Consider the following 72,089-nt stretch of genomic DNA (forward strand, 5'->3'; position numbering starts at 1 on the left):
TGGATGAGTGACAATCTGTGAGTCTGTGTTTACACTGAGTGTATCTAAGGTTATATTAGAGTCTGAAGAGGTTCATCGTATTATCACATGAATGATTTTATCAGTGATGTCATCAGTAATGTCATTTGAGATGTCATCAGTGATGTCATCAGTGATGTCATTTGAGATGTCATCAGTGATGTCATCAGTGATGTCATTTGAGATGTCATCAGTGATGTCATCAGTGATGTCACTGACCATGTCATGAATGATGTAATATGTGACATCATCAGCAGTGGATTGCGGGTGCGTGATATATAGTTAGTACAACTAACTATATATGGAATTTCATTGGTTTTGTGTGAGTAAAATAAGGTTTTTTAAATGCTAATTCCTAACTATATATGGTGTATAACCTATGGTTTTTGTCAGTGAATTTTTAAGGTTTTGTAAATGCTAATTCCTAACTATATATGGTCTATAACCTATGGTTTTTTCAGTGAATTTCATTGGTTTTTTAATAGCTAATATCAAAACCTTTACAATGTATTATTCTTTAAAAAGAAAAATATTTTTTACATGTTTTTTATACAATTTTTTTTTTATTTTTTTTTGTTTCGCTCCCAGTACGCGTACCGGTTAGCTTCCCGTTAGCTCAATCCGGAGGCGCGACCCGGTACGCGAACCGGTAAACGTTCCTTTTGCGCACCTCTCGCGTTACAAAACAACATCGTGACGCTTCGCGTCAGCATGACGTTTCGCGTTCTCGCGTAATACGTCATATTACGTGCTACGTTCGCGTACCCGGAAGCGCAGCGGTACGCGAACCGGAAGCGATCCGCGGCGCGGCGCCGACCGCGTAACGTAAACATAGCAGGTCATGTGACTCGGTAATAACACTTTTCATTGGTTCATTTCACTTTTGGTTTCCTAATGATGTAATACAAGGTCATGTGATCTAAAATGAACACTTTTCATTGGTTTAGAACTTTTGTTTTTCCCAAATGATGAAAACCCCTCCTTCTTTCATCACTCTGACTTTCATCTTGGTGAGAGAAAGACCCTTTATTGAGACTTTGAGATGGCTTCATTAGTAGCTTCAGCTGGTGCTAGCCCACCACCTCCACCAAATCCAAGAAAGAGAGGACCACCTGCAGAAGTAATTTTGCAAGAAGAGGAAGAACAGGAAGAGGAGGAAGAGGAGGAAGAGCATGAGTTTTTGCCAGAGGAGCCCAGGAGGTACAATCGAAAGAATTACATCTGGCAATTCTACAGAATTCCTGAGGGGCAAAAGAAAGTGAATGCACGCTACGTGTTTTGCCGTATATGCGGTGATAGATTGTCAAGGGGCACTGATAAAAAATATAGTTATGGCAATCATACTATGCATCGGCATATGAGTAGGTGGCACCCAAATAATTATAGTGCTGCCCAGCTACGTGACGAACAACAAAATCCCCTCCCAATGGCAAGAAGATCGGTGGTTCCAGAGGTGTCGGGACCAGAGGCGAGGGAGATGATCGCAAACATCCAAATGTTGTTTGGGCACGTAAAGCAAGTGTGCGTGGAATGTGGCACTTTCATCTGCTACAGAGAAAGTAGCATCACTTTGATTTTGCGAGCAATTCAAAATCATATTAATGTTTGTACGAAACGCACCAAAAAATAAATTCATTTTTTTTTTTTTGCTCCTGTTGAGCCCTTTATAATGGATCGTTTTTGTTTCCCCCCCCAAAAAAAACCAAAAAAAATTTAAAAACGTTCAGAAAATACAAAAAAAGTAAAAAAATGTTCAAAAAATACTAAAAAAAATATAAAACAACAAAAACATTAAAAAAAAAGTTCTTTTCAGAACTAACTCCCCATTATAAAAAAATTGGTAGAATATTTGGAACTCTGCCAACCTCTATTTCTCTTAGTTCGCTCCCGGAGCGCTACCCGGTACGCGTACCGGAAGCTAACCAAAAAAAATATTTTTAAAAAAAAAGAACAGTAAGTATAAGGTAAGCAAACAGACAGTTATGTTAAAAGAAAGACAGCTCTAGGGAGTAAACTAAGGATACTGTTACCTACAATCCACTGCTGATGATGTCACATATTACATCATTCATGACATGGTCAGTAACATCAACAGCAGAGGATTGTAGGTAACAGTATCCTTAGTTTACTCCCTATAGCTGTCTTTCTTTTAACATAACTGTCTATTTCCTTCCCTTATAGTTACTGTTCTTTTTTAAAAAACATTTTTTTGATCAGTCATAAACAGTGACATTAATAGAAACAGAGAGAGTGAACAAGAGTGAAGAACTATGGTCCTCCTCAGCCACCCTCAGAAAACCAAGGGGGTCAAGATACATCTACCGTGCCCCCTTCTACCCATTCTGAACATTATTTGCCCTCCATCTTGTATCTTGATTCGACCGAAACACAAAATGGTGGACTGCCATAACGCTGCTGGTTTGCGAACCGGGCAACTTCCCGGGAAGCGGTCCAAAAAAAAAAAAGTTGGGAAAGTAATTCACAGACACTAAGAGTAATAGAGATGGAGTGAGTGAACAAGACTGAGGAACTATGAGAACAGAGGGACTGAGAAAAAGAGTGGAAGGAGTTGAGTAAATAGGTAATAGAGAAAGGAATGAGGAAAGTAGCAAAGGCAGGAAACTGAGGATTAAAGAAGTGAAGCAGTGGATCTAATAGTAGGTGAATGTGATAGAAATGTAACGAAAAGAGTACAACTATTTACCTTGTAATTGCCGTTAAATTAATCACATTTTATTTCTATACTTTCAATCTGTGAAAGAGAGAACCAACATTTGAAAAAATTTAAAATATGTATTTAAAAATTACAAAAGTCAAGGGAAAATATTGAAGGACAAATAGTTTTTCAACAACTTTGACACTGACAGAAGCTTCTGCTTCTACAGGTCCTCTACACAATCCTAAAGATATACATTTTAAACTAACAGTATCTTGATGCAGATGAAGTGAGGCCTATCTTAAAACATGGTGCATCTTTTGCATTGCTCTTGTTTCAGAAAAGTGTCGCTTCAGTATGCCAATAACATGTCTCCTATCCAGAGATTTGTTTGAGGTGAGGCCTACTCAGAGTTCAAGATGAGATTTACACTTGTTGAAGTGTACAGAGGAGATAATATCTGTGAAAGTCTACTAATGAAGTGAGTCATGTCCACTGCACTCTTCAACAAAGTAGAAACCTCCTATGTTTCCCTGGACAGACCTAAACTTGATCTGCACAATGTGATTCGTAATGATAGGAAACACAGGTGATGTAATTGAAATATGTGCAATTTATTTTGCTCATTTCACAATCACATCACTTGTGTTTCCTTTGCTTAGGTATCTCATTGTGCAGATGTAGTCCAGCATATGAAAGAATACGTAGAAGTGCAGCACTGCATACAATAAATTTAACACTTACAGAAAACTCACCTTCTCCATGCCTCCTACACAGTTCTACATATACATCATAAATGCAAACAGTACAGAATTAATTATACATGTTAAATGGTTTATTTTTGCTGTTCTCAGAATGTATCAAAATTCACTAAAAACAGTGACTTGAAGGTATTCATCATGTAACAGCGGGGAAAAAAAAACACAATCAAAATGATTGTGTTTAAAAAACCCATACAACATCAGAAATTAAAATTCAGAACTCCTTAAAGTTAACTTACTTTCCATGACGTCCAAGGATGTCCTATGAACAGCTTACACTCTTTTGTGCTGTTATTACTTTCAGCCCGCCACTTTCTGAAAGAAAACCTACATCGTTTTTAAAAACACGTTACATGCAATAAATGACTTCTTGCTCTCTACCACTATTTTCCACAAGGCCAAATCTAGTCAGAGATATTTATAACTCTTGGATTTCTTGTAAGCCAATCCCATCATTTGGCATTTCCGCAACTTTCAGAATTAAAATGTTGAAGATCATTTTCACAATCCTGGAATAGTAATATCTTCCCCTTCTTGCTCAGTCATGTTCTACATTTCCTATGACACTGATACTGCTTAATATGAAGCAGACTTACACTACCTCTATGAGTACTACAATTATTTAATTCTCTACATCACTTTTAATCACAAAGCAATGTAAAACAGTAGACAGCATTGCAGACTTACATGCCCTCTACTCCATGTTTTGATTGGCTGCTTCAATTAGCTTATGAAAAGAAACAGTTTTTCTGAACTCATTCATAGTGCACATACATCTCCATGATGTCCAATCCTATGATTAGAAGTTATGTCTCTGAACTACACTTATCCTCAAGGCCAAATTGTGTAGGAGCCATTAGAACTTCTTGAAATTCCACAGATCATATCCCGAGATAATTTTCCTAAAATTTTGGTTTTAAAAACACCAGGTAAGAGTTTTTAAGGTCATACGGCAATTTTTTTTTGAAAATTAAAACAGAATCATTGCAGAATGACCAGCCATTTCTAGACTTTAAATAAGCTGTGTAATGTCCTGATGATATTGAAGGGCCGTCATGATATATAATTGCTGTAGTTACAAAAGTCCTTCCTGATATTGACAACTGCGAAGCTACAAAAAATTTTATTAAAGTTGTCAATTTTGTTCCATCAGGCCTACATCGTTGGAACATTAAAATGACGTACTGGCCATATGTTCGTATAAATAATGTGGACATCATTTCAGATTTACATTGGCTACACTCCATGTTGTGATTAGCAGCTTTTACTAGCTTATTAAAGGAGACTGATTTACTGTCTGGCAAAGTTAAATATATAAATCTTTCTGAGTCTACACTAGTAGTACTTGATACCATACAGTTCCCGCAGTCATGCTGCCATTGATAAGAAAGCCCAAACAGCTGATCTACATCTACACCTTCAGCATGTAATACATCAAGCATATACATTAAAAACTCCTGACAATCTTGCTGAATATTTTGAGAGAATTGTGTTTGGCCTGAACATCTATCTAACAGATTTCTAATTTCAGACACACTTTCTATGTTTCTTCTATCAGTGGTACATTTCTCTAACACAGAATTTAACAAACTGCAAAATCTTTGATCAGAATTGACCACAATCTCTTCTTTTACATTTTTTAGAGAAAACAAAACATTAATTACTACATTAGCATAGCAGTTGACACCAGAACTGTTTTCAAACTGAAAACCAACAACATCTTCAACAGAATCCTCTTTGTTTCTGCTTGTAATTTTAGGTTCATTCACTTTTTGTCTTTTTGCTACAACCTCCCCAGTATTGTTCTCATTTCTTCGTTTCCGGCCTACCAGACGTTTCTCAAACAAAGGAAACTGAGGCAAATGTGGCGCATACTCTCTTCTTAACCTATTGTATTCCTTAACACAATCTAGATCTGCACAAATGTTTCTGACATCACACTCAATCAAGTACAATCCCGATAAAGTTCTAACTCGTGACAATGCCACATATGCCATACCCTCCTTGAACACAGAACTGCCAATATTCACCAATGCAGTGTCTACACTTAAACCTTGCGATTTATGAATTGTCACCGCATATGCCAAGCAAACAGGGAACTGCTTACGGCGAACATATAAGTCTTTTACAAGCAAAAATCTAGCAGAACAACGAGCAATTAGCTGTACTTCCTCAATGCCATCAAATTTAATTTTTAAAAATTCAATTCCATCTCTATTTCTGTATTTCACAAAATCAACAACATTACCCATTGATCCATTTACCAGACCTCTTTCAACATGTAAATTCCTTCTTAAAATTATACGGCAGTTCAAGCACACATTCAGAGTCTTTTCAAAACCTGCAGTTTTAGATATACTCTTCTCTAATGAATCCAATTTTGTTTTCAGATTCTCAGACAAAATAATTGTTGATCCCATATGCTCTACTCTATCAATAGCTTCCACTTTCACAATCTCTTGCTTTTCTAAATGCAACATTTTGTTGTTAAATTTGGCACATTCTGCAAGAGTTGGCATCAAACATATTCCAGATTTCTTATCAGTAATTTTCTGAAAAATATTCTCAGGCACAACATCTTGTTCTGGATATAAATTTGACAGTAATCGTGCATGTAAAGCTTCTTTCCCATGCTCGGTCACTTTTCCAATTCTAACATCTTGTAGAATAGTCTTGTAAACTTCATCCTTTGCCTGACGCATATTTTCATGCAGTTCAGCATAATTGAAGTTTAACCATATATTGACGTTGCCAATGCTGCCTAGGCACTTCCTGGTATCTTCATGCGTGAGCATTTTGAACACAGGTTGCCCTTTCACTGGTGTCAGCTGCAGAAGATCTCCGAAAACAATGATGTGTTTGCCACCAAATAACACATCATACTCTGTTTTGAGAACTTCTTGCATCCTCAAATGCACAAAGGCAAGCATGACATTGGAAACCATGCTTACTTCGTCAATGATAAGAAGTTTCATTTTCCTCAAGATTCTTGAAACTTCAAAACAAGCATCTCCAGATAGCTTGTGATATTCTAATTTGTTGTCATGCTCCACTGGCAGCATCAGTAAACGATGTAAAGTAATCCCTTTAATATTATGTGCTGCCAGTCCAGTTGGAGCAGTGACAACACAAGACAGCGATGACTCTGTCCTTTCCTGCAAATAGCATGAAATTGCTTTAATGAGGAAACTTTTTCCAGTTCCCGCTTCTCCACTCACGTACAGTCGGACAGGCTTCAACGACGTACATGAGCACTCTTTCTTATCATGACTTAATCCATGATCAATTTGCATGGTAACTTCGTCATATATTTTCCTCTGCTCAACGTTGAGTTGCCTTTCCAACTCTTCTAAGTTAACCGCATCCTCTTGAGCATGTGCCATGGCTCTTTCCACCTCATTCATAGCAGTGGCAGCTTCATTTTCAATAAGAGGTCCTCCTAGTGGATCCTGACTCAATGAAGCAGAACTCTGACTGTCCTGAGAACTGTCTCTGGCAATCTCGGCTGCAATCGTTGCTTCCTGCTCAATTTCCGCATTCAACATTTCTACATATTTGGGAAAAGCAGGACATTCTATGGTCTCCTTGGCGGCATTGAAAGAGTCTTCGTAACAGAGGAAATCTCCAAGCAGTTCCTCTTCTGCACGCCAAGGCTTGAAAAGTTGCAAAAGTGCTAAATAGAAAAACTCCTTTTTTTCAGGAGATTCGCCACTCAATTTTCGATGGTTTATCAAGTGGCATTTTCTTTGCTTGACCAGACATCCCTCACTTCCTATTACAGCATACACTCCTTTCTCAGTATCTTCTTTGATGTTCCTCTTGAACATGTAATTTTGCAGAACCTCATACAGACAAACATTCTCTAGGTGACTGCTTCGATTTGGATAATATGTATCCAACATGTTTGTTTTCAAAATGTCGGTACTGTTTGGCTCCTTTTCCGCCAAATACTCAATTTCCCGCACAGGTTTGAGAACTCGATTACGCGTTGCAGCAAGACCAAGACTCGCCCAAACGATACTCCTGGACTTGGCATAGAGACTTGCTGAAGACAACCGGTCAGAACATTCGTACGCTCCGATTTCTCGATGCGACAACATCTTCAGACTGAAACTGTACAACTTCTTGCTGAGGCTCTTTTCATGGGAAATGTCCTCCCACATATCCTTCAATTCTGTCTTCTCTTTTTTGGTGATGTAAGACGTCACATACCGAGCCACAGCCATACAGTTATCAGCCACAAACTGTATATCCATGTTAGCATTCCACATGGACAAAATCACCGGGTTGTAGTCGTTGATGTACTTGGACTCTTCGTTCCTCTTCAAATTGTAAGTGTTTTTAGGTGATTTCTTCATCACATTATGTCGCAGCGAAGACATCAAACTGTTTACTCTTCCTTTAGAAATCACCGGTCGTGGAAAGCCGAAACGACATTTAGTGTAGAACTTGTCTTTGTTTCGGAATTTACGACGGCAGTACTTTCCACATCGATGGCTTTGGAAACGCAGAACTTTTTCTCTTAGGCTTTTCTTCTCCTTTGCGTTTGGAACAGCACACGTAGAATACTGTTGGATGAAACTCATCACTGAGTCTTCTGGATCCGTTCCAAATTTAGGTGCATCCTTGATCCACAGCAACATATGTATATGAGGAGCACCTCTTGCTTGGTACTCCTTTCTCCAGAAGAAATCCAACACCTCTCCAAGAGGTGGATTCTTCTTATTCATGATGAAAGACATCATAGCTTCAAATCTATGATTGAAGTACCTACATACATTGACTGGATCCAAAGAGCACAGTTCTCCGGGTGTCTTGAATTCGATGTTTTCTACGTTAGCATTTGCCTCTCGTAGAAATTGAAGTAAGTCTTCCCAGCCATACTCGGCACAACTCAGAGTGAGGAACCATGTGGGAGTACCTAAGTTCCTCAGCATACATTTTAAATCACCATGACGACGGTACCAGTACTCATTAGTACCACGCTGACACGCCATGAGATTAATCAGGTGAGAATCCAAAATACTATCTTGGACATTCACTTTATCCATAAAATCACTTGCCGAGATGTTTTGCATGTGTATACCACTTTTCAAGATGTGGTTCACTGCATATGACAGTCCAGACAGATCGCTTTCAAACAGGAGATGAAACAAATAAGGAATGCATTGTCGAAACCTAGCATCTCCTGCATACAATCGCAAAGTCCGGTATTCAGAAGCAGGAATTTGATGAGGTCGCTCATCATATCTTCCTCCCTGACCTGTTGGAAAAAGCTGTGGGAAACACCGAGCTTCCAAACTTTCCTCCCAAACACTAATGGGACTCCCTTTGGCTTGTTTCATTTGAAACAACTCAATAGCATTCCCCATGACTTCCTTTGAATGCAAAGGATGAACACTATAATGTTCATATATTTCCTCACTAGTAGAGGGTTCTACTTTCTCAATTTGACCAGCACACAAATCGCTATCCTCTTCCTCACTTACTTCCTCTTCTGCAACATATACATTCTTATAGTATTTATTATTTTTTTTCAAATACAATGTTGCCTTTTTAACTTTCCTAACATCTACTAAATCTTGCCATATTTTCTTATTCTTTGTCGGAACCCCATTAACTAAGATAACCAGAGGTTCCTCTTCCACTTTTTCTACTCCAATTGTGTTAATGTTTTTCTTGAAATCTAGAGGCAAATAAACAACTCTTCCCTTTAATCCTCTCTGTAAATCTGATGGAGGCAATTTCCCTGTCTTTGGCTCCATTCTTACAATAGCCTGAAAGGGATGGATACTTTGAATCAAAATAGATTCATAAGTATTTAAGTCCTTCAATTCAGAAGGAATCTCAACCAATTCCAGATTATTATGAACTGCTCTAGCAGGCATCTGGTTTTGTTTTAATTTGTTACAACAATAAGTACACACACGTTGATCCAATCCCAAATCAAAACAATTTTCTACCATCAAGTATGTTGCAAAATCCTTCCATTCACTATTATTTTCCCTTTCACTTTTTGCATATAAATCCACTAACTTAGTCTGATTCTTATAATAAGTGCGTCTACAACACACACAAGTGAAATTAGGCCTCTCACTTGATTTCATGTCAAACGTCGCAATTTCCCTCTGGAAATTATCTGTACTGGAAACATGTACACTATCTTCCAAATGACCCTCTACTTCTTGCTCAATTTCAACATTCTCCTCTTTACTTCCAAAGTAACAAAACTCAATTTCTTCACATATATTCTTCACATCTATTTCAGAACCATGCAAAAGAGCAGCGCATAATTGTTTCAGCATAATTGCTGGACTCTTAGCATAATACAACAGTCTAACTAACTTCCTCACTTTGTTATGATGCACTGCTAGCATCCTGAAATGATGAAAAACACTCTGGCATACTCTCCTGGAAAGACAAGCCAGTGAATGACCATGCAAACCTGTCACTTCTCTCACTCTGCAAGGATCTAATTCTTGCAACAACCTTATTTTCTGTTTCAAACTTTTCTTGTTAAATGTCCGTACAAAATCACAAAGCAAATTGATGGAATCCTGTCGCACACTGCAAATACTACTACACTTCCAGGTGTACACAGGACCCTTAGCACGTCTTCCTAAAACCTCATTACCTAACAACTCTTCTGCCTCTGTTGTCACAAGTTTTTCTTTTTCAACTGGACAACCATCTTTCACTTCATAAGCACGACCACTGATGTCAACTGCATGCACCAAATCATTATCCTGGAAATAACTCTCTTCATTAAAAAATGCCTCACAGCTTGAACTATGTATCCATTCTCCAGAAAAAACTTCACAAAAATTACTACGATTAACTATTCTCTTCCATCTACTATTTCTTTTGAAATCAAAAATTGCCTTGTTTAGCTTCCTAATTCTATTGATTATCAAAATAAATAACTTACGTTTAATTTCAAAAGCCTGATCAATAACTTTCTCAACTTTTTTTTTTCTCTTATAAAAAACTAATTTCTGTTGACCTTTCTTAATATTTTTTAACAAATTGCCAATTATCCTGTTACGGAACATTCGTTTACGAATCTCCCTAAACTGTTGTTTCCTTCTACTATCATGCACAGATTTATCTCTTGCTCTAGCAGTAACATTTTCATTTGTCCTTTTCTTTCCATTTGATTTACTTCTCGTGTTATGGATTGAAACATTTTCTGTACTAATATTTTTTTTATTAGAAATATTTCTTATGAAATATTTAGAGCTCTTACCCGGTGCTTTCTTCATGGCTTGAGAAATCTTTTTGTTAGAGGACTGCTGCGTTTTTTTTTTCTCCTGCTGTCTTTGACGTTTTGCAGCCTTTATCTCTCTTATTTTTGTAGGCATATTGAAATCTTGAAATGATCTGCAGTTGAATCTGAGGAAAAATATAATAAAAAATGTTAATAAACATTATTATCAAACAGTAAATCAGTAATAGTGATCAAAAACATAACACACTACTTGACATTTTAATTTGAAGATTTTTTAGTCATTGCCATTTTTACAATACAGAAATACCAGAAAAGAAATGACATTTATATTTATGTTACCTATGCTATTTTATATGTGAATCTGATCTAATTTTATGAGCATATTTTAATATTTTATTGAAGACACTACACATAACCTGTTTTTGAAGGTGTCTTTATTTTTAAATTAAACGGTTTACCTTTTTACTTTTTATTGATTATAAATTTTAAAAATAAATGTTTATAATTCCAAAGGCTCAAGCAGGTCAGCTTCCCATCCTATATCATATAATTCGGACAAATCTGCATCCTCATCACGCTCTTCTTCATCCTCAGGATTTAAATCATCCAATGGATCAACATCCACTGATGTTTCAATTACAAGTTCAATGATGAGGTCAAAATCAACTGATTGCAGATTGTCGCTCATGTTGAGGTTGTCTTTATCTTTAAAGAAAGATAACAACAATGAGATGTTGCAGAGTAAGAGACAAATCTCACAGATTATAATAGTAAAATTATTTAACAAGAGTAACATTTTGCAGCTATTATTTAGCCATGTCCAGCGATGCTGAGCAGGTGAAGCCTATGTCTAATTTTTCACTGAACAGGACTCATCTGTTCTTAACCTTGGATAAGCCTCAACGACTCTGTGTCCCCTGCACATACTCAAATGTTAAAGTGCAGATTTATATTAAATGGCACATCCCCAGGCATGCACCAGTTAATGTGCACCACTGCTTTACCACCCATGGTGTGCCGCATTTACAATCAGATAGGAGAAAGCTGCTTCAAAACCCTGCGCCTGCTTGAAGCTGGCATAGGTCTTGACGCAGCATTGTAGAGATGGGGCACCCCTGAGCCTTGCTGGAGCTGCATCGCACTTACGATACAACTCCAGCAATGCGCCACCTTTACGGCACAGATGCGTCACGCATCTGTGCCGTTTTTGCCCCATGCTGCGCCGCATTGTAAATGCAGCACAACATGGGTGGCGGAACAGTGGCGCAGGATGACTGTCACATCCCTGGTGATGCGCCACTCATCATAAATCTATCCCTAAGCTTCTTATCTTGTTACAGATGAACTGCCATATGTATCATCAAAATATTTTACATATTATAAATAGCGAATTTTAAGGAATAAATAGCGATTCTTTACTATTCCTAATTTGCAATGAGCAAATTGCTAATTGCAAATTACCCATTCATTTCCATAGGCTAGGAGGCTCATAGGAATTAATGTTGCAATTTGTGATTAGCAATTAGCTCATCACAAAATAGGATTTTTTTCAAGCGTGCAGGGGTATCTCAAGAACACCCTGCTGCACCCCTGAAAAAGAAATTTGGGAGCACATGGCACACCTACATGCCCTAATGGCATGTATGGGCGTCATATGGGACCTTTTTTTTTTTAAAAAAAAAAATGCTTTTTGAAAAGAATTCGCAAATTACCACAAACTAGAAGTAGGTGGTAGTTTCCAAATCCTTAATATCATTTTTTACATATTTTTTTTTGATAGATTGCATTTAAGGAATCACAAATTTTGAATTATTGACATTTTAAGTAATTTCCACATGTGCAGTGTTTTCAAAATATAATTTGAAAATCGTTTTTGGGGAAAAATAATGGTTTGCAAATTTATGACAAGGACATAATGGTGTATGCTTCTCTATAAGGCATTTCAGTATCTCTAATGTCATTTTTCCCATATTACATTATAAGACCTTTCCCCATGAAGCACATTCCTTGTAAATATGCTCCCACCTGTGCATTGCAAATTTAGATTTTGACTGTTTCAGACACATAGCCATGTTGAAAGTGACCCAAAAAAATTGCAAACGTTTTAAAAAAACACATTCATGTGTCTTAATGACATTTTAAGTCATTTCCCCATGGACAATGTTTTCTAAGTGGCACAAAAGAGGTATACACCTATCATAAATCTGTCCCTAGCATTATAAATGATTAAATCAGGATGACAATAAGATGTGGCCTATCCAGAGGTTTGTTTAAGGTGAGGCCTACTCAGGATTGCAGATTAAAGTTACGCTTGATGAAGAATACAGAGGAGATAATTTATTGTAAAGGCCTACCAATGAAGTAAGTGATTTCTACTTCATTGCACCAGTCATCATAAATGTATCCATAAGCTTCTTATCTTGTTAGACATCAACCGCCATATGTATCATATAACTATTTTGCATTTCCAAAAAAGCGAAATTTAAGGAATAAATAGCGATTCTTTACCATTCCAAATTTGTTTGAGAAAATTGCTAATTGCAAATTACCCATTCATTTCCATGGGCTAGGAGGCTCATATAAATGAAGGTGCAATTTGCGATTAACAATTTGCTCATCACAAATTAGGAATTTATTCCAAAGGTGCAGGGGTGTCTCAAGAACACCCTGCTGCAACCCTGAAAAAGAAATTTGGGGGCATATGGCGCACATACATTTTAACAACATTCCTTTACCTCAAAAACGATTTTCAAATCATAACTTCAAAACACTACACATGGGAAAATTACTTAAATTGTCCTTAAGACACATAAAAGCGTTTTTTGATTGGCTTTCCTGCATGGTAGGGTCACTTTTAACATGGCTATGTAACATAAACATTCAAAATCAAAATTTTCCATGTACAGGTGGGAGCATATTTACAAGCAATTTGCGCCACAAAGAAAGGTCTGACATTAAAATGGGAAAAATAACATCAGGGACAGTCAATTGCCTTATAAAGAACCATACACCATTATGTCCTTCTCATGAATTTAAAAACAATTCCTTTTTCCCAAAAACGATTTTCAAATCATAATTTCAAAACACTGCACATGAGAAAATGACTTAAAATGTCATTGAAACACATGAAAGCGTTTTTTGATTGGCTTTCCTGCATGGTTGGTTCACTTTTATCATGGCTATGTAACACAAACATTGATAATTAAAATTTTCATGCACATGTAAGAGCATATTTACAAGCAATTTGCGCCACAGAGAAAGGTCTTACACTAAAATGAGAAAAATAACATCAGGAACAGTCAATTGCCTTATAAAGAACCATACACCATTATGTCCTTGTCATGATTTTATAAACAATTCCTTTTCCCCAAAAACGATTTTAAAATCATAATTTCTAAACACTGCACATGGGAAAATGACTTAAAATGTCATTAAAACACATGAAAGCGTTTTTTGATTGCCTTCCCAGCATGGTTTGGTCACTTTTAACATGGCTATTTAACACAAACATTCAAAATCTAAATTTTCCATGCACATGTGAGAGCATATTTACAAGCAATTTGCGCCACAGAGAAAGGTCTTACACTAAAATGAGAAAAATAACATCAAGGACAGTCAATTGCCTTATAAAGAACCATACACCATTATATCCTTGTCATGAATTTAAAAACAATTCCTTTTCCACAAAAACGATTTTCAAATCATAATTTCTAAACACTGCACATCAGAAAATGACTTAAAATGTCATTAAAACACATGAAATCATTTTTTGATTGGCTTTTCAGCATGGTTGCGTCACTTTTAACATGGCTATGTAACACAAACATTCAAAATCAAAATTTTCCATGCACATGTGAGAGCATATTTACAAGCAATTTGCGCCACATAAATCATAATTTTCTCCTTAAAGCACACTATTCTCTATCTAAAGTAAAGAAATATTTTCTCACCTTAGCAAATACTTTGAGTTTGAAAACAGTCTAAGAAACACACCAATTTGTCTTCAGCAGAGCAAAAGGTATGCACTCCAGAGTCTGCAGCTATCAAAAGCACAGAAATGGTGTAATTCTTCACACATATTTCTCATGTCACCCAATCAAAACTCTTCCCTCACTTTTTTTCAAATGAAAACCCTTCCCCCTCTGCCCTTTCTGCCTATTTTCCATAGCAACCACCTCTTGGAGAAACTCTGGTGTTTGCAAATTCACACAACAATGTTGCAATTGAACTCTGAACTCTCAGTGCACCTGCATATCCAGTGCTTTCTTTCATTTAATGATTTTTATTGACCACTCAAAATACATCTTTCAAACAACACATCTGTACACCCTAACTTTCTGTTTTCATCAATCAAAATCCACCAATCACTGTTACTACTTCATGAACACAGAAACTCCACAGTTTTTTTCATTTCAAACTCTCATTTTTTCAACTGCCATTTCATTGCCACACTTCATCTGACTGCAGGAGAACCTTCTCTCACCATGTTTTCTGTCTGGATTGTTGGTCATAGTTATATTCACTGGGCTCAAAGGTACGTTGAAAGCAGGAATTTACCTAACCTCAATTTACAAGATGTGGAAATTAAGTGGTTTGGCCACAGAGGATTAAAATGTCACCAATTGATACCATTGGTGAAAACCTTTATGCATTTGCCAAAACCTGACCTGTTAATTGTGCACTGTGGAGGTAATGACTTGGGCACTTTGACTGGTGTAGGTCTGGAAATGCTTTTAAAGGACACCTTTGAGCAATTAATGACACTTTTTCCTCAGACTGCCTTGGTATATTCAAATATATGCCAAAGACAGAAATGGAGGTGGTCAAACCAATTTTGTCCACAAATTGAGAAGTCGAGGAAGCATGTAAACAAATCTGTTTCAGCTTACATGAGAGACCATGGAATGGGCTCCCTGTACAACAATAACTTGCGTTACTACATGCAAGATATCTACAGAGGAGATGGAGTTCACTTCTCAGATGAGGGCAACAGAGTTTTCACTCTGAATTTAAAAATGTGCATTGGTACCTACTTATAAGTACCAAAATGTACCATAAACCCAAAAGCTCTTCTCAGAGCTACCCTACATCTAATCACTCACAATTATTATTTTACTCTAACTTTTTTCACTAATTTTCAACAAAGTACACTCCCTGGGGCGCTACCCGGTACGCGTACCGGGAGCTAACCTCGCGAAATTTTTTAAAAAAATGTTTTTTTTTCGCACATATAAACCTCCTCAGCCACCCTCAGAAAACCTAGGGGGTCAAGATAAGTCTACCGTGCCCCCTTCTACCCATTCTGAACATTATTTGCCCTCCATCTTGTATCTTAATTCGACCGAAACACAAAATGGTGGACTCCCGGAACGCTTAAGGTACGCGAACCGGGGCGCTCAACGGTTCGCGTACCGGGTCGCTCCCTGGGAAGCGCACCATCAAAAAAGGTGGGAAAGTAGTTCACAGAAAAGCCACTGGAGACAATTTCACCAAATATAGATTAGCTCATACTACATACCAATCCCTACCATTTTCACAAATTTGATTGGAATTCCATTTAGCCATTTAGCCTGTAGACCTCTCTAAATACCGTGAGGTAAATTACTTCACAAAACACATCTGAAATGTTGGAATTGACAACCAATTAAAATGTTACTTTCATTTTCTACTTTTTTTACCTCACATTTGATTGGTTATGTACCCGAATATATATAAAGGAAGAGAAGGAAACACAGCCATTTTGACTACTACTTCCTGGTGTACATTTCAATAGGATTTTCATTAATAACTTCAACTTCTTTTTAAAGGTAAGTTGTTATTTTTAAAACTGAAGTATATTGTGCACTTTAAGTTAATATGGCAAACTTTTTCTGTTAGTTATATACTATCCCTCTGTAGTACTTATAAATTTAGATACACTTTTTTATATTCCTACTTCCACTCTGATACTATACACTGCCCAAAGATAAATTCTCTGTTAAAAACTGCCTATCTAAAATTAATCCCAACAGTGCCCTACCTCTACTAATATATATTTTTTTTATGCAAATTTCAGGGAAAATGGAAAGTGAACAAAACATTTCATTTGAAATTGTCCTTCCAGAGTCCAACACAGAAATCATTGATCCAAATGAGATTGAATTTATGGATGAAACTTGGGACCAAGAACTACTGCAATGTGTACAAGCAGTAGATAACCTCCTTGCAAATGAGGACATTTTACAACCTCAGAGACTACAATCTATATTCCATGATTATTATGAAATTTCTGACAATGAAATGTTAGAAAGTTTAATAAATTATGAAACACAATAAAAAAAGCTTAAAAAAAAAAAAAAAAATAATAATCAACAAAACCAACAATCAATTAACATACAGCATTTGAAAAGTCTATCATTCATTTTTCATTGTGGTACGCTCCCCAGAACGCTTCCCGGTTCGCGTACCGGGCGCTAACCACGAAAAAAAACAAAAAAAAATTTTTTTTTTTTGCTTCGCGGGGCCCCTTTAAAGCCTCCACATCAAACCTAGGGGGTCAGGGAGGATCTACTATGCCCCCTTATGGTCATTTCCCCCTTTGTTTTGGCCTCCTCTTGTCACTCGATCCTACCGAGAGACAAGATGGCGGCCGCTCCGGACTGTTTAGAATGTTGACAGACACCGGAGAGCCAATCAACTTCGCTACGCGAAGTTCCGTTACGCGTCAAGTACGCGTACCGGGGCGCTGCCCGGTCCGCGCTTACAGATATATATCTTTTTTTGAACGTTATTTTCTCAAAATCCACTGCAGCACATATATTGAGACCTACAAAAGGCACATCGGGCTACCAGTCCCTACAATTTTGCCAAGTTTCGTGCAAATCCATTCAGCCGTTCGGGCTAAAAGTGAGGCTAACCGCCCTATGGAAAACTCAATGTTAAAAACACGTTTTGGGACCCCCCTTTTTTCTCGGCCCCCCCTGGACCAACTCCCCCCAAATTTCCAGTGGCTGCTCAGAAACAAAATGTTCCATTTTGCTGAAAATTTCAGCCAATTCCGTCCACAAACGCCAAAGTTATTAGACATAGAATTTTCAAAAAACCCATAGAGAAAAAATCCTAACTATATATACCTACTGGCGACCGCCAGTAGGTAATATATATATATATATATATATATATATATATATATATATATATATATTCACTGAAAAAACCATAGGTTATAGACCATATATAGTTAGGAATTAGCATTTAAAAAACCTTATTTTCCTCACACAAAACCATTGAAATTCCATATATAGTTAGTTGCACTAACTATATATCGCGCACCCGCAATCCACTGCTGATCATGTCACATATTACATCATTCATGACATGGTCAGTGACATCACTGATGACATCACTGATGACATCTCAAATGACATCACCGATGACATCACTGATGACAACATCCAGTGACTATGTTTCTGTAAAGTTAAAATATGTCTTACATATTGAAGAATGAGTGGATGTATAAGTGTCTGGATGAAGGATTTAGTAGGTGCATGCCTGACTGTATGAGTGAGTGATTAAATGTGTCTCACTGAGTGCATGGGTTAGTGACTAAACTGTCTTAATTTGTGCATCATTATGTCTGTTGTTCTGTAAACTGCTGCATGTGTTGATCAGTAGCTATATGAGTAACTATATGGGTTATTGATTGGTTGCCCAAGTATTTGTATGGGAGACTGAGTGTGTGTGTGGGTGGCTGGGAGGTGTATGACTCTGTGCATAGATGTGTGAGCAGTTGATTCACTAGATGTATGGGTTCAAAAGTGCATGTGGAAACAGCTGTATGGGCGGTTGACTGTGTGCATGAGTGTATTGGTGAGTGAATGGATATCTCAGTGCTGCATGTCAAAGTAAGTACATATGTAAAACACAGTACATGTGAGAGTTGACATATATAAATAACTGTGCATAAGAGCCAGTGAATGTGTGAGTGGCTGTATGGATCACTGTGAACTTGTATCAGGGATTGTATAATAGAGTAAATATGTGTTAGTATATGTTTGAATAAGTAAGGTGTGTATAACTGTATAGTTGAGGAAATGGAGGTGTGATTGATTCTTTGCATGACTGACTAGGTGTGTGAGTAACTCCATGGATGAGTGACAGTCTGTGAGTGTCTGTTTACACTGAGTGTATCTAAGGTTATATTAGAGTCTGAAGAGGTTCATCGTATTATCACATGAATGATGTCATCAGTGATGTGATCAGTAATGTCAAATGAGATGTCATCAGTGATGTCATCAGTGATGTCATTTGAGATGTCATCAGTGATGTCATCAGTGATGTCATTTGAGATGTCATCAGTGATGTCATCAGTGATGTCATTTGAGATGTCATCAGTGATGTCATCAGTGATGTCACTGACCATGTCATGAATGATGTAATATGTGACATGATCAGCAGTGGATTGCGGGTGCGCGATATATAGTTAGTGCAACTAACTATATATGGAATTTCAATGGTTTTGTGTGAGTAAAATAAGGTTTTTTAAATGCTAATTCCTAACTATATATGGTCTATAACCTATGGTTTTTTCAGTGAATTTCAATGGTTTTTTAATAGCAAATATCATAAGCTGTCGAATGTCAAGTACGTGGTAAGTGAAAACATTTTCGTGTTTATGCACACTGATCTGCTTTGAATGGTGCCCCCTCATTTCTATTAGGAGTACTCTCTCTTTGCAGATAGTGAAAGGTAGTTAACGCAGGCCTTTGCCCCCGTTGTAATCCGTCGTGCCTGCTTCTCTCTCCATTTGATTGATTGTTATCCAAGTATTTACTGTTTTAGAATTAGTTCTCTTTGGTTCATTCTCTATTTACAAACAAACACAGAGTCGCAATACTCTGTTTAGTCTTTGCAGATAACGAAAAATCGTGTAAAAAAAAGAAAAGGAATCGAGTAAAATCAGTAGGCCACTAATGGGATCTCTTTTTGACCTCGCTAAAATAGAAACATTAGGAACAACCCCTCATGACAAATACAAAACTAGTGAGATGAACTGAACTCCACACAATGATGGCTGCAAAACAGCTCGGCTCCGCCACCCACCCCGCCCAAAATAACGATAAAGAGCGGCTGCCATGATTGGTTGCGGAATGGCCACAACGGAGCTACGAAATGGTGCTGCTCTCATGCTAACCCCAGCTTCAGTCTGAAACATCCAGAAACACTGTAGACTACCAATTCGATCAGTTCCGGTAGCGCCCCAATGTAACCCGGTAGAGAAGAACTAGCCCTCCCCTCTTTGACTGATGGTTCTTGTTGCCTGTCCCTTCTGTTGTCATTTAACAGAACTATTTAGCCTGCTGAAAGGGGTTGTGTTCCGACCGCTGGTTGGTGGAGACATTTTGACTATATTCTGGACCTGCGTTGTCGCGTAATGCGTCATATGACGCGCCGCGTTAGCGCATCCGGAAGTCATCCGGGGCGCGCAGCGCGTAACGTAAGCATAACAAGTCATGTGACTTGTTAATAAAACTTTTCATTGGTTCATTTTACTTTTCTTATTGTAATGATGAAAGGCTTGGTCATATCACCTAAAAATTACGCTTTTCATTACTTCCGAACATTATTTTTTCTTAAATATATGTTATAATGTTCCAGGCTAATGTACTTTCCCGGAAATCTTACAACTGTCCTGCAAGTAAAATATATTCTTTTTTCGAGAAAAAGAGCGTTTCTTCGTCCCATGACGGAGCCGTTGAGCAAAAGAGGGTCGACCTGCTGTCTTAGTCGCCGATACGCCTGAATATGAGATTCTTATCGATCACTTTATGTTGCAGGAATAGAAAACACAACAGCCCTTGACCATTTATCTTTACTGCGTTCCTTCGTATTATACCTTTTACCCTTCATGTAATTGGTCTGCTTTATTTCACTTGCCTTTTAATGATTCTAAAACAGTGACTATTATTAAAAACTTTACCAATGTATATACTACTACCATGTTTTCTTTTAAAAACCTTTATTGTGAAAATTTCATTATACAAATACGAGCCTATAACCACGTGGGCCTGCCACGGAGCAAACTGTAATCGTATATGATGAATAGACATTTACACTGTAGAGGAACGTAACGGGCGGGCCATTAGGTTGCAAGAACTAAGGTGTCTAACAGTTACGGAATCGGTGGACGTACATTTTATAATTAAAATACGACAGGGCCAGTTACAATAAAATTATCTAGATATACATTTGCGGGCAAGTACCATGGGTGACGTTAATTCGAACTTTCAACAGTACAGTAATCAATAACACATCAGAACTTAATATCAATAGGGATGTCGAAATATTCAATCAATTCTCGTCCCCGCCCGCCATGTGCTTCAAAACTGCATACGTATCTCGTGATTTCAAGGTTCTGCAACCAGTACACAACAAGGAGTTACGAGTCCCATTTATTCCGGCGCCATTTTGGGCGAGGACGGGCAGGTCCAGGATATAGTCAAAATGTCTCTACCAACCATCGACTATGATGATGTTCATATGCTGTATTTATTAGAGTAACACTCATCTGTCCACATGAAATTAATTTACCACAATCTAAACATGTCATTTTAATCTTTCCAAAGTTCTTCTAAATATTTGGGACCGTTTCCCTTGCCTCTGAAGCTCTCAGTGCCACTTCTTTGATGAATGTACTAGCAGGTCAGGGGTTCGCCTCCAAATCTCTCTTTTATGCAGCACTATAATTAATTGGTGCCACCTCTCCATATGACGATGCATGGTATAGTTACCACAACTATATTTTTTTTCGGTTCCTCTGGAGAGTTCATCGTGGCAGATGAAGCGTGTAACGTACCGGGCATTTACCTTTTTTTGCATGTACAGGAAAGGAAAAAAAAATCGAGCGTCCGAGTTCTAAGGTGTCCCAGGGCCATTTTAGTGGACCAGGCCCAAATCCAAAGAACAGGCCGCCATTTTGAGAGTCCTCTTGCAGCCGCCTGTCGCTGTAGCATCAACAGCAGCCGAAACTCAGCTGAATGGCAACTGAAACGGTAAAGGGGCGCCCCACTACAGCAGACGAGCCTCCACCTAGGAAGGCCCATTCACGGCGGCTCCCCCCCCCCCCTTCGGGCACCCCACGCCGGTATTCGGAGCAGTATTGTAGGATGGCCACACCAGTGCGGCAACTTGCTAGACATCACCCCGGTGGTAACCGAATCTCAACGCCTTGTGGTGTCTTCTATTCAGAAAACATTGTTATGCTGCCTTCGACCTATTCGCCGCAAGTGCGCACACAACTCAACTGCATAGCTTGCTAGACACCACCTCGGTGCCATCCGGATCTTGGAATGTCAGCGCCTTTTGGTGTCTTCTCTTCAGAAAATATTGTTGCGCTGCCTTTGGCACCATTCGCACATCGGTCCGCAACTTAGACATCACCTCGGTGCCATCCGGATCTTGGCATCTCAGCGCCTTGTGGTGTCAGTCAGAAAATATTGTTGCGCTGCCTTTGGCCCCATTCGCACATCAGTCCGCTACTGACACCATCTCACAGGCCAACAGGGCGCCCCACGCCGACTTTTACCATTGTAGGATGGCCACACCAGTGCCACAACTTGCTAGACACCACCTCGGTGCCATCTGGAACTTGGCATCTCAGCGCCTTGTGGTGTCTTCAATTCAGAATATATTGTTGCGCTGCCTTTGGCCCCATTCGCACATCGGTCCGCTACTGACGCCATCTCACAGGCCAACGGGGCGCCCCACGCCGATTATCAGCATTGTAGGATAGCCACACCAGTACAGCAACTTGCTAGACATCACCTCGGTGCCATCCGGATCTCGGCGCCCCACTGCAGATGAAGTGCCTCTCAACTATGAAACCACCACGGTGACATCCGGATCTTGGCGCGTTGTGCTGCCTTCGGCCTATTCGCACATCGGTCCGCTACTGACGCCATCTCACAGGCTAATGGGGCGACCCACGCCGAGTTTCAGCATTGTAGGATGACCACACCAGTACAGCAACTTGCTAGACATCACCTCGGTGCCATCCGAATCTTGGCATCTCAACGCCTACTGGTATCTTCCATACAGAAAATATTGTTACGCTGCCTTTGGCCCCATTCGCACATCGGTCCGCAACTTAGACATCACCTCGGTGCCATCCGGATCTTGGCATCTCAGCGCCTTGTGGTGTATTCTCTTCAGAAAATATTGTTGCGCTGCCTTTGGCCCCATTCGCACATCGGTCCGCAACTTAGACATCACCTCGGTGCCATCCGGATCTTGGCATCTCAGCGCCTTGTGGTGTCTTCTACTCCGAAAATATTGTAGAAAATATTGTTGCGCTGCCTTTGGCCCCATTCGCACATCAGTCCGCTACTGACACCATCTCACAGGCCAACAGGGCGCCCCACGCCGACTTTTACCATTGTAGGATGGCCACACCAGTGCCACAACTTGCTAGACACCACCTCGGTGCCATCCGGATCTTGGCATCTCAGCGCCTTGTGGTGTCTTCAAATCAGAAAATATTGTTGCGCTGCCTTTGGCCCCATTCGCACATCGGTCCGCTACTGACGCCATCTCACAGGCCAACGGGGCGCCCCACGCCGACTTTCAACATTGTAGGATGGCCACAGAAGTGCGACAACTTACTAGACACCACCTCGGTGCCATCCGGATCTTGGCGCGTTGTGCTGCCTTCGGCCTATTCGCACATCGGTCCGCTACTGACGCAAACTCACAGGCCAACGGGGCGCCCCACGCCGACTTTCAGCATTGTAGGATGGCCACACCAGTGCGGCAACTTGCTACACACCACCTCGGTGCCATCCGGATCTTGGCATCTCAGCGCCTAGTGGTGTCTTCTATTCCGAAAATATTGTTGCGCTGCCTTCGGCCCCATTCACACATCGGTCCGCTACTGACGCCATCTCACAGGCCAACGGGGCGCCCCACGCCGACTTTCAGCATTGTAGGATGGCCACACCAGTGCGGCAACTTACTAGACACCACCTCGGTGCCATCCGGATCTTGGCGCGTTGTGCTGCCTTCGGCCTATTCGCACATCGGTCCGCTACTGACGCAAACTCACAGGCCAACGGGGCGCCCCACGCCGACTTTCAGCATTGTAGGATGGCCACACCAGTGCACCTTACTAGACACCACCTCGGTGCCATCCGGATCTTGGCACGTAGTGAAGCTGCAGCAGCTGCAAATAAGCTTCAGACAGTGTTACAACCGCTGCTCAGAACTCTCAACTATGACACCACCTCGGTGCCATCCGGATCTTGGCGCGTTGTATTGCCTTCGGCCTATTCGCACATCGGTCCGCTACTGACGCCGCCTCACGTGCCAACGTATTTTCTCCGCATTTTATACCCTATGCCGCATAACAGGTCATGTGACTTGTTTATAAAACTTTTCATTGGTTCATTTTACTTTTGGTTTCCTAATGATGGAAGGCTTGATCATATGACCTAAAAACAACACTTTTCATTGGATGAAAACTTTTTTTTTTTCCCAAACGATGAAAGCCCCACCTTGTTTCTGGATGTTTCAGACTGAAGCTGGCGTCAGCATGAGAGCACCACCATCTCGTAGCTCAGTCGTGGTCATTCCGCGAGCAATCATGGCAGCCGCTCCCCACCAGAAGCCTGCAGGAGTCGGGGCCCCCAAAACTTTTGATGAATTCTCAAGGCGGAGGGGACGCTTTCGAGAATGGGGTCCAAGACCTAGCAGACAAGCGTCCGATTTCCAAGGTGTCCCAGGGCCATTTCAGTGGACCAGGCCCAAAAAGGAAACAGCCTGCCGCCATTTTGAGAGTCCTGTGACAGCCGCCTATCGCTGCACCGCAAGAGTGGGCGCAACTCAGCTGAATTGCGGCTTTTGACACAGTGGACCAAAAACGGACGGAATGGCAACTGAAACGGTAAAGGGGCGCCCCACTACAACAGATAACACTCCACCTGGAGAGGCCCGTTCACGCCGCCTCCCCCGGGGCGCCCCACGCCGTTATTCGGAGCAGCATTGTAGGATACCAAAACCAGTGCGGCAACTTACTGGACATCACCTTGGTGCCATCGTTCTGCTGCCTTGGAACTATTCGCACAACAGTTTGCTACTGATGACCCACCCCCCGCGACGCCCCACGCCGTTATTTGCTGGGTGGCAACTTACTAGACATCACTTTTGTGTCATCTAGATTTCAGCGCGTTCTGCTGCCTTGGAACTATTCGCACAACAGTTTGCTACTGATGACCCACCCCCCGCGACGCCCCACGCCGGAAATCTGGACGTTGTGCTGCGTTGGGACTATTCGCACAGCCGACCGCTACTTCGTTGTTTTTCCCTAAAAATGTTTATATGTTATTACTATTTTTGTTTTCTTGTATATATTTATAAATTATTAAAGTTTTATAATCTTACTACTTTGTCGGAGTGCTATATATTTTTAATGTGACACATAATTGTAAAAACTTTGATGTACAAAGAGTCATCCCTGGAATCTTCCGCTTCAGGCTCGGTCCCCTCCCCAATCACAATACAGGATGGTTTTCAGATAATAGCAACGCTTCTGCTGTGACGGATCTCATCGAGTGTGGGCCTTGATCTACTATAACTCCTTTGAAGAGGGGTGATTCTTTACAGCTGTGGCCATAAACTACATCTGCAGGGCTAGCTGATACCCTAGGACCAGCCTGGACAATCGGACACAGAGGAAAAGGAGTGTCAGAGGGTGCGGTAGTGAATAGGGCGAAAGGGAGGTGTCGGGCGGGCACAGGGTGTGATTCTCAGGGAAGAGCAGCGCAGATGGGGGGAGGTTTATTACCCATGCATAAGACAGAGAGCGGGGGTGACCACTGCCTGGGGGAGATGCTTGCGAGGGTGGGGAGCCATGCTAAGGATCGACAGCGTGCACAGAGTGGGTCTGGTCAAGGCATCTAAAATGGCTGCCGTGCACGACAAAAGTGTGGCATTTGAAAAAAGACAAGATGGCGCAGACAATGTTTTTCAACACTTCCTGATTTCCTTCGAATCGAACGTTAACAGACGTTGGGGCATATTACCAAAGTTAAGCGATATTTATCCCTAACGATGCTTAGCAACGATTTTTTTACCGTCAGAAATTATCGCAGATAAACCTTGCTATTATCAAGGTTTATCGCAAATACGATAAAAAACGACCGCAATGCATTAATATCGCTGAAAACTCAGCGATATTCATGCATTACCGAGCTAATGCTCTTAGCCATGTTATCCACCTCCCATTGGATAACATGGCTAAGAACTGCTCAGGGCAGGTGGTAGCTTTTGGAGATATTCGCGCTTATCTCGAATATTTCCAAAAGTTGATAATAGCAGATAGCGATGTTAGCGACTGTTTCCAGTCGCTAACATCTTGGCATGCCCACTTTGCATGTCATTAGTGATAAATATCACTCACATGCAAAGTGGGGCCCAAGATGGTCGCTATCTTCTACTAGCCGTCGCTAACTGGTGTTAGCAACAGCTAGGTAATACACATATAATTTTATCTCCGCGAAGCGGAGCGCTGTTACAGATATATATCTTGTTTTTGAACGTTAATTTCTCAAAATGCACTGAAGCACATATATTGACACCTAGCAAAGGCACATCGGGCTACCAGTCCCTACAATTTTGCCACGTTTCATGCAAATCCATTCAGCTGTTCGATCCTACCGAGAGACAAGATGGCGGCCGCTACGGACTGTTTGGAATGTTTACAGACACCGGAGAGCCAATCAGCTTCGCTTCGCAAAGCTCCGTAACGCGAAAAGTACGCGAAGCGGTGCGCTGTTACAGATATATATCTTTTTTTGAACGTTAATTTCTCAAAATCCACTGGAGCACATATATTGAGATCTAGCAAAGGCACATCGGGCTACCAGTCCCTACAATTTTGCCAAGTTTCGTGCAAATCCATTCAGCTGTTCGATTATTATTATTTTTTATTTTTTTTGCCCCGCGGGGCCCTTTTAAAACCTCCACATCAAACCTAAACGGTCAGGGAGGATCTACTATGCCCCCTTATGGTCATTTGCCCCTTCGGTTTGGCCTCCGCTTGTCTCTCGATCCTACCGAGAGACAAGATGGCGGCCGCTACGGACTGTTTGGAATGTTTACAGACGCCGGAGAACCAATCAGCTTCGCTTCACAAAGCTCCGTTGCGCGAAAAGTACGCGTCCTGGAGCGCTGCCCGGTCCGCTGTTACAGATATATATCTTTTTTTAAACGTTAATTTCTCAAAATCCACTGTAGCACATATATTGAGACCTACAAAAGGCACATCGGGCTACCAGTCCCTACAATTTTGCCAAGTTTCGTGCAAATCCATTCAGCCGTTCGGGCTAAAAGTGAGGCCAACCGCCCTATGGAAAACTCAATGTTAAAAACACGTTTTGGGACCCCCCTTTTTTCTCGGCCCCCCCTTGACGAACCCCCCCCAAATTTTCAAGGGCTACTCAGAAACAAATTGTGCCATTTTCCTGAAAATTTCAGCCAATTCCGTCCACAAACGCCAAAGTTATTAGACATAGATTTTTCAAAAATCCCATAGAGAAAAAATCCTAACTATATATACCTACTGGCGACCGCCAGTAGGTAATATATATATATATATATATATACTTTATGTTATATTCATTTTGGTACTATTTCTTGAATTACATATAAAAAAGAATACTGTCCAGAGCAATTTTTAATTAATAAATAAAAATGTATTGCTCTGATTTTTCAAAATTTAATAACACTTCCAACATTATCTCGTCAGGAATGTCCTCATTTTCAGTCCATGATTCGATTTCTTCCACACAATTAACTAATTCTTCGTCTAGAGACTGATCCATAAAGTCCAAGTCTTCCTCAGGATTGTTTTGAAGAACTATTTCGAAAGAAATATTTGCTTCTCCTTCCATTTTCTTGCTGTAAATTGCATTAAAAATAAATATATCAGTAGAGTTAGGGCAGTGTTGGGTTTAAATTGAGATAGGTACTTCTGAGTTTTTAACAGTGAAGTTATCTTTGGGCAGTGTATGGTATCAGGCAGGAAGTAGAAATATAAAAAAGTGTATGTGAAGAAGCCTAAGTAATTTCATAATTATACCAGAGAAGCCTAACTCAATCTATAACTATAACAGAGAAGCCTATCTCAATCTATAACTATAACAGAGGGACAGTAAATAACTATCAGAAAACGTTTTTACAAATTACCTTAAAGTGCCCCTTACAAATTAACAACTTACCTTATTGAAAGGTGAAGAAGATAAATGGAGAAAATTGTTTCAAGATGTACCTCAGGTAGGTGTAGTCAAAATGGCCGTGTTTCCCTCTCATTTTACATTTATATTCATGTACATAACCAATCAAATGTCGGGAAAAAATAGTAGAAAATGAAAGTAACATTTTAATTGGTTGTAAATCCTAACTCTTCATATGTGTTTTTGTCATGTAATTTACCTCAGGATATTTAGACAGGGCTACAGGGCAAATGGCTCAATGGAATTCCACCAAATTTGGGAAAATGGTAGGGACTGGTGAGGAAAAACAGCCCAAATTACAACCGATGCCCAGGCTGCTGGCACAAGACGCCTCTTAGTTCCCATCTTGAAAAGTTACCAAACGAAGAGACGGGCGCTGGAAGCGGGAGTGCAAGAACAGATTTTTATTTCTCATGAGGAGAGCCTGTCATTTCGGACACACGCACAATGTCCTCAAGAGGTGCTCTAACAAGTTTTCTGAGGCTCCGTCTTTTATACACAGGTTTATGATGCACAAACATTCCTTATTGCAATAAAGAAACTTTGAAGTACGAAAAGACATGTTTGGAATCCCAGCTTCAGGCCTATTCCCACACCAGTCGTTCGGATGTCGTTTCCCCTCCCAAATGTAACATGTGATTGTAATCTTGCAGCCGGACATTCCGACAGGACACGAGGGCAAGAGGGGGTGGTCGGACCTAAGGTTGGGCAGGTGATAAGATCGGGCACTTCGGTTGGTGTATCACGCTTTGCTATGCGGGGCCGGGGGGTACATCCATGAGGCTTTGTTTTATGACTTGGGACCGGGTCGGGAGGCCAGGTGTAGCCGGGGGGGGTCATCAGAAGAGGGGAAGGGTGTTCCTGGGAGGAATGCAGGGGGTGTCGGTCGGGCAGGGGTGTCACTTTTAGAGCGGGGTCGCGCAGAGGGAGAGGGTTTTATGGCCTATGCATGAGAGACCGGGGGCTGTCGGGATGCTTGCGAGGCTGGGGAGGGAGGGGGAGAGAGACGTTGGCTATCGGGAGTGAGCAGAGAGGCCTAGGTGCCTAAAATGGCTGTCGTGTACGTGCGTGCATGGGCCTATATTGGCGAGGTGATGCGGTCAATGTTTCGTGGTATTCGTTCTGCTTACGGCGAGGGGAATGGTGAACACAAATGAACGCCGCTTATGTACATATACATTGTCATTTTCCACAGTCGCCGCTTTTTAACATAAGTTAGTTCATTTCCGTGTTTATCATAACTGACGGGGTGTACATATAGCCATGTGTGGTCAATGAAATAGCGTATGTCAATACTGGCGGATTGCATATAACCATGTGCAGTCGATGCGATAGAGGTGCTATACAGATGAATTTACATTTGTCGTGTTATATACACATTATGGAACCATGTTCTGACTCTTTCTCCGGCGGCATCGATGTACAGTCAAAAGTAACCGATGAAACATTTTGAAAGCAATACAAAGTGGTTGAGGGAGGAATTCAGTTCAATACAAGCAAGTAGTCGGGGGGGGTAGAAAGTTCAGAGAGGGGAGGGGGTGGTCTTCGTCACAGTGTCTTTTTAGCAGTGAGCCATCACTGGTAAGCTCTAGTAGTTCGTTTTTCTTCCGTTGGCGCTGTTGAGCACCGGCAGTGGAGCTATAGGTCCAGCTCGGATCCATTCTTACACGTCGCAGGGTGCGATCTGTCCTCTGCTGTTAGACCACAGTCCTGTTTCCTAACTAATCTTTTTAAGGGTGCCTCATGCTGGGCACCTGCATTTCTTTCTCCTTTCGTGGCAAACCCTATTCTACCTAAATGCTGTTCTTCTTCTCTGAGTCAAAATCCATGTGAAAGAAAGGGGTGTTGTCGGATAATCGAGGGACGAGAGGGCGGAGTGGGATCAGATCTTTGAGACAAACCAAGGGAGCAAAGGATAACGAGCAGGCAGGCCCTATCAATCGGGCTCAAAGGGGCGGGGACTCTTGGCACGCGTGGGTCAACAAGCAGAGGGCTTCAAGGCAGCCCTCCATCCTTTCATTTTCCGCGTTTGAGAGTGGTGCCTCGTCCCGCGTCTCGTTGCTCTGCGGCTCCACCTTTGGTCGAGGTCACATGTGCTTCATGATCTGCGGTTAGGCTGTGCGTCACGTCCGGCCCCTCTCCTCCGGTGATTGTATATCTTTGAATGGGTACAAAACAAGCTTTAGAGAACTGGTAGGAGAAGACATTTATACATTTCAATTCCGCCCCCAATCTTAAGTAGTTGGGGATACGTTCATCGGTCACGGTCAGAAGTTATCACTATGGAGTATGTATGTGAGCATTTCTACTGAGTTTGTACTAAGTCTATTTGGCGTTCATTCATGATGTATATGGAGAGAAGTCAGACTCTTATCAACTGCGTATTCCATCAAACTCGAAATCGGATCCTACGGTAGAGATTCGTCTTTCTAACCCAAGCCCTGGCAATCTTCTATTATCAAGAGAGAGAGACAGAGGCTAAACATTCTTTTCTCGGGGAGCAACGGTTAATCAGGGTCATCAGTAATACTTCGGGATATGGAGCTGGGGTCAATCGGGAGAAACGAGGACGCTTTGGACATCCGTACTTGGGTACAGAGAGGTGGGGAGATCTGGGCATTGGGGATTGTGTTCCTAACAAACTGAGAACAGGAGGCCACTGACATATAGTCCCCCTATATAAAAAAAAAGGGGCCAGATTAGGGGACATCAGTCGTCTTACCTGTCCTTTCCTTTTTAGCCAATTCAAATTCCATCGTTTTACAGAAAGGAGAGGTAGTAATATGGCAAATTACAATTGTTTTAGTTTCTGTCAATTTTGCCGAACACCTTTGTGTTCAAAAACCAATTAGGCTTGTGCCGGCGGGGCACAACGTTATCACACAAAGGAAGAGAGAACAGGGGGACCCTCAGAAAAAGAGAGTCGTCCGCATTTTAAACGAACTATTCGGTACACGTACGACATGGAGAGAGAGAGAGAGAGAGAGAAACGTGTACAATAATAGGCCATTTAATGCGCACACAACACAGAACAGCAGGGGTCAAGTTATATAGAAACGGGACGACGTAGATCCATACATTACGTACACATGAATTCAGGCAGGGGGATAGTACATGCATTATATACAAGAATCCAAGACAAAGCATAGAATAGTACTTGGCCAAAAAGATTTCTTCCTGCGTGCTGCGCATCCTTAGTATCCTACTTAATTCATCTGGCTGCCTTTGCTGGTGGCCTCGGTTGCAAATACTTACACCTTTGTCAATTGTTCGGGAACTAACCTGGTCGGGCTAATACTCACGGTGGGATCTTCGAATCATTTTTAGCGATTGGGTATCCAAGCTGAGGCAACGGAGGGTGTCAGTCGGGAGAGCAATGGGGCAGCTTTGAGTTTCATGTCTATGAGGGTGCAAGAAGGAGGTGGTAAATCTTAAACATCGACAATATTCCCAGTCTTCCAGGAGGAGGGTACTTGGGTAAACCTCACCCCGGAATATTCCTGAACCTTTCCCTATTTAGTTACCGTATGATTTAACTCATGGGTGCACGTCATTCTTGGTTGCATTATTTGGGGTGCCGGTTGGAGTCATATTTTGTCATACCGCAATAACCCACCAAGTTTCTGCTTCAGGCCACCCTCCCAGTCGCTGGGTTCAGAGAGAGAGAGACAGTCGTTTCTAAGTAAGGGAGTGCTATATCTTTGTTTGCTCGTCGTGTATAGGCACCATGTTCAGACCCCTTTTCCCCATTCCATCGGCCGTTCGATCATCACTTAAGTCATACATAAAACATTTCTCTTATCAATCCAAACGTGTGCAACGTGTATTCAGTCGAGCTATACACATCAGGGCATACACGCGTGCATTCATATCACACAAATTCGTCACATTCTCAGGGGCAGTCCCCATAGACAATATACAATTTTTCGTGCGGAACCATGGCGTGTTGCTTAGGTCTTCTCCATAATCTAGTCGACGTTCCGATGTGACCTGCAGAAAAGAAGGGAAAAAGAAGGGGTGGGGCAGCGTTTTAAAGCACATCAGCGCGCATAAACCCGAAAATGCTTTTACTTACCACATACTCGACCTATCTCCGCGGGATGCAGTCCCTTTCATCTAGGCGTTGAAGCCCAGAGGGACCGGTAGTGCGGGAGAGATAATCATTGATGGACTGGGTATTGCATAGATCGCCCAAGTGTGGTATTACGGATCGTGTGTAGGGAAGGGTCAAAACAAAGGGCAGTTAGTGTAAAGTGGGGGCGAACTCGTGTTCTCTTTCGAGGAGGAGGGAAGGTCTACAGTGGTACAGGGTCGTTTTTGTTCACCAGGCACGGAGACTAGAGGGACTAGGTGGCATTCCTTCGGAGTGGCTTAGGGGCATCTGAAACAACTTTCCTGATACATGTGGCACATAAAGTAAAGGCTAAATACCGGGACTTTTATCGATTGCTTTACGTTGCACAAAAATAAAAATATATATAAAAACACACATACAACAAACCTGGACCATTCACATTTGCAATATTTCTGTGTACTTTGCTTTTTAACCTTTAAGTAATCGAGTTGCTTCATTTCACCTGTATTTTACTTATATCGGAAACAGTGGTCATTTATTCGAAACTTACCAATCTAAGCGCTACAACTATGCTCGCTTTTCAAAAAACCTTTATTCAAAAATGTTGGTGCACAAATACGGGTCTACAACCACGTGGGCCGGCCACGGAGCAGACTGGAACTATACATGAGGGGATATTTATTAGAACGGAGCCGGTGACCGTTGATTTCATAAGGGTGCGAAAACTGCAATAAAATCATATCGAAAATTCATTGTGGGCAAGTACCATAAGTGTCGAAAATTCGAACTTTCAATAATACGGTAATCAATGACGCGCCAGAACTTAATATCAATTCATTGTCCGAATGTTCAATCAGTACCCATCCCCTCCCGCCATGTGCTTCAAAAACTGCATACATATCTCATGATCTCAAGGCTGAGCAACCGGAACACAACAGGGAGTTGCGAGTTTCATTTGTACCGGCGCCATTTTGGGTGAGGTCAGGCAGGTCCAAGTATAGTCAAAATGTCTCCGCCAACTCGTGGTTGGACCAGAGCCTCTTTTGGCAGTCCAAAAGTTTCGTTAAAGGGCAACAAAAGGGGGCCGTCGATAAGAACCATCAGTCAAAGGGGGGAAGGAGGCAACAATCTTTCCTACCGGGTCATACTGGTGTTCCACCGGAACTGATCAAATTGGTAGTCTGCAGGATTTTGGTCATTCAAACTGAGGCTGGCGCCAGCATGAGAGCGCCGACGTCTCGTGGCTACGTCTTGATCGTTCCGCGGGCAGTCATGGCAGTCGTTCCCCATCGGGGGGCCCGCGGGGGTCGGGGGCCCCTGCGGCTCTCATAGAATCTTCAAAGCTGAGGAGAACGCTTCTGGGCGGGGGACTCATTTTCTAGCTGGCAAGCAACCTGGCCATCTTTGCACGCCAGGTCCAATCTTGCAGAGTCGACCGTCATTTTACGAGTTCTGCGGCAACCGGCAGTCGTTGGATCGCAAGGGCAGATGGACTCCAGCCTGTCGGGCGTGGCGTTGCACCGCAACAGTGGACGAACCCTTGTCGGGTGAGTGGAGCGTTGGGGGTGCAGCTGAGGGGCCTTCACCCGGGGAGGTGGGAGAGGCTCATCCGTGCCGCCTCTCCCTCCCAGTGCACCCCACGCCGTTTTCTGGCGCTTGACATTCGTGGTGGCCGGACCAGGCGATGAGAGAGGGGGGGGTCGGAGGCATAAGCAAGACATCCCCCCCCCCGTGGCCTGCAAGGCGCCAGAAGAAGAGGATGGGAAGACCATTACATCCAGGCCCATCCACCCCATGACCTCTCCGGCCGATGGCGGCCGGCCGGGCCCCGCCCTGCACGTGTCGAGGCTTCGTCTTCCGGATGGGCGTAACCGTGGACCTGTTGCACTTCGGGAGCTTCCGGAATGGGGGTAGGTATCTGCTGACTTGTATCTATCTTATGTTACTGTTATTGGGCGTGGCGGGCGGTGGGGCAGACATGTTTGGAGCAGTGAGGGGCGGTGGAGCCTAGCTACCTTGTGGCTGCCGTGATGTCAAGCTTGGCTTCTCTCACCACTTTCATGTTTCTTATTGCGGGCTATTTCTAACGTTTCTTATTTCTAGCGAAGTCAAAAACTCATCAGTGGCCTACTGATTTTGCTCGATTTCTTTTTCCTTCCTTTTCTAGTGTGTTTCGTGCTAAAGTTTCTGTTAACAGGATACGGTGATCACTTCGTGTTTTACGTATGTCCTTTTTATTAGGGGCGCCCTCCGGTTGAGCCAGATGATCTGCCTCTAATAAATGGTCCGGGTGGAACTGGTTTATCAATCAGTGGGGAGTGGATAGGCATGACAGATTACAACGGGGGACAAAGGTCCGCATTACCTACCCTTCACTACTTGCAAAGACTAGACAGAATATTTCCATTCCACGTTATTTGCAAACAGAGAATACCTCAAAAGAACTATTGCTTTAACAATAAATGTCCAGACAATCAATCAATCAGTTGGGAGAAAAACAGGCATGACGGATTACAACGGGGGACAAAAGTCCGCATTACCTATCCTTCGCTACCTGCAAAGGGAGACAGAATATTCCTATTCTTCTCTGTTTGTAGACAGGGAATATCTCAAAAACGATAATCGATAAAAATCGATAACAAACAATCAGTGGGGAGAAAGATAGGCATGACGGATTACAATGGGGACAAAAGTCTGCATTACCTACCCTTCACTATCTGCAAAGGGAGACAGAATATTCCTATTCTTCCCCGTTTGTAGACAGCGAATGTCTCAAAGAGCAACAGAGCAACCAATCAATCAGTGGGGAGAAAAATAGGCATGACGGATTACAACGGGGGACAAAAGTCCGCATTACCTATCCTTCACTATTTGCAAAGAGAGAGGAACGTTCCTATTCGTCGCTTTTTGCAAACAGAGAATGTCTCAAAGAGCACCAATACTTCAAGTAGCAACCAAGGCTAAATGAACCAATCAATGAACAATACCAGTATTTGAATACCGATTCCAATATAAACAATCAATCAATCAGATGGATAAAACCATCCTACCAATCAGACGTAAAGACGTCCTACTTAACCTTACCCGGACCGGACCGTGTGGACAGTTCTTCGCCTTCCCTTTCCAGCGCCCGATCGTTCTCTTACTCCATGTTTTTACCGCAGCTTTCCTGTGGGATCCCAGTCAGGACAGTAGGTCACTTGAGAGAGGTCCGTTCGGAATCGGTGAAGTTCATTCAATCGGCAGCCGGACGAGGGCCCTCTCAAGGCAGGTATACTCCAATCGTTCAGATGTTCACCCCATCGTCTGGACCTCTCTTACCGGACCTTATGTCGCTGATGGGCCCCGCGTTGGGGCGCCAATTGAAGAAAAACAGCCCAAATTACAACCGATGGCCAGGCTGCTGGCACAAGACGCCTCTTAGTTCCCATCTTGAAAAGTTACCAAACGAAGAGACGGGCGCTGGAAACGGGAGTGCAAGAACAGATTTTTATTTCTCATGAGGAGAGCCTGTCATTTTGGACACACGCACAATGTCCTCAAGAGGTGCTCTAACAAGTTTTCTGAGGCTCCGTCTTTTATACACAGGTTTATGATGCACAAACATTCCTTATTGCAATAAAGAAACTTTGAAGTACGAAAAGGCATGTTTGGAATCCCAGCTTCAGGCCTATTCCCACACCAGTCGTTCGGATGTCGTTTCCCTTCCCAAATGTAACATGTGATTGTAATCTTGCAGCCGGACATTCCGACAGGACACGAGGGCAAGAGGGGGTGGTTGGATCTAAGGTTGGGCAGGTGATAAGATCGGGCACTTCGGTTGGTGTATCACGCTTTGCTATGCGGGGCCGGGGGGGTACATCCATGAGGCTTTGTTTTATGACTTGGGACCGGGTCGAGAGGCCAGGTGTAGCCAGAGGGGGGTCATCAGAAGAGGGGAAGGGTGTTCCTGGGAGGAATGCAGGGGTGTCGGTCGGGCAGGGGTGTCACTTTTAGAGCGGGGTCGCGCAGAGGGAGAGGGTTTTATGGCCTATGCATGAGAGACCGGGGGCTGTCGGGGATGCTTGCGAGGCTGGGGAGGGAGGGGGAGAGAGACGTTGGCTATCGGGAGTGAGCAGAGAGGCCTAGGTGCCTAAAATGGCTGTCGTGTACGTGCGTGCATGGGCCTATATTGGCGAGGTGATGCGGTCAATGTTTCGTGGTATTCGTTCTGCTTACGGCGAGGGGAATGGTGAACACAAATGAACGCCGCTTATGTACATATACATTGTCATTTTCCACACTGGTATGTAGTATGGCCTATTCTATATTTGGTCAACATCTCTACAGAGGTTTTTATGTAAATTAACTTTAAAAAAAATTTGGGAGCGCTTCCCGGTGAGCGCCCAGGTACGCGTACCAGTAAGCGCAACGGGAGTCCTCCATTTTGTGTTTTGGTAGATTTGAGACAGAAGATGGAGGACAAACAACGTTGGGAATGGGTATAAGGGGGCACGGTAGGCACCCCCTGACCCCCTAGGTTTTCTGAGGGGGGCTTAGGAGGCCCATATAGGCCCCAAATCTTTTTTTTTTTTTTTTTTCACGGGGGGAGCGCCCGGTACGCGCACCAAGGAGCGTACCGGGGAGCGTACTCTGGTGAAAAATTGTGAAAAAAGTTAGAGTAAAATAATCATTTTGAGTGATCAGATGTAGGGTAGCCCTGAAAAGAGCTTTTGGGTTCTGGGGCTGATTTAGGTACCTACAAGTAGGTTCCAATGCACAATCTTAAATTCAGGAGGAATATTCTATTCCCCTCATCTGAGAAGTGCACACCATCTCCTCTGTAGATATCTTGCATGTTGTAACGCAAGTTGTTGTTGTATATTGAAACCATTCCATAGTCTCTCATGTAAGCAGAAACAGATTTATTCACATGTTTCCGTGCTTTCTCAAATTGTGGACAAAATTGGTTGGACCACTTCCATTTCTGTCTTTGGCATATATTGGAATATACCAAGGCAGTTTGTGGAAAAAGTGTCATCAATAGCCCAAAGGTGTCCTTTAAAACCATCTCCAGAACTACCCCAGTCAAAGTGCCTAGGTCATTTCCACCACAGTGCATAATTATGAGGTCAGGGTGTGGCAGATGGTAAAGGGTTTTCACCAATGGTATCAATTGATGACATCTCAATCCTCTTTGGCCAATCCATTTTATGTGCACATTTGGTAAATCAAGGTTGTGAAAATTTCTGATAGCTGCATACCTTTGAGTCCAGTGAATGTAGCTATGTCCAATAATCCAGACAGAGTACATGGTGAGAGGAGGTTCTGGTGCAGTCAGATGAAGTGTAGGAATGAAATGGCAGTTGGAACAGTAGGAGTTTGCAAAAAGAAAAAGGTAGAGTTTCAGTGCTCTTGAATCACAAGCAATGATTGGTGGGTTCAGAGAGTTGAAAACTGAAAGTTAGGGTGCATGGTTCTGTTCTGTGAAAGAAGTCATTTGAATGGTCAAGAAAAAGTCATTAAAAGAAAGATTGCACCTGATAAGCTGGTTTATTGATAGGTCAAACATCCTTGCTGAGTTCATTTGCAACATTGTAGAATAAACTTTTAACCCTGAGAGCTCAGTGAGGAGGGAGTTGCTATGGTAACAGGTAGAAAGGGCTGAGGGGGGGAAGGGTGTTGATTTGAAAATAAAGAGGGAAGAGTTTTGATTGGTTACCATGAGGAATATGTGTGTAGAATTAGAGGTTTTCTGTGCCATTCATGGTTGCAGTGCCTGGAGTACATACCTTTTGCTCTGCTAAAGAAATATTGGTGTGTGTATCTGACACTGTTCTCAATCTCCCAAAGCATTTGTAAAGGTGAGTTATGATTCATTCAATATAGATAGAGAGTTCAGATTAAGAAGCACATTGAGGTTTGTGTGATGCTTTTTGAAAATGCATGGTATCAATATTTGCAATAGAGACAAAATGTATTTTGTAAAGTAGTGAGTTTTCAGTACTGAAATGGAATGCTTGTACATAGGACCTGTGCTCTGTTTCTAAAATGTTATTCAAAAAACGATTTTGGGGCAAATTATTGGCTTTTACATTTTTGAGAAGGAATAAATAGTGTGTGCATGATTACATAAAAATATTTGAACCTTTTACAATCATGTCACCTGTGTTACCTCAGATTAGGAAGCAGACTGAGGTTCTTTGCTGTTGGGTTGTGTCATTTTTTTGGTTAAGCTTGGTAGGAAAGTTTGCAATAGAGAGGAAATGTATTTTGTAAAATAGTGAGTTTTCAGTACTGAAATGGAATGCTTGTACATAGGACCTGTGCTCTGTTTCTAAAATGTTATTCAAAAACCGATTTTGGGGCAAATCAATGGCTTTTACATTTTTGAGAAGGAATAAATAGTGTGTGCATGATTACATAAAAATATTTGAACCTTTCACAATCATGTCACCTGTGTTACCTCAGATTAGGAATCAGACTGAGCTTCTTTGCAGTTGGTTTGTGTCATTTTTTTGGTAATGCTTGGTAGGAATGTTTGCAAGAGAGAGGAAATGTATTTTGTAAAATAGTGAGTTTTCAGAACTGAAATGGAATGCTTGTACATAGGACCTGCGCTGTGTTTCTAAAATGTTATTCAAAAAAAGATTTTTGGGCAAATCAATGGTTTTACATTTTTGAGAAGGAATAAATAGTGTGTGCATGTTTACATAAAAATATTTGAACCTTTCACAATCATGTCACCTGTGTTACCTCAGATTAGGACGCAGAATGAGGTTTTTTGCTGTTGGTTTGTGTCATTTTTTGGGTAATGCTTAATAGGAATGTTTGCAATAGAGAGGAAATGTATTTTGTAAAATAGTGAGTTTTCAGAACTGAAATGGAATTGCCACTTTGAACCTCTGGAGGGGTTACTGGATGGTGCCCTTACGGCCGAGGATGACTACTGGGGGGTGCCACCCTCGTCTTCTCCCCACCCCAAAGCCTGGTCTCCTCTAGCACTCCAACTCATGTCCCTTACCTTGAATTGCGCACTGAGGGCTTGTAATGGTCGTACTCCTTCCGATACCCCCTCGGTGTGCACTTTCAACAGAAGGGGCCATGAGTCGAGGCTAGATTACATCATGGTGGATATTACACTTTGGCCAAAAGTACTTGACTTTGGGGTGATAAATAGGGCAGATAGTGATCATAATGCCCTTTGTCTAAACATCCAGAGCCCTCTACCCTCGGCGGTTGTATCCCCAGTAGAGCAAGGGGAAGACCTGGGGGAATTGCGCCTCTCGACAAATAGGCGCCGGGTCAAGTGGGGGAAGCTGGTTAGCTCAGAAGAGGCTATCACTAAGCTCTATGAGCTGGCACTCCCAAGGTTTATGGAGGTGGATGTAGTTCTGGCTGAGCTAAGGATCCCAGAACTCAATGAGAAACTGGGTAATATACATCAGGACCTAGTGAGGGATCTGGCTGAGGTCTTCTACCCGGTGGTGCCAACCCGAAAGAAAAAGACCCATGTTCCCATCTGGTATACCTCCTCCTGCAGGGCAGCAAAATCCGAGCTTATTGCCGCAATAAAAGAGGGGTCCAATAAGGACAAGGTACGTGACCTCAGGAAACACTACAAATCAGTGATGGTGACTGCCAGGGCCGAGTGGGACTGGATCCACTGGCAGGATCTCTATGATGCTCTAAAAGCCAGGGATTCCCGGAAATTTTGGGCCCTTGTAAATAATGGGACTGGGGAGCTTATTAAGGCAACCGAACCTAATATTGCACCCGCAGTCTGGGAGGCCTACTTCGGGGTACTTTATCAGGACATTGATTCCTGCCCTGATATAGCTCTGCAAGTGCCTCTGGGCTCCCAGGTTCCTGGTATGGAATTATCCCTGGGGGAAGTGGAATCTGCCCTGGAGCATTTACCATTGGGGAAGGCGCCAGGCCTGGATAGGCTACCCGGGGATCTCTTTAGGCATCACCCGGACATCTGGGGTCCATACCTTCTCATTCTTTTTAATGCCATCTTAGGAGGTATGCCAATCCCCGGGTCATGGCTGGGGGCAGAGATTGTACCAATCCATAAGAAGGGATCTACTCTGATCCCCGCCAATTACAGGCCCATAAGCCTAATTGATGTCCCCCAAAAGCTTTTTGCGCGCCTCATTCTAAGCCACCTCATAGATTGGGTCGAGGACAATGACATCATGAGCCCCCTTCAGGCTGGCTTCAGGAAGAACACGTCGACCATGGACCAAATTTTCCGCCTCCTTCTCCTATATTGGAAGACGGTCACGCTGGAGGGCGGACGTTTGTACATGGTCTTCGTGGACCTGAGGTCAGCCTTTGACCTCGTACCCAGAGGCAAGCTATGGGAGGTTCTGGAAAAGCTAGGAGTACCCCCCTGTGGAAAATTAGTGCGTTTTGGTGAACATTATCTGCGCCATCTTGCCTCTTCCCCTGATGCCACACTTTTGTCGTGCGCGCCCGCCATTTTAAGATGTCCCGATCAGAGCAAACCCTTTTTCATGCCGCTGGCCTCTGACATAGCCCTTTGCCTTCACCAAGCCTGCACGCTGACCACCCCCCCCCTGCTTGCACCTGCCTTGAGTCATAAACCCCTCTTCGGCGCTGCTCTGCCCCCGGCCCTCATCCTGTTCCCAGCGCGACACCTCCCTGCTTTCCTTTTATGATCTCCGGCCCTTAGATGCAAACCCCTTTTTCCCCGTGAGCCCGTTTTGTCCTCCCCGTTCCCAAGCCGACACCCAGCCCTGCCGATACCATCCTTGCCCCTCCCCGTACAATAGAAAGCTTCCCCCATCAAAGAATCCCCGGGTTGATCAAAGCCCCCCCCACCCCATGAGATCCGATCAGACTCCCCTCATTCCGTGAATCGGCGGATTATCCAGCTGCGCGATGCTCATCACCTGTTGTGACTAGGGTGGGGACTTTAACTGTAAATGTGTATGGGAACGGGCCCAAAGGGGAGTTCCGAGAATGTCTTTTCCGCACATCAAAGCTTTAAACATGTATGTGTAATCTGCAATAAAGTCATAAATGTGGATATAAGAGGCCAGGCCTCAGAAATACAGTTAGAGCACCTCAGAACGATACCTTCTGTCCGTTTCGTTGTGTTCTCCTCCGGAGAGAATAAAAAAACCTTGTTTCCTGCTTTCCAGTCTCCAGCGCCTGCCTCTTCATTGATTTAAATAACTAGAGGGTCACAGAGGCAATACCGCCGGGCAAATATCGATTGTCCCCGACCCGATTAAAACTGTTTTTACAATTGGCGTCCCAAGCGTGGGGCCCATCAGCGACTCGTGGATCCAGTGGGAGAGGTCCCGACGACAGAGTGAACGACTGCAACGATCGGGAGAGCTCTTGCCCAATAGACCCTCGTCTGGCAGCCGATCATCCGAACTTCACTAGTTCCGAACAGACCTCTCTCGAGTGATCTACGGTCCTGACTGGGAACCATCAGGAGTGCCGTGAGAAATACGAGAAAAAGAGGACGATCGGGCGCTGGATTCGGAAGACAAGAAACTGTCCACATGGTCCGGGTAAGGTCGTGTTGCCACGACAAGTTGCGAAAGAATTTGTTTTGATTGCTTGATTGTTCAAAAATACTAGTATTGCCTTGTTTATTTTTATTTAGAGATTCACTGTCTGCAAACGGAGAAGCAACAGGCTCTCTCTCCCTTTGCAAGCAGTGGAGGATAAGTAGGGTAGCAGCCGTGCTTGTTCTTTTTCTCCCCCACTCAATAATTGCTTGAAACTGAACTGTTGTTCACAAACTATTGTTTCCTGGAGATTCTCTGTCTGCAAGCAGGGAAGAGACCATCCTTTTTGCAGATAGTGAAAAGGGTAGGTAACGCAGATCTTTGCGGTCCTACTCATTCTCCCCATTGTTATTTTGTTGGTCTATTGGTTTTTTTTTGGATCCATGAGGTATTCACTGCCTGCAAACAACGTAGAATAGAAATATTCTGTCTAGTCTTTGCACCTAGTGATAAGATAGGCAGTGCTGACTTTTTAGTCCCTCGTTACGAGCCGTCATGTCTGTCTTCTCCCCATTGATAAATAGCCTGTTTAGCCCGGACCGGGTGTTGGAGGTGGACCATATGGCTCCACTAGAAGGCACCCCTAATAAGGACATGTTCATAAACTATGGGTTAGTCACCATAGCTTATAATAAATTATGGCACAGGTATACCGAAGATAGCCAAGACAAACAGTGGCCACTGGCAGGATCCTTTGACCTTGATAAAATAGAAACGTTAGAAATAGCCCTTCGAAATAATAAGACGACGCCAATTATGCTCGACAGTCTCGGTATGTGGCGCAGAGAGGCTACGAAACGACAGAGAAAAGACGAGGATAAACCAAGTAGGGAAATATACCGACAGGACAACCCCAGGACACCGCTACCCACAACTTATCCCCCGACACTATACAAAGGACGACCAGACTTAGGGTCAGACCAATGCGCTTTTTGTAGGTATGTCGGACACTGGAAAGCCCAATGCCCGACTCTACTGAGCGTGAGTAAAAGCAAAGGGCCGACAAGAACGACAGACCGACAGTACGAGAAAAGGCGCGAGACAGAGAAGAGCCCGACTTACATAGACAGACCAGACAGAACCACCACGTTTGATTATGCCCGATGGCACAGATTTCGCCAGGAAAATCTCAGCGGCATGATCAAGTTCTCCTAGGTCGGGCAATGTCAAGACGGGAACCCAGCCTCGTTTAAAATTCACAGACGGAAAGAGATAATTATGACCGATAACTGTTTTTATATTTGTCTTGGGTCTTTGTATGTCGTACTTGTACTGTCCCCCGTCTGAGTTCGTGTGTATGTAATGTACAAATCTGCGTCATCCCTTTTACACGTGTTTCCGTGTTACTCGACCCCTGTTAGCAGAAACTTAGCATAAAAGCAACCTGGAAAGAAAGAAATGATAAAACAAAATCCGTAGAACATTAATAAACTTGAACTTTTAATTTAACACAACAAACAAGGAATAATAACGATAAACTGTAGAAAGTAGAAGTCAAACAGAACATTCGCCCCCCCCCCCATTCTGGAACCTTCCAAAGTAGGGCAGGGTTACGGCTACGCCCAACCAACGGCAACCCATATAAGGCGAGCCCCGCCGCCAACTCTTGGTCAGGAAATCTTAACGTATGGGGGAGCCGGAGGAGAGGCGGGAGCCCGCAGCCTGGGCATTTGCAGGTAGTCCCGCCACATGTCAAGAGGAGAGCGAGGCACCTCTTCCTTTTCTCTTCCGTCACAGCCGCAGCAGTCCTGGACGGCGGGATGTCCTGCACGTACCTCCACAACAATTTGTCCAAGTTGGGCTGGGAGGGAGAGGCGACGCGGACGAGCCTCTCCCACCTCCACCGGTAGGAGGTTTCCCAGCCCCCAGCCCGGCGCCGAACACCCCCAGTCAGGCGATGGTGCCCATACTTCCACAGCACCGGACACACCATGGTGGCACCCCAGTACTTGCGCAGCACCGAACACACAATGGTGGCACCCCAGTATTTGCGCAGCACCGAACGTACAATGGTGACGCTTGGGGAACACCGGATGTGGAGAGGCCTTCATGCAGGGCGATGAAAAGGAGCGGCATGGAGTGCACCGGGAGAAGGAGACGATGTGAACAAGTCTCCCTCGCCCCCCCAGGTGGGGGCATCACAGCTGCACCCCAGCTGAACGTCCCGCTCTCACAAAACAGGGACCTCTTCCCTTCACTCCAAAGGGTCTCTTCCATTCTTGCAAACTCGACGAGAGTGGCCCCTGTAGGGCCTCAAAATGGCGTCTGGATCCGCTGGAAGGCGGGCCCCGGCCACTAGAGTAACTTTGGCCAGCCATACAACTCGAACATTTGTCCCATGGAGCACGAGCCCCCATCTCCGACAGCATCTCCGCAGCCTTGAAGATCATACAAAGGTCCCCGGCGGAGCCTTCGGCCTTTGCAGGTTTCCGGTAAGGGACGGCTGCTTCGATCGCCAACGAAACAAACATGACATTGCCACACCTTCTGTTAGCGTGAATTCTAGAACTGCCGAAAAGGACTCTGGTCCAAACTGCCAGTAATGGAAACATTTCCCCCTGATGCTGCTTCCGGACTGTGCCGGCCCCGCCCAAAATGGCGCTGGTATCAATCGGAACTTACGAACACCTCGTGGTGTTCCTTCGCACTAATATAAACTTGATGTTCTGAGATTTTTGTGATCCTTTGTACACTTGGCTAGAAAAGACAAGGAGAGCTCACTCGACGAACAGTATGAAAAGATCCCCGTTACAAATGTTGACTACGAATATACAATGTATTATATCTTTATAACTGATGTAAACCTCATTTACGATGCATACGTACGGTATGCATATAGGAAATCTGATTACAACTGTTATGATTATGTTTCTAAATTATGAAAATATATGCCCCCGAACCCCCAGCCAATTAATAGACGTTTTAGTCTCTTACAAATGAATGAGTAAAACTTTTCCGATGTTTTTACTGTTGCAAACGACACCCCCCACTGTACGCACTTTAGCCATTGCCACGACCGACCAAATACGACCACACCCTCCTAATCCATATGCTGAAATGAATTTGCAAAATAAAGTCTTTGAAACTATGGACGGGTATTGCATGCTTTATTTTAAAACAATATGGGATGGGTAGGAAAGTTCTTTTTCTGTGCACCCTACTCTGCTCTCTCTTTAAGGTTAAAGGAAGATGGTTGCCCAGCCCTGGAGGACGGATCGGATCGACAACACGACACTCCGTCTTAAAAGTACGCGACTGACTCATGAACTCTCGCGTAGAGGAAGACCGTGACTTCCAAGGATGGGTAAAACGAATGGTGTAAATGAGGGAATGAAAAAGGAGGGTGAAATGAAATAATGTAAATATTGTAAAGTACAACGTTCCAAAGTAGCAGGGACCCAAGAACCGAAGAACTTTAGAATGCCAAGGCGTTGAAAGAGGTTTAAGGATCCCGATAGTGAGATATACCCTTTGACTAGATACCTCGCACTAGGCCCCTCTGGTTTCCTTTTTATGTTTCCCCGCACACGCCCTACATGAACACACTACCCCCCCCCCGACTCCGAAAACCATATCCCCGGGGACCCTGCCCCAAGGAGGAAAGACGAGTAAAGGGTAAGTAAAGGACTTATGAATCCATGTATTTGAATGCGCGTGAATGCTGTCTCCCCCACCCCCCCCCTTTTTTCCTCCCTCTGCAGGTTACATCAGAGATTACAGCCAAGGTGTGGCGAAGATCTGAGACCTTGCCACGTCTAAATACGCGAAACGGACTAGCGCCGCGGGGTGGTGTCTAAGCACGCCTGCAAACTACTCGCGTATCGAACAAGCCCGAAAAATTAGCACAACCTGATAAAAAGTGATCACCCTTAAACCAGACCGGACGAATGAACCCACGTCACGTATGATGCGAAACTGTGAGGGAATGTGTGTGTGTGTGTGACTGAGGCGTTGACCCAACTGGTCAAAGGACCGAGAATGCGATAAAGTGCGACGAAATGGTACCTCCTTTTTTCTTCTTTCCTTTTCTCAAAGCACGTCCCCTCTACCCTGTCTAATGCTCAAACTGCGTGATTACAAGATTCTAACGCGGACTCGTGAATACCCTTTACTGTGTAATGCACTAAATAGCCTTTCTTGAATGCACTGCCGCCCTCTCTGTTGCACGTGTACTATTTAGCCTGCCGTTGCACTCTCTCTCTCTCTCTCTCTCTCTCTCTCTCTCTCTCTCTCTCTCTCTCTCTCTCTCTCTCTCTCTCTCTCTCTCTCACTCTCTCTCTCTATTTTTTTTGCACTACCACTCTTCCGAGTGGTTAGCCCCGAAATTGGCAGATTGCCGCCCCTAGCACACCACCTAATTGGCTTCAAATACCGTCAGTATTTGCACAAACATTTGTCTTTAATACAATCACCCGGAGGCCGCGTCATTACCTCTCCTTTTCCGCTAGAAGTCAATGAACCCAGGTTGGGCCGTAAGGGAAAAGGACAGGTAAGACGACAGAGGTTCCCTAATCTGGCCCGAAATAAGGGAACTACATGTCAACGGCTCCTATAGTATAAAACAAGGACCTCAGAATACGCGACCCTCCCCTCCCCGAATCGTCGCAATACCCAAACCAGAAAAACGATCACCCCCGCTACCTCCCCTGTCTATGTCCCTGGTTGTCTCCCATAAAACCCCTGTCCTTCCTAGTTAAGTAACCGGGCTGTAAAAGGTTACGTAGGACCCAGAATGATGTTTTACAAGGTTAACAGACTAGACCAAGGTAAAGAAATCATCAAAATGAACCCCGCAGTAGTTGAAAAACAGGATGCACCGATAGAAAGGAAATGTTTAGCCATGTTCGTCTCTCAGCAAAATACCTGTGTAGTACCATGTTGACGACTCACTGTACCCTTTTGTAAATGTGAAACTCTAGAGAACGGCATATCTTTGCCAGATTTGTCTCCCGAAGGTGGGTTACCATCAGATGAACTGTCATGCCTGTAATAAATGATTATGAAGGAAAGTCATAGTAAATCCAGCAGGTCCGCCACCGGTCATTCATATGCCAGTTGTGAACGTTAAAAATGACGGACATTTTCATTCTTTGCCTGGAGCTGGGAGAGAAATAGACTTTTTTGATTATCTTCATCCGAAAATTTTCTAAAAGACTGTCTTTTCAAACTTGTTTAAGGGTACTGCTGTTGGAGGAGAGAAGGACCGGATGTGGGAGCACGAGGCCCGACTGCAGACTAAGGGACACCTGCGACATTAGCCAAGGCGAGACCACGACTGAAAAGAGCTGCAGGACGAGGCACTGTTTTCGACAGCATGAAAAGAAAGGGTCGACCTGATGCCCCTGCTCGACGTCCAGTGCCTGTCGACCAGTCCCCGCTCTCTGAATTCCGTCACACGCCCGCCTATTTGAAGTCTCTCGTTCCCCTAGTTTGTCCCTAATTTGGCCTTGCTCCATCCCCCCTTTTTTTCCTCTGACCTACCCTATGGACTGTTTTGAACGCTCTTCTTCCATCGGAACTTTCTGACAATCACCTCAAAGGACACAGGGCGAAAAGGACCTTTCCGACCAGAAACGCGAGGAAAGGGTCGTGCCCTGCAACGCAGAACTTAGAACAGAGCCGGACTTGTAGCTCCACCGCCGGTGCTCAACAGCGCCAACGAAAGACCACAAAGAACAATGAGAACTCGTAAACTTCGAACATTTGACATCCTCAATCACCGTTTTTTGCCTCATTTCTCTCCCAGCCGCCATTGTATTGAGCCTGCTCCAAACCGAATCTGAAATATGTATTAACCTGCCAGTTCACGTTATGATATGTACTTGCTGCTCGCCGTTTTTTTTGTATTTCATTCCTATGACTTTCCTGCTGAACAAATTTATCAAAGTTTATCAAATAGGTGCACCTCCTAAAAACTAGGAACCTCAAAATGTATTGTTTACAACTCTTTTTTCGAGGGTTCCTACCGGTTTCTTTCTCATGCCCACCACAATAGACCCGAGTAGAAAATGAACCAGCAAGATGTCTTGAATATGTTAAAGGGAGGACTGTGGAAAATTAGTGCGTTTTGGTGAACATTATCTGCGCCATCTTGCCTCTTCCCCTGATGCCACACTTTTGTCGTGCGCGCCCGCCATTTTAAGATGTCCCGATCAGAACAAACCCTTTTTCATGCTGCTGGCCTCTGACATAGCCCTTTGCCTTCACCAAGCCTGCACGCTGACCACCCCCCCCCGCTTGCACCTGCCTTGAGTCATAAACCCCTCTTCGGCGCTGCTCTGCCCCCGGCCCTCATCCTGTTCCCAGCGCGACACCTCCCTGCTTTCCTTTTATGATCTCCGGCCCTTAGATGCAAACCCCTTTTTCCCCGTGAGCCCGTTTTGTCCTCCCCGTTCCCAAGCCGACACCCAGCCCTGCCGATACCATCCTTGCCCCTCCCCGTACAATAGAAAGCTTCCCCCATCAAAGAATCCCCGGGTTGATCAAAGCCCCCCCCACCCCATGAGATCCGATCAGACTCCCCTCATTCCGTGAATCGGCGGATTATCCAGCTGCGCGATGCTCATCACCTGTTGTGACTAGGGTGGGGACTTTAACTGTAAATGTGTATGGGAACGGGCCCAAAGGGGAGTTCCGAGAATGTCTTTTCCGCACATCAAAGCTTTAAACATGTATGTGTAATCTGCAATAAAGTCATAAATGTGGATATAAGAGGCCAGGCCTCAGAAATACAGTTAGAGCACCTCAGAACGATACCTTCTGTCCGTTTCGTTGTGTTCTCCTCCGGAGAGAATAAAAAAACCTTGTTTCCTGCTTTCCAGTCTCCAGCGCCTGCCTCTTCATTGATTTAAATAACTAGAGGGTCACAGAGGCAATACCGCCGGGCAAATATCGATTGTCCCCGACCCGATTAAAACTGTTTTTACACCCCCACCTTCTTAGTATCATCATCAGGTTGCATGAGAACAACTTTGCACAAGTAAGGTGTGGGAGGGATGGTAAGCTCTCGGGCAAATTCCCGGTCCGTCGTGGCGTCAGACAGGGCTGTGTCCTGGCCCCGACCCTGTTCTGTCTGTACATTAACAGCGTCATTCAACATCTTGACGCTGTTAAAGACAATGACGCCCCGCTTCTGGCAGGCAGGAGGGTCCCGGCAATAATGTTTGCCGACGATACCCTCCTGCTTTCCAAATCCCCAATGGGGATCCAGAGGATTGTGGACGGTTTTGGCATTTTCTGTCGTCAGCATGGGTTGGAGGTGAACACGGGAATAACCAAGTTCATGATCTTCAACCCCCCCACCAAAACCAGACCCAACCCGACACTGGGGGATATCACTCTGGAGAGGGTCTCGACCTTTATATATTTGGGGGTATCATTGCAAGAAAATTTATCATGGGACTCCCAGGTAGCGAGATCTAGGCTTAAACTCTCCCAGCTATCGGGTGCACTCCTGAAGGTGGCCAATAAGTCCTCCTTTAAGCCTGTAAGCCCGGCCCTGGAAACTTACAGGTCCCAAGCGAAGGCGGCAGCCTCTTATGGCAGTGAGCTTTGGGGACATAAGGCAGGTAAGGTCATGGCAGGGGTGGAAAATTGTTTTCTTAGGGGTTTACTTGCTCTCCCGCAAGGTACGCCACTCCTACCCTTAAGACTTGACCTGGGCCTTCCGTCTATTGCCGAGGATCTTCTGTCAAAGCCTGTGAAGTTCTGGCACCGGATTTGGACCACCGAGGAACTGCATCACTACAGACAGGACCTCATTCATGTCATGAGGCTGAATACCAACAGTAAAATTCCCTGGCTGGCATTTATCAAGTCGGAATTGACTACCTTGAATCTGCCTGACCTATGGGATGATCCAGCTCAGGGCTGCCAAAGGATCTCGCGAAAAACCCTTGCCCAGCTGTATAAGAATAAACACCTTGCTGCTATGGTTAATGCTCATGACAGTGGCACCCTGACGGGACGTTTTTTAGAATCCAAAAATTCGTATGTATTCGAACCTTTTATGGATTTTATTTTTCCTCTTTTAGCGAGGAAATTGTTCCTGCAATGGAGGTTTGGTACACTCCCTACCAAAGTTTTTACTTACAAATGGTCTGCAGGGGGTGACAAACTCTGCCCATGCTGTAAAGCCCACGACGAAGATGATCTGCACATAATGTTTGGTTGTTATGCTTACCGGAGCCCGAGGAGGCGCTGGATAGCACCTTTGTGCCGGAATTTGGGCTTTAGGAAGTACCCACAGGCCTACAGGGTTATGAAGACCAATACTCTGGGCCATATTGTGTTTGCGGTTTCAAAATTTTTAATGGCAGCATGGATAATAAGGAAGAAAATGTCCCCCTGATTACTTTACTTTGTTCGTGTACCTTATGCAGGCCTAGCAGGACCTCTTTTATTGTATATACTGTGTTTTAAATGTATGTATTGCTTTTTATTGCATCTTTTATGGCCCTTGTGGCCGAAATAAAGAATTTTTGGAATTGGAATTGGAAATGGAATGCTAGTACATAGGACCTGCGCTGTGTTTCTAAAATGTTATTCAGAAAACGATTTTGGGGCAAATCAATGGTTTTACATTTTTGAGAAGGAATAAATAGTGTGTGCATGATTACATAAAAATATTTGAACCTTTCACAATCATGTCACATGTGTTACCTCAGATTAAGAAGCACACTGAGGGCCTTATTTATGAAAACAGCGATGCGTCAGTTTTCACTGCGCACTCCTTGCGACACCAATGATGCGTCATATTTAATGTATGACGCATCATGTCGCAAGGAGTTACAGATATGTCAGTATTTCTGACGTATCTGTAAGCGCAAAAGTGACGCATTGCTGGAGTGTGTCACAAAAGTGACGCAACTCCAGCAATGCGTGTTTTCAAATGGGGAAAGCCCAATGTGAAAGGGTTTGCGTCAGTCTTACGCCTGCTGTGAGGCAGGTACAAGATTTTGACATAAAAGCGTCCTAAAAGTGACGCAGTGAAATCTCATAGATTTCACTGCGTCACTATTACAAGGTTTTTTACGGGGGGACGCCCCCTCTGCATACATTATACCTGACGCAGGTATAATGTGGCGCTGGGGTTTAAAAAGTGACGCATCTACCTAGATGTGTCATTTTTTAAATATGGCGCAACAAGGCACATGTTTTATGCTGCCGATGCGTCACAAAAAGTGACGCATCACCAGCGCAAAACTGACGCAGGGCCTCATAAATGAGGCTCTGAGCTTCTTTGCTGTTGGTTTGTGTCATGCTTTTTGATAATGCTTGGTATCTACATTTGCAAGATAGAGGATTTTTATTTTGTGAAATAGTGAGGTTTCAGTAGTGAAGTTGAATGCTTGTACATAGGACCTGTGCTCTGTTTCTAAAATGTTATACAAAAAACGATTTTGGGGCAAATTAATGGCTTTTACATTTTTGAGAAGGAATAAATAGTGTGTGCATTATTACATAAAAATATTTGAACCTTTTACAATCATGTCACCTGTGTTACCTCAGATTAGGAAGCAGACTGAGCTTCTTTGCTGTTGGGTTGTGTATTTTTTTTGGTAATGCTTGGTAGGAATGTTTGCAATAGAGAGGAAATGTATTTTTTAAAATAGTGAGTTTTCAGAACTGAAATGGAATGCTTGTACATAGGACCTGTGCTGTGTTTCTAAAATGTTATTCAAAAAACGATTTTGGGGCAAACCAATGGTTTTACATTTTTGAGAAGGAATAAATAGTGTGTGCATGTTTACATAAAAATATTTGAACCTTTCACAATCATGTCACCTGTGTTACCTCAGATTAGGAAGCAGACTGAGCTTCTTTGCTGTTGGTTTGTGTCATTTTTTGGGTAATGCTTGATAGGAATGTTTGCAATAGAGAGGAAATGAATTTTGTAAAACAGTGAGTTTTCAGAACTGAAATGGAATGCTTGTACATAGGACCTGCGCTGTGTTTGTAAAATGTTATTCAAAAAACGATTTTGGGGCAAATCAATGGTTTTACATTTTTGAGAAGGAATAAATAGTGTGTGCATGTTTACATAAAAATATTTGAACCTTTCACAATCATGTCACCTGTGGTACCTCAGATTTGGAAGCGGAATGAGGTTCTTTGCTGTTGGTTTGTGTCATTTTTTGGGGAATGCTTGGTAGGAATGTTTGCAATAGAGAGGAAATGTATTTTGTACATTAGTGAGTTTTCAGAACTGAAATGGAATGCTTGTACATAGGACCTGCGCTGTGTTTGTAAAATGTTATTCAAAGAACGATTTTGGGGCAAATCAATGGTTTCACATTTTTGAGAAGGAATAAATAGTGTGTGCATGATTACATAAAAATATTTGAACCTTTCACAATCATGTCACCTGTGTTACCTCAGATTAGGAAGCAGACTGAGCTTGTTTGCTGTTGGTTTCTGTCATGTTTATGGTAATGCTTGTTAGGAATGTTTGCAAGAGAGAGGAAATGTATGTTACCTGTGTTTCCTCAAATTAGGAAGTGGATTGTGCGGATGAGGTGAGGCATGTCCAGGGGTGCAAAGGAGTTGAGGCCTGTGTCCATGAGTGCAATTGAGAGGACTTACCTCCTCTGACCCTTAGACAAACATTATCTAATTTGTGGCCCTTCGACAGGCCTCAATACATTGAGTATAATTGATGGTAACAGGGTGCAGATGAGATGAGGCGTGTTCAGGGGTGTAAATGAACTGAGGCCTGTCTAATGGTGCAGATGAGTTGAGGTCTATTCTGGGTTGCAGATAAGGTGAGGATTGTCCAAGGGTGCTTAGGAGGTGATGCTTGTGTTGAGGAGTGTAGTGGAAGAGAGGTCTGTCCAGGGGTGGAAAGGAGGTGAGGGCTGTGTCTAAGAGTGCAGTGGGGGTAGGCTTCATGAAGTGCAGTCCAGTGCACTCTTAGACACCGGCCTCACCACCTATGCTCCCCAGGACAGTCCTTACCTCATGTGTACAATCTGCTTACTAATCTGAGGAAACACAGGTGATATGATTGTGAAATGTGCAAATATATTTTTTTAAACATGCAGATACTATCTAATCCTTGTCAATAATGTAAAAGTAATTCATGTGCCCGAAATATTTTTTTAGAAATATAGTTAAAAAACAGAGATAAAGTCATATGTAGAAGTATTATACTGTTTATATTGTTTGCTTATTGTCATTGTTTTGTTGTTTGGTAATAGTGGTCTATAATGATTTTTTTTTTCCACAGATTTAAATCAATATTTCAATAGTAAGGAAATATGCCCTCAAGGGAAAGGAGACGAAAGGATTCTAAGCGGAAAAAATCAAAAACAGCAACGGAATTAAAGCAGTCTCCTACAACAAATACTTCAAAAAACAGGAAAAAAGCTCCTGGTAACACAACTAAGTCTTTCTTACGGAACATATGTAGATCAAAAAAAAATCTTGGACAGAATCTAGAAAAAGAGAAGGAGAGAGCAAATTTGAAGAGGAAGGAGAGATTCCGAAAAAATGTTACTACTGCAGCAGGAGACAATAATATGTATAGGAATAGAAGGCAAAATCAATTTAGGGACATTCGTAAACGAATGTTTCGCAATAGGGTGGTTTTAAATTTGTTAAAAAATATTAAAAAAGGTAAACAGAGATCTGCTTTTTATAAGAAAAAGAAAAGTGTAGAGAAGATTGTTGATCATGCTTTTGAAGTTAAGAAAAAATTATTTATTTTAATAATCAATAGAATTAGGACACTTAACAAGACAATTGGGGCCAGATGTAGGTGTCCAAATACTGGTCGGAAACGGCCGAAAATACCGATTTTTGGCAGTTTCCGACCGGTATGTGGACATTGGTATGTAGGGGCATGTAAAATTACAGAATCGGTAATTTTACCGAATCTGTAATTTTACCGATTCGGTAAAATACCGAAGTGGTAAAATTACCGATTCTGTAATTTGAGATGTAGGTAGCACTGTTTTCAGTGCTACAAGGGTTTACGAATTCTTAATTTACCACCAACTAGTAGTTGGTGGTAAATTAAGAAAACAATTTAAAAAGCATTTTTTTTGCTTTTTAAACTGTGCCATGTTGCAGACATACATGCCCTAAGGGCATGTATGTCAGCAACATGTGCACCCATGCACAATTCAAGGGTGCAACAGGGTGTCAAAGTGACACCCTGCCACCCTTCAATATTTCCCACAATTACCGAAACGGTATTTACCGATTCGGTAATTGACATTGATTCCTATGGGCCTCAAGGCCCATAGGAAACAATGGCAGTTACAGACTCGGTATGTAGGGGCATGTAAAATTACAGAATCGGTAATTTTACCGAATCTGTAATTTTACCGATTCGGTAAAATACCGAAGTGGTAAAATTACCGATTCTGTAATTTGAGATGTAGGTGGCACTGTTTTCTGTGCTACAAGGGTTTACGAATTCTTAATTTACCACCAACTAGTAGTTGGTGGTAAATTAAGAAAACAATTTAAAAAGCATTTTTTTTGCTTTTTAAACTGTGCCATGTTGCAGACATACATGCCCTAAGGGCATGTATGTCAGCAACATGTGCACCCATGCACAATTGAGGGGTGCAACAGGGTGTCAAAGTGACACCCTGCCACCCTTCAATATTTCCCACAATTACAATTCGGTAATTGACATTGATTCCTATGGGCCTCAAGGCCCATAGGAAACAATGGCAGTTACAGACTCGGTAAATACCGATTCATTAATTACCGAATCATACCGATTCGGTAATTAATTCGGTAAATATACCTACATCCCGATTGCCAGTTCTTAAATACCGAATCGGTATGATTCGGTATTTAAGAATCGGTAATCGGGGATTACCCACATCTGGCCCTTGATGTTTTGAAATCAAACAGTAAATGGAAAAGAGTAATTAATCGGACTAATTTTTGTAAAGTTTTTTCTGGAGAATGGATGCACAGTTCAAGTTGTGAGCCATTTTTTAATGAGGAGAGTTACTTTCAGGAGAATGATTTGGTGCATGCAGTTGACACCAGTGGTCGAGCATATGAGGTGAAAGACGGTTGTCCGATTGAAAAAGAGAAACTTGTGCCTAGAGAACCAGAAGAGGTGTTAACTGATGAAGTTTTAGGGAGACGTACTAAGGGTCCAGTGTACACTTGGAAGTGTAGTAGTATGTGTAGTGTGCGACAGGAATCAATCGATTTGTTTTGTAATTTCTTACGTACATATAGTAAGAAAGCTCTAAAACAGAAAATGAAAATGTTGCAAGACTTAGATCCTTGCAGAGTGAGAGAAAACACAGGTTTGCAAGGGCATTCACTGGCTTGTCTTTCTAGAAAAGTCTGTCAGAGTGTTTTTCATCATTTTAGGATGTTAGCAGTGCATCATAACAAAATGAGGAATTTAGTGAGAAGGTTGTATTATGCAAAAAGTCCAGCACTTAAGCTTAAACAATTAAACAGTGCTCTTTTGCATGGAACTGAATTAGATGTGAAGAAGATTTGTGAAGAAATTGAGATTTGTTATTTTAGTGAAAAAGAGGACAGTGTAGAAATTGACACAGAAATTCAAGGTAATGTGGAAGACAATGTACAGATTTCAACTACAGAAAAGTTTGACCAGGAAATGATCAGGTTTAAGGTGAAATCAAGTGAAAGGCCGAATTTTACTTGTGTGTGTTGTCGACGAACTCATTATAAGCATCAAACTAGATTAGTTGATTTATACGTAAAAAGTGAAAAGATAAATAATTATGAGTGGAAGGATTTTGCAACTTATTTGTGGGTGGAGAATTCTTTTGATTTGAGTTGTGATCAGCGTGTTTGTAAATATTGTTATGATAAATTAAATCAAAACAGAATGCCTGCTAGAGCTGTTCATAATAATCTTGAGTTGGTAGACATTCCTCCTGAATTGATGGATTTAAATACATATGAGTGTATTTTGATTCAATGTGTCCATCCTTTTCAGGCAATTGTTCGCATGGAGCCTAAGATAGGGAAATTGCCTCCTTCAGATTTACAGAGAGGATTAAAGGGAAGAGTTGTTTATTTGCCTCTAGATTTCAAGAAAAACATTGATACAATTGGTGTAGAGAAAGTGGAAGAAGAACCTCTGGTTATTCTAGTTAATGGGGTTCCGACAAAGAGTAAGAAAATCTGGCAAGATTTAGTGGATGTTAGGAAAGTCAAAAGGGCAACGTTGTATTTGGTCAAAAACAATGAGTACTACAAACATGTATGTGTTGGAGCAGAGGAAACACCTGCAGATGAAGACAGTGATTGTTCAGCTGGACAAATTGAAAAAGTTGATGTGTCTAGAAGTGAAGAAATATATGAACATTATACTGTTCATCCTTTGCATTCCAAAGAAGTAATGGGGAATGCAATTGACTTGTTTCAAATGAAATCAGCAAAAGGAAGTCCCATTAGTGTATGGGAAGAAAGTTTGGAAGCTCGTTGTTTTCCACAGCTATTTCCAACAGGTCGAGGTGGACGATATGATGATCGACCACTTCAAATTCCAGCATCTGAATACCGGACTTTAAGATTATATGCTGAAGATCCAAGGTTTCGTCAATGCATCCCATATTTGTTTCATCTACTGTATGAAAGTGACTTGTCTGGGCTTTCTTATGCAGTAAACAATATACTGAAAAGTGGAGCACATCTCCAAAATGTTTCGGCGAGGGACTTTATGAAGAAAGTTAATCTGCAAGATAATATTTTGGAATCTCATCTAATTAATCTCATGGCATGTCAGCGTGGTACAAACGAGTATTGGTACCGTCGTCATGGGGAATTGAAATGTATGCTAAGAAACTTAGGAACTCCTACATGGTTCCTCACTCTTAGCTGTGCCGAGTATGCATGGGACGACTTACTTCAATTTATACGCGAGGCAAATGCAAATATACAAAATATAGAATTCAAAACACCTGGAGAACTGTGTTCTTTGGATCCAGTGACTGTATGCAGATATTTTAATCATAGATTTGAAGCTATGATGTCTTTTATTACCAACAAAAAAAATCCTCCCCTTGGAGAGGTTTTGGATTTCTTTTGGAGAAAGGAGTACCAAGCGAGAGGTGCTCCTCACATACATATGTTGTTGTGGATTAAAGATGCACCCAAATTTGGAACAGATTCGGATGAGACAGTGATGAGCTTCATTGAAGAGTATTCAACATGTGCTGTTCCGAAAACTACTGAAGAAAACAGTTTAAGGCAACAAGTTTTACGCTTTCAATCCCATCGTTGTGGAAAGTACTGTCGTCGAAAATTCAGAAACAAGGACAAGTTCTACACAAAATGTCGTTTTGGTTTTCCACGAGCAGTGATTTTTAAAGGAAGAGTAAATAATTTGATGTCTTCTCTGCGACATACTGTGATGAGGAAATCACCCAAAAATACATACAATTTAAAAAGAAACGAAGAGTCCAAGTACATCAACGACTATAACCCAGTGATTTTGTCCATGTGGAATGCTAACATGGATATTCAATTCGTTGCTGACAACTCTATTGCTGTGGCTCGATATGTGACGTCTTACATCACAAAAAAAGAAAAGACAGAACTGAAGGAAATGTGGGAGGACATTTCACATGAAAAGAGTATAAGCAAGAAATTATACAGTTACAGTCTAAAGATGTTGTCACATCGAGAAATTGGAGCATATGAATGTTCCGATCGATTGTCATCAGCAAATCTATATGCCAAATCTAGAACCATCATTTGGGTGAGTCTAGGTCTTGCTGCAACACGAAACCGAGTTTTGAAATCTGTACAGGAAATAGAGTATTTGGCTGAGAAAGAACCAGAAAGTACAGATATTTTGAAGACAAACATGTTGGATACATACTATCCAAATAGAAGTCCTTATCTTGAGAACGCTTGTCTCTATGAAGTTCTGCAAAGATATATTTATAAGAGGAACATCAGAGAAGATATCAATAATGGAATATATGCTGTCATTGGATGTGAAGGATGTCTAGTGAAACAGAGAAAAGGTCATTTGATTAATCATCGAAAATTGAGTTGTGAAAATGCAGACAAAAGAGAATTTTACTATTTGGCTCTTTTGCAACTCTTTAAACTATGGCGTACAGAAGAGGAACTTCTTGGAGATTTTCTCTGTTATGAAGACTATTTTAATGCAACAAAGGATACCATAGAATGTCCTCTTTTTCCAAATTATCTGCAAATGTTGAACGAAGAAATAGAGCAAGAAGCAACAATTGCTGCAGAGATTGTGAGAGACAGTTCTCAAGACAGTCAGAGTTCTGCTTCATTGAGTAAGGATCCACTAGGAGGACCAATTATCCAAAATGAAGCTGCCACTGCCATGGATGAGGTGGAAAGAGCTATGGAGCAAGCTCAAGAGGATGTAATTAATTTAGAAGATTTGGTGAAACAATTAAACCTTGAGCAGAAACAGATATATGACGAAGTCACAGAATAGGTTGAACATGGATTCAGTCATGAGAAGAAAGAGTGCTCATGTATATCATTTAAGCCTGTCCAAATGTACGTGAGTGGAGAAACGGGAACTGGAAAAAGTTTTCTGATTAAAGCAATTGCAACTTATCTGCAGAAAAGGACTGAATCACCGCTGTCTTGTGTTGTTTCCGCTCCAACTGGGCTGGCAGCACATAATATTAAAGAGATTACTTTACATCGTTTACTGATGCTGCCAGTGGAGCATGATAACAAATTGCAATACCACAAGCTATCTGGAGATGCGTGTTCCGAAGTTTCCAGAGTCCTGAAGAAAATGAAACTTCTTATCATTGATGAAGTAAGCATGGTCTCAAATCTAATGCTTGCTTTTTTGCATTTGAGAATGCAAGAAATTCTTACAACAGAGTATGATGTGTTATTCGGAGGAAAACACATTATTGTTTTTGGAGATCTACTGCAGTTGACTCCAGTGAAAGGACAACCAGTGTTTAAAATGGTCACGCATGAAGATACCAGGAAGTGCCTAGGAAGCATTGGAAACGTTAATATATGGTTAAATTTCAAATATGCAGAACTACTCCAAAATATGCGGCAGGCAAAGGATGAAGATTATAAAAATATTCTACAAGATGTAAGAATCGGAAAAATAAGTCAGCACGGGAAAGAAACTTTATATGGACGATTAATTTCAAATTTGTACCCAAATGGAAACATTCTTCCAGAGAATATTTTTAAGAAAATTACCGAGAAGAAATCTGGCATATGTTTGATGCCTACTCTGAAAGAATGTTCCATGTTCAACAACAAAATGTTAAAGTTAGAAAATGAAGAGATAGTGAAACTGGAAGCTATAGATAAAATAGAGCATATGGGAGCAACAATTATTTTATCAGAAAATTTGAAATCAAAATTGGATTCATTAGAGAAGACTATATCTAAAACTGCTGGTTTTGAAAAGACTCTGAATGTGTGTTTACATTGTCGTATCATTTTGAGAAGGAATTTAAATGTTGAAAGAGGTCTGGTAAATGGAGCAATGGGTCATGTTGTTGGTTTTGTGAATTACAAAAATAGAGATGGAATTGAAATTTTAAAAATTCAATTTGATGGCATTGACGAAATAGAACAAATTTGTCGTTGTTCAGCTAGATTTTTGCTTGTGAAAGACTTATATGTTCGCCAAAAACAGTTTCCTGTTTGTTTGGCATATGCAGTGACAATTCATAAATCTCAAGGTTTAAGTGTAGATAGTGCTTTGGTGAACATTGGAAGTTCTGTGTTTAAAGAGGGTATGGCATATGTGGATATGTGGCATTATCACGAGTCAGAACTTTATCAGGATTGTACTTGATCGAGTGTGATGAAACAAAGATTTGTGCTGATCTAGATTGTGTTAAAGAATACAATAGGTTAAGAAGAGAGTATGCTCCACATTTGCCTCAATATCCTCTGTTTGAAAAACGTGTGGTAGGCCGAAAAAGAAGATATGAGAATAATTGCAGTGAGGTACTAGCAAAAAGACAAAAAGTAGATGAAACTGTAATTGTAAGCAGAAAGAAAAAGGATTCTGTTGAAGATGTTGTTGGATTTCAGTTGGAAAACAGTTCTGGTGTCAACTGCTATGCTAATGTAGTAGTTAATGTTGTTTTTTTTCTTCAAAATTTACAAGAACAGATTGTTGAAAATCGGGATCAAACATTCTGCTGTTTATTGAATTCTGTGTTTGAGAAATGTAGCAGTGATATAGCAAAAATAGAAAGTGTTTCAGAAATTAGAAATCTTCTAGACATGTTCTGGTCAAAATCAATTTTCACAGATTATTCAGCAGGCTTGTCAGGATTTTTTTTCTTTTTTTTTTTACAAAAACAGTATATATTTATTATTAAATTATAACATATTTTGTAACCTATTGTTAATTCAAAAGATAATGTAAAAAATGTTATTAAATTATTTAATTATTCTATAATAACTTTTATAAATGTTCCTTATATATTACAAAGGAAGACTCCACAGTTGGGATGGAGCTCTCCACATGGTAAAGTATAGGAAAATGTAAAACAATTATTTCACATAAATATATATATTTCCAATTATTTTATTATTATTATTTTTTTTTTTAAAACCTTTATTTATTCAAACAGATCAGTACAGACGTAGGCCTACAACCACAGGGGCCGGCCACAAAATCAGGAGATAGAGACAGGAGCATTGTAAATGTTTACGGTAAAAGGAGGAATCACGGTAGAGTCATATTACGTGGTTGTAGCACAACGAAGCGCAAGGATAGGAGAGGTTTCATTTTTATAATATTGAAAAAGAGGCTGCGGCTATATCAGCAGAGGCATGACACTACACAATAAACAAAAAGAGACGGGAGGGGCGTATCCCTCCATGCAATCGGGAATCGATGATGAGCAATAAGGCCGAAAACACACTACGCCCGCCGAAGGCAGGCCAGGAGTAAAGGTCAAACAATGGCTAGCAATTTAGCGAGAACATCGTATGGAAAACCCACCCATACAAGACAAAAAGAAAAAGCAAGTGCAGATGCCCGACAGAAAAGAAGGATGAAAGAAGAAGATATAGCCAACCCTACTAAGAAGAAAGAGAGAAAGGGACCATAGAACAAAACAAATTAAAATAACAAAACCCCCCCATCACCCGCCACCCTACATCACCGTAGTGGCTATGGCCTACCCCACTAACAGCGTGCCTGTCGCCCCAGAGTTACCCTAAAGAAAGGAAATAAAGAGAAGAAAGAGAGGAAGACAATAAAGAAAAATTATGAGGAGAGGAGCCGGCGATTCAGATACCCGGTCCCTCCCACCCCCGCATACTAAAATCCTATAAACAGAAGCCATAGAAAGTACGAGTATCAGCAAGCGCACAAAACGCAATAAGTAACAGCCCCACAAGACGTGTCCTTGAATCACCATTAACCAGCAAGCAGTCCCTCCAAGTCCCAAGCGAGGTCACCCCTGGCCACTTCTGTTAATAGTAGAAATGTTAAACAACCTTGCAGTCGGGAGACAGTTCGATACAAAAGGTTCAATCTTTCCAGGCAGAGCAGGTAGCGCCGCCGCCCAACATTGTCCCAGCCACCAAGAAACAACTGACGATGCATGGCGGTGGCCAGAATGCAACAATACCCCGACCACCAACAATTCCAAGTCCAAAAACAGGTCTGCCAAGCACGGAAAGGAAAGCACAGGATGTGGGAAGCACTGCAGCGCAGCCCAGGCCCCACGCACGACGGATCGATGGAGCCTCTCCACTTGCTGGGCAGAAAAAGGCCTCGATGAGACCACCACTTGTGGAACTGGTGAGATGCAAACAAGCTCAGGAGCCAGATCCATTCGCACCCTCAAAACTGTAGACTCATCCAGGGAACATGGCACTGCGACAGAAGGAGAGTCATCGGCACCGACTCGGGGAAAAGCCACTGCGCTACAAAATGGCGGGTCAGCAATGGCGACGATCCGTCCCTCCAAGTCCCGGGAGCTCCGGAGCAGAGCAGTCCGCAGGGTAACCAGTGCAACCAGTACGTGACTATGCGTAAACATCTCCCCACGTAGCCGAATTCCGGAGGTCTCAAGTTCAGCGGTGTCTCCGTCCCCGGGAGGGGTGCACTCCAAGGCGCCATCCGCCATTTTAGCCATTTCGTTCTCCGCCACTTCCCCTCCACCTCCGAATCCAGTCCGACCACCAGAGTCAACAGGTCTCACGGCTGAACTTCGACAGTCGGCGCTTGGTGCAGAAAGGAGAGTCAACAAAAGGCCGGGTGCGCTCCCCGCAGCTCGCCGGGAGCCAACCGCCGGTTCCCGGAAGGGACTATTAACATGGGCGGGCGTCACACTCAAGGGGACCCCGGCGACACGGCCTCTCTCCGGCTCGTCGACAGCTCGGGTGCACGGGGCAACCCACTATTGGGAGTGGGTCAGCACCAACTCTCTCGGCTCGCAGCTCTCAGGCTCCCACTGACCGGCTTCTCATCCAAACCAGGGCCGCCAACACTACGAACACTGCCGGGCAACCTCTGCACTCGAGGGCCCGGCGTCAGCGCCACGAAGGCCGGCAAGCAGACGAGGGCAGTTCTTTGGATCCACTGCACGGCGGGCCCCAAAAATAGATGGTAAGTGATCGCTTCACTCTAACAACGTAGATCAAAAAGGCTCGCTCAGGATTATCGCCAGGATAGGCGTGCGGGGAGGAAGGGACCTCAGAGCGAAGCGTTCATGCGACTGTTCCGATCGCCATCTTGGCTCCTCCCCCAGGAATTTTTAATGTATATGTTTGATGTATTGGAAGATGAAGGAGTAGATATAAAAAATCTTTTTAGCCTTTCTTATCAATGGCAGCATGACTGTGACAACTGTACTTTATCAAGTAGTACTAGAATAGACACTGAAAGATTTATATATTTGAGTTTACCAGACTGCAAATCAGTGCCTTTTAATTAATCTAGTTAAAGCAGCTGATCACAATATGGTGTGTACCCAATGTAAGTCTGCAATGCTGTCCACATTATTTTTACAAACTTATGGTAAATATGTGATTTTAATGTTCCAACGATGTAGACCTGATGGAAAAAAGTTGTCAACTTCTATTAAAAATGTTGTGGCTTCTCAGTTATCAATTTCAGGAAGAACCTTTGCAACTGTAGCTATTATTTATCATGACGGTCCTTCAACAACATCAGGGCATTACACATGCTATTTAAAAAGTTGTAAAGGTTGGACCCTTTGTAATGACACTCATTTGACTTTCAAACAACGTTTGCCTTTTGACTTAAAAAATTCATATCTAGTGTTTTTAGAACCAAAATTTAAGTAAAGGTAATTGGCCTATGAAGACGGGAGCAGTTAATAAAGGTTAGTTTGCTGTTTAAACTTATATTCTGAGTAAAAGTGATCAAGATAATATAAAAAAAATGAGTTGTCATATAGGTACTGTAAGTGGATCTCATAGTAAGTGATATCAGTATTATAGGAAATGATGAACATGAGTGAGACAGAGAAGGAATTTCGGAAATTTAAATATTGTGAAAATGTTGTTTGAGCCTTTCTTTCAGAACGTCGGAAAAACGGTAATTTTAGAGTTTGTTTTAATTAATTTGAAAATATACTGATACATCTGACACTATTTGGCCTTAAGGAATGGTGAAGGAATGAGCAAAGAGTTATGACTGAACAGAAGGAGTATATGAAAATAATGAAAATATTTCAGATGTTCTTCAAGGTTTTCTTCTAGAAAGTCGATGAAATGGAATTTTTAGAGAACAGCAGAGTACTTTCCAACGAAAAGGACCTTCATGATATACTATTTGGCCTAAAGGAAAAGTAAGTGAATCAAAGATTAGTGTACATTTGTTATTTTTAAGTTTAGATGGGTTTTTTTAAAACACAATCTTTTTGATTGTGTTTTTTTTCCCCGCTGTCATATGATGAATAGTTTGAACTCACTTTTTTAAGTGAAATTCAATATATTCTGAGAACAGCAAAAATAAACGATGTAACATGTTGTACAAGTTAATCTATAGTTTGTATTCTGTAATTTAAATTATATTCCCATTGTCTCACACTCACTTTCCTTTTTCCACCCTCGTTCAGCTCTTTTTACTCACTTATAATGTCTTTCTTTCACTCTCTTTCAACCCCGTTCTTTTACTCCACTTCTTTCACAACCCCTCATTCTCATTTCAACTGTCTGCATCCCCTCTCTCCCTTGCATAACTATTCAGCTTTCAGTCTGTCTGCTTTACTTTCCTTTTCCGTGTTTTACTCCTTTGCTCTTTTAGTAATTCCTCTTTACTCACTCACCAGTATTGTCACACTCTATCACTATAAATCATCCACTCTCCCTCGCTTATCTTTGTTTCCTCCTTTCTTTTGACCTCTTCTCTCTATTTTCCGTTCACTACCTCTATGTCCTCAGTCCCTCACTCTCCTTGTGTTATGTTCACTTGTGTTTACCTACCTTCTAACATTTCTCTTACAACAACTTCACTGCTCCTCTCTCATCGTTTTTCAACCTATTTCTTTTAGTCTGGTTCCATTACTACCCCTCATTTCTTATCTTTCAGTGTCCTTTACTTTACTTTCATCACCGAATCACTTTCTCTCAGTACCACTGCTTTAGTCCTCTTCTCCTCTCTTTCCTTCTTTTGGTTCCTTACTCATTTTTATTTCCTCACTCATTGTACTCCACTTCACTCAGTCCTTCCCTTAGTCTCTCTGTCTACTAACTTCCTCACTCCTTTTCCCTCAATCCATCTTTATTATCCTCTCTCCCTTCATTCCTTCACTTCATGACTCTCCTTCACTTACTCTCAGTTATCTTCTATTCCTCATTCTTCTAAATGCATCCTTTATTAGACTCCTTTCCCTCTCAGTCATTATCTTTTTACTTACTCCTGTTTCCTGATTTAGTTTTGCTAACTCACATTCTTTTAGTATCTTTCTTACCTTCAGTTCATTTTTCTCTTCTTCTCTTCCTCTCTGCCAGTGAATCTATATGCCTTACTCTTAGTAATTTGCTCTCCTTCTATTTCTTTTTCCCTCTTGTTGTCCTTCTACCTTACTTTATTTCCCTTTCTGTGTCCTTCACTTTTACTTTATTTCTAAATACACTGTTATGATTTTTAACCTCTTCATTTGTATCTTTTAATTTAAAATACATATTTTACTAATTATAAATTATTTTTTCTTCTCTCTTTCACAGATACAAAGTGTAGTAAAAAAATGTAATTAAAGTTACATTCATTATATGGTAAGTGTGACTAAAAAAATGTCGTTTGTCATCACCCTTTGCTTTAACCTCACTAATATTTTCTCAACCAACCTCACTCCTGTTTCTTTACTCTGCTTCCCTCACTTATTCTTATTCTCCATGTTTACTCCCCTTTCCCTATTTCCCCTCTCATATTCAACTTCTTTCAGTCCCCATTCTTTACTTCACTTACCCTCTGTTCCCTTCCTTTGCTTCCTCACTCATTCTCTTTTTCTTCATTATTTACTTCACTCCTACACACACACATCATCCCCCTCCCAACACATACACACACCTCTGACATACACCCCACACACACACCATACACACACCTCATACACACACACACACACCCACACACACTCCTCACACACACACACACACACATTCCACACACACACACACATCCCACACACATACCCCCACACCCACACACCCCTCACACATATCTCACACACCCACACCTCCATCCACACCAAAACACCCCACACACCCACACCCACAGACACACCTAACACACCCACACCCCCACCTACACCCACTGAGTCCCTATAAGTCACCCACACTGACTTACTTATCTTTCTTTGCTGTTTCACTCAGACCCTTTCAGGCACTGTTTCCTTTACTCTCTCTGTCCTTTCTCTCTGTCACTCCCCGTGTCTTATCCTAATTCAGTTTTTTCACCCTCTTTCACCCCTCTTTACTTACACTCACTGCTCTTTTCTCACCCTCCCTCACCGTTGTTCATTGATCCCGGTTCCGTCACTACCCTTCATTCCCCATTCTTTACTGTCCTTCCTTTTTCTTTCAACACCCACTCACATTCTCCCAGTATCTCTACTTTAGTCTTCTTCCTCTCTCTTCCCTTCTTTCGCTCCCTTATTCATTTTCCTTTTTTCACTTACACCCTATTACACCTTCTCTGTTTTTTACTATGTAATAAACAATCCCTCTGTGTTGCTCCCTCTTGCTCTCTTTCTCTTAACATTACTCTTTCTGTGTTCTTCCCTCATGCTCACTCTTTCTTTATTTCTTTATTTCTTTATTTTTTTGGTGCGCGCCCCGGTGCGCGCCCCGGTGCACGTACCGGTACGCGTACCCTGCAGAAAAAAGATTGACAGAGCTTCTTTAAAAATATAGGTTTATTTTTATAAATTAAAGGTAGTTCTAAAAAGAACTGGTTTTTTTATTCTTTTTGTTGTTTTATATTTTTTTATTGTTTTTTTGAACATTTTTTACTTTTTTGGCTTTTCTGAACAGTTTTATATTTTTTTTGTATTTTTTATGGGGAGAAACAAGAAACAGGGAATTGTAAATGGCTCAACTGGAGCAAAAAAAAAATCAGGAAAAAATTTGGTGTTTTTGGGGAACTTGTGGTTATCACCAGCACAGAGGATAAGTTTTAGACTTTGCTCTCCATAGTAAAGTGTCTTCCCACAAAATTTGCACACGATTTTAAAATCACCAAACTTGGGTTGAATTGCAGACATTGTTTCTCTTGCCTCTGGATCCGATGGAGTGGGTTGCTTTCTTTGGGAGGTGCTTGCTGAAGATCGAGAAGGGTTCCTAGCCATTTCTCGGACCTCTGCCCTAGCATAGTTGTTCGGATGCTTCCGCTCCTTATGGCGAATCATGGTGTAATTACCAAATGAATATTTTCTATTAGGGTTCCCCCTTGAAAGTTCCATGCCACAGATTAGGCAAAGTATAGAGGGATTAGAAGCGCACTCCTAGTTTTCAATCTCATCAATTTTAAACCCTAATTTATATGCACTGTAATCACAATGGTGCCCCAGCGTAACACTTGCTGTCATACAAGTGTGGTTGAACGATACTTAAAAAATACTGCCAAAACTGGTAGTAAACACTGTGCACTGTGCATGAATAGTCCCAACGGACTCTATTGGTACACTTAATATGTAAACAAAAGAATCTTATGCATATTGTGTTTTTCAAAAAAATTATTTGTTATTGTAGATCATAACAACAAGTCCTATGTTATACAATAAATGTTACACTACAGTTTTGTTGTGAATTCATTAAATCACATGAAAACAACTTATTTTATACAGGTTCATTAATACATGATCCATACGCTGGTTCATTGAATGCAATGATCTATACATAAATCAAAGTTTATCTTAACAACAAACATCTTGGAGATGCCCGATGCATTTCGGGACAATGGTGTCCCTTCTTCAGGGGCAATCTGTAAAAACAAAACAATTCTTCAGCATTTATGATAGAGTGTCAATAATATTAATGACAATGGCTTTGCGTGAAGGCACACCATGCATGGGTCAACATGCTCGAAAGTGCAAACATAATGTTTGGATTAAAAACAAGCAAACGAATCACAAATGTGAATGCACTGAATCAATCTCTTAATGTATGATGAAGGGAAATTCCCCTTCATCATACATTAAGAGATTGATTATAGATCATTGCATTCAATGAACCAGCGTATGGATCATGTATTAATGAACCTGTATAAAATAATTTGTTTTCATGTGATTTAATGAATTCACAACAAAACTGTAGTGTAACATTTATTGTATAACATAGGACTTGTTGTTCAGTTATTGCCATATTGACATGTATAGTAGTATCCCTGCCAGTTATGAAACCATGTTGATGTGCATTAATGATTTGGGGCATAATAGGAGCCAATCTTAATGCTAAAATTTTAGCAAAAATTTTTGCGTCTGTATTTATTAAAGAAATGGGGCGATATGACCCTCTCTCTTCCTTCGGTTTGCCTTTTTTCAAAAAGAATATTATCTTTGCCCTATTCCATGACCTAGGTGTCTTACCTTCTAGGCCTACAAATTGTATGACTTTTAACAATAGTTGTTCAAGCTCTGCTAAACAGAGTTTATATATTTCTAGGGGTATGGTGTCCTCACCCGCTGCTTTTCCTGCGGGTAATAGAGCTATCGCTAGATGCAACTCCGCCATTGTTATGTCCTCAGACAGTGAGTCTATCTCTGGGCAATTCTGAGTGTCCCTGGTATACTCTTCAACATATTTATTTATGTCGTCTAAATTATGGTCCACTTCTGGGGTATATAAGTTTCTATAGAAGTCGGCAAACTGTTCTAAAATATCTTGAGGTTGGGTATAAATTTTATTGCCAGCCCCCCGTATCCTTGTAATAGTAGAGTTAGCTCTGTCCTCAGCAACTTTGTAGGCCAGAATTTCCCCAATTTTGTCGCCCCCCTCATATTGTGTTATTTTAAATTTATGCAAGTTGTTGGTGCTTTTCTGAATAAATTTTGACTTCATTTTATTTTTAATTGAGCAGAGTTCAAGGCCAATTTCTATACTTTTTGTTGCATTGTGCCGGAGTGCTGATGATAGTTGTTCTTCTAAAGCTGTTATTTTCGTCAGCAATTGATCGTTATTTTTTTGTTTTCATAGTTTTGCCTAATTACGTACGCCTGGGTAAAGCCCCTGATGCTTGCCTTACAAGCATCCCAAACCATATCGGGTGAAGCTGAATTGATATTAATGCCTATAAATTCAGTAAGATGTGATTTTAATTGCGTCATAAAAATTGTATCTGAAATCAGATATCTCGGAAAAGAAAATGGTCTGGAGGTAGTTCTAATATTTATTATTTTGATTGTCAATATTATAGCGTTATGGTCCGATGATATTCGGGGACATACGGCCATAGAGCTGTTTTTCAATAAATTCTCGCTTGCTAATGCCATGTCGAGCCTAGAGCATATTTTATGAGGGGCGGAATAAAATGTGTATCCAGGATTATTAGCATATAAATGTCGCCAAGTGTCTTTGATATTGTGTACACGGCATAGATCGAGGATAGATAACCTAGTTTTGTGCATCCTTTGATGTCGCCCAGAGCTGGTTGTATCAATTCTGTAATCCATGACGCAATTAAAATCTCCCATAATGATAAGTTCTCCCTCCAAACCCAAAAGTTTAACATTCAAATAGTCAAAAAGGCTAGGCTCGTCTGTATTGCAACCATAGACCACACATAAAACGTATTTAACATTTTCGCAGCTTATCTGTGCTATTGCCCATCTGCCATCATTGCCACAAAAAGTCTGTATTGTCTCGGCCCTGAATCGCATGTCTTTGAGTATAGCAACCCCTCTTGTAGATTGTCCGAAAGCAGAGCAAACTATGATGTCGTACCCCAGATGTTTAAGAAGTTTTTTGTCCTTCCCCGCAATGTGTGTTTCAGATAAGAAAATAATATGGGGGTTATGCATTTTCAATTCCTCTTTAACCAAGCACCTTTTGTTCTTGCTATTGAGCCCGGCTACGTTCCAAGCTAAGCATTTTATTTCATACATCTAGAAAGTAAAAAGATTAATTCCTTAGTTTTTAAGCATGTCTTAAATTTCCCAAAGTAAATTTCATGAAGTCCACATAGCCTCATATATAACATATTTTTAGTGTTGTTGGCGTACAAAAAAATCCTGGCTTCGTAGTATGCAACCAACCTCTCATCCCCCTCAGCCTGCAAACAAGTTTTCATAGACGGAATCCACCCCACTTGGCATGATTCTATTAGATGCTGAAAAAGCTTTTGATCGAGTGGGGTGGAACTTTCTCTGGTGCATTCTGTCTAAGATAGGGTTTAAAGGACAATTCCTGCGGAGCATACAAGCACTGTATGATAAACCATCAGCATATACCAGTTATGGGGGACTGACATCTTCAGACTTTTTAATCTTACGAGGTACCCGTCAGGGATGCCCCCTATCTCCTTTGTTATTTGCTCTTTCATTGGAGCCTTTTCTGTCTGCCCTTCAACTTCAAAATCAAATTGTACCTTTTAGATCAGGTACACAAGAACTAAAAATAACTGCATACGCAGATGACATCGCGATCTATACTGAAGATGTTGTAGAAGCACTAAAGGGAATAACATTAGAAGCCGGAAAATATGGTAAGGTGGCGGGTTATAAACTAAATTTATTAAAATCGCAAGTAATAGCTAATTATACACCAGCAGAGGCTGTGCCTGAGATCTGCCACACTGCCACATATCTCGGGGTCAAAATTACGGCTAAACTACAAGAAATCAATAATCTAAATTACAATGAACTCATCAAACCAACTAACCTATTGTTAAAAAAATGGCACAGATTACCTTTGAACTTAACTGGTAGAATTAACCTAATCAAGATGAAGGTTTTGCCCAAATTTGTATATTTATTTCGGTCTATACCATTAGCATTAAATAACCAATTCTTTAAAAAACTTGACGGAATACTTAGCAGTTTTATTTGGGGGTATAAAAAGGCAAGAAGATCACTGGCTCTTATGAAAAATAATACGAACTACGGCGGACTCAATTTTCCTGATTTTAAATTATACTTTTGGTCTGCTTTTGTCATTCGTCTTCGCTCCTTATTAAATGAAAGAAAGACTTTGTTTTTTCACTCTTTTTCGCTAAAATCCGACTCAAATATGTTTTTGTTTCGAACCAATGACCCCAACTACTATAAAAGGGTTAGATTTAAAACTATAAGAGACTTAACAAAGATCTGGGGTAACATACTTTCTTTTTGCAACACTAGCTTTTTTCACCCCGAGCTCCCGCTATGGGGCAATCCGGGCCTACCAAATATTTTTTCCGACATCAATACTCGCTGTTGGTCAAGATCGGGTATTACGGTTTTAGGGGATTTGTACGGAACACAAGGTTTTCTAGATTTCAATACCCTCAAATTAATATATAATCTATCTGAAAATATGAGATATAAACATTTACAGATACACAACTACTTGATTAATAAAAAACAAATATTGGAGGTCACTGAATGTGATATCTGGACATGTCTATACTCATCCAAAAATAAATCCACAATAAGCGAAGCATACAGGCTTCTTGCTGGATTTAAATCAAATGACTGTATTAAATTGGCTGACAAATGGAGCAGAATGCTGGGCTCAAATATAACACCAAAACAGATAGAGAACTCTTTAGTAAATATTAATAAACGAGTACGATCATCAAGTCTCAGATTACAACAATTTAGAACAACCTGTATGCTATACTACACCCCGGAAAGAATCTCTAAATGGCCATCTAATAACATTCACAGCGATCGTACAAAATGCCCTAAATGCTTTGCCGAAGCAGCTGACTTAGCACATATCTTATTTTCTTGCCCGAAACTTAAAACTTTTTGGCAAGATATTGAAAAAGTTTTTAAACTGAAATATATTCAGCTGCCTACATTCACGGCCACCTCTGTTTTGCTAGACGTTTACTCGGTATCTTTTCCACAAGCCACTTTGGCCACGATATTAATGTCCTGTGCCAAGCTTACTCTGGCTAGAGCTTGGATTAGTCCAGAAACACCTACGGTCTGGGAATGGTGGGCCCTGGTAATTGAGATACATTCAATGGAACTAGCTTTAGCAAAGATCAGGGGCTCACAAACATTGAAAAAGCATGAAAAAATCTGGGGTACCTTTATAGATCATTAATGTTTCACTTAATTTTTCTCTCTGCGATATAGGGGAGGGGTGTAGAAAATAAGTTTAACTTTGCAATCTGTATTAGCGTTGAAAAGAAATTGAAATTATTTTCTTGCTTATCTATTCCCTTCCATTCCTTCTTTTTTTTTTCTTTTTTTTTTCTTTTTTCCTTTTTTCTTTATATTTACCTCCTAATAATACTCTATGATTCAGTTGCATTTGCTTATGTTTTATATGAAAATAAGTGATTTATGTATGTAAAAATTAACTATTTATGCTTTACTGTACTTATTCCTTACATGCCTGCAAACAATAAAAAAAATTAAAAAAAAACATAGGACTTGTTGTTATGATCTACAATAACAAATAATTTTTTTGAAAAACAGAATATGCATAAGATTCTTTTGTTTACATATTAAGTGTACCAATAGAGTCCGTTGGGACTATTCATGCACAGTGCACAGTGTTTACTACCAGTTTTGGCAGTCTTTTTTAAGTACAGATTAGGCAAGTCACCTTTTGTGCATTGACTTTCTTTTTGCCCTCTGGAATGGAAAAAAACTCCCATACTATGTGCTCCTTTGGCCTATATGGGGTATTGTCTTCTGGGAGGAATCCCCCTCTCTCCTCCTCATCCTCCTCCTCCTCTTCTTCTTCCTGACCACCAATATATTGTTGTGGTGGTCCTTTTGGTGGTGGTGGTGGTGGTGGTGGTGGTGCAGATGCTCCAGCTGCTGCTGCTACTGTAGCCATTTTAAAGTTGAAAAGATTAGAGACAGATCTCCAAACAGGTCTTCCTAAGTCAAAGGACAAAGTCAGAATAAGGAAAAAAGGTGGAGGCTTTCATCATTTGGAAAACAAAACTTTTCTGGACCAATGAA

Source organism: Lissotriton helveticus, chromosome 4_1, assembly GCF_964261635.1.
Source record: "Lissotriton helveticus chromosome 4_1, aLisHel1.1, whole genome shotgun sequence".
Classification (NCBI taxonomy): Eukaryota; Metazoa; Chordata; class Amphibia; order Caudata; family Salamandridae; genus Lissotriton; species Lissotriton helveticus.